This window comes from Saccopteryx bilineata, chromosome 4 (assembly GCF_036850765.1).
Source record: "Saccopteryx bilineata isolate mSacBil1 chromosome 4, mSacBil1_pri_phased_curated, whole genome shotgun sequence".
Taxonomy (NCBI): Eukaryota; Metazoa; Chordata; class Mammalia; order Chiroptera; family Emballonuridae; genus Saccopteryx; species Saccopteryx bilineata.
Genome location: NC_089493.1, coordinates 137215983 through 137277242, shown reverse-complemented (window position 1 = coordinate 137277242; position 61260 = coordinate 137215983). Strand labels below are relative to the sequence as shown.

The following is a 61260-nucleotide window of genomic DNA, read 5'->3' as shown; positions in this document are numbered from 1 at the left end:
CCAGGACTATACAGGAGATGTGCTGTCTTAAGCCATCAGTGGTGGTCATTTGTTACAGCAACCCTAGCAAACATATACTCCTCCAAGCTGACCATCTGAAAATCTATCAGTCTGGTTGACAGTCCTCTGGGCATGCTATCTGTCCAGTATTCAGGCAGCTCCCGGGCCTAGCTGGTGCCTCACTCGGAGCTGTAGTCGTAGAGGGCCCAGAGAACGGTTGGAGGGTTGGAGGGTTAATGCACTGAAATGTTTCACCTGGCCAGGGTGTTTGGGTGTTATTCTCCCTTCTTCCTGCTCCGTCGATGCTCTCAGGGCTGGGCATCTGAGGGGCCCCCGGCTGCTTTGGTTTTGGACTCTGTTATACACAGGACTAGCGGCTGCTAGCCCTCACACCCCTTAGTTAGACCTGTCTCCACTGGAAATTCCAGGATAGCGCCCCACCCTCAGGTCCTCAGGAGGCAGGAGGAAACTTTGGGAGTACAGAGTGAATTCAGGTCAAACGTCCCCAGACGATGAAGTTAGGCTCTGTGCATCCTGCACCCCCAAACGGGGTCAGCCGCACTTAATACCTTCCAACACTCTGCACCCGTAAAACCCCCCTTCCCAGCTCCACGTGCTGACATCTCAGTGTTCCAGGAAAGTCCATCTTCTCTGGGATGTATTTCCGGATTGCCCTGCCCAGAGGACAGCACCTCAGTGCCTGAGACACCAGGGACCGGCCCATCAGATCCCAGGAGCCTCTCTCATATGAGCCTCAAAGTCTTGTCTTGAGCTGCCTGGGATCTCTACAATGCAGTCTCTTCAAGGAAAGGGGCCACCACTTTGGTAGCTCAGCACCACTCCTCTCCCCAAGGACACAGGTGGCTCCTTCAAATACATCCTGTGTCCCTCACTCATGCATTCCTCTGCTGAGTCACTGGTCAGTGTTCCGGTGCCCGGCTAGACCAGAATGAGACAGTCCAGGGCAGGGGTACTGGGTAAATACTGGGTCCAACTCATTCCTGTGTCCCCAGTCCTCCCCACAGCACTCCTGGCCCAGTGCAGACTATTCACTGGGTTTTGGGTCATCAGAGAGCCATGAGGTCACTTGAAGGAGTAGGGGTCACTCACAGGGATCATGTCAGGGTCTCTGAGATAAAGTTTAGAAGAGGTCCTCATAGCCAGGAGCCCATGACTCATATATCAAACGTTTACTGATGCTCCCTAAGGTTTCGAGGACAGGTCACAAAAATCGCTATCCTCGAGACCTCCCAAGTCTGGAGAAAATGCAAGAAAACCAAATAGCTCCATCTCAGAGTCACCTGATCTTGGGTAGGGAGGGAGTTGGAGTCAGATCAAAGGGCCCAGGAGCCAGGGTTTTGGAAGAGGTGGAGGCTAAGTTAGGTCCATGTGGGAGGGGATGTGGTGAGGTTGGAGAGCGGTCCCAGAGCACAGGTACGGGACCTGGCTGAGTTGAGCTGGTAGTTCTCAGGAGTGGTGGGTGGGAAACCAATGGTGGTGGGCGGAGCCAAGAGAGTGAGCAGCTGGGGCAATTGCCCAAGCAGCAGTCACTGGATGGGCTCAGCAGCTGAGCCTCTTCTCACAGATCCAACTGTCCTTCTCGCTGTGGCAAGGGGCGTCGTTCCATAACCCCGTGCGTAGCATCATGATGCAGTCCTCGTGCCCCTGAGAGTCATTGGGCTCTCCCTGGTTCCAGTGGCTGCAGCGGGTTGTCGGGAGAGAGGTGGTGTTGCTCATCCTAGGGCGTGGATGGCCCTGGAGTCCAGCCTTCAGGGTTTATCTAGCCTGTTAATTGCTTAGGTCTAACCTAGACAACCTGAGGGTCTAACTTAAGCGTGCACCTGGGATATAAATCTCTAACCCCCAGAATTTATCCCTCAGCCAGTTCCTGGTGGCTAGCCTGCCCAACTTTAAGGAGTCCCTGAGATCTGACCAAAGGACTGCTCCTAGGGTCTGACCTGTGCCCTTCCCTCACCTGAAGCTGAGCGGGACTCCGTCCACCCACTGATAGCCCTGGATCTGGCTCGCGCGGCGCACGGCCCTCAAACCCAGCCAGTAACCGCGGTCCCTTGTATTCCGAGTCAGGAAGGCCTGGATGGGAGGAGAGACTGAGCTCGCCAAGTCCTTCCCGCCCGCACACACGTCCCTCGCCACGCCCCTTCAGGTGAACTCCACCTCCCGCCTCCCCGCGCCCAGGCTACGCACCTGCTCATCCAGGTCCTCGACAATAACCAGGTGCGCACTCGCGCCGGCGCAGTTGCGCTGCGAATCTTCCCAGGAGGCCCGCAGGACCGAGAAAAGGTAGCAGGAGCCCCGGAAGGGTAGCCACTGCGTGGGGCACTGCTCGCAGGAACCTGTGGCGTGGCAAAGGTCAATGAGGCACACCGCTCCCAGGTGGAGCAAACGGAGGGGACTTGGGGAGCAGGGACAGAGCCATGACGAACAGGTCAAGGTCAAAGACAGGATCCAGATTGATAGGGGAAGCGTGAGGCCCACGGATATGGTCCACTTGTCCTCCCGTCCCCTTCCCCCACCCAGTCCTGCTCACGGTTTCCAAGTCGGACGGCCTCCAGCTCCCGGAACAGCTCACTGCGGATGTTCTCGCGGTCCCTTCCCGCTTCAGCCAAGCTCTGGGTCACTGCGAGGTCAAAGGAGTGGGCTCAGTTCAGGAGTAGGGTTGCGATTGGGTAAAAGGCAGCATCCATGTAAGTAGTCAGTGTTAGGGGTCAAGAATATCACGGTCGGCCCTGGCCGGTTTGGTCAGTGGTGTTAGAGCGTTTTTCCGAAACACCAAGGCACGACCGGGCTTAGAGGTCAGGATCACAGGATAGGTCTGGGTCACAGAAGGCTGAGGATGTAATTCAAGGGGTCGGCGGACTGGTATGGTGAGGGATCATAGGTCGTGGCATTGCCCCGTCCTCACCGCGCTCGCTCAGTTCTTTCAAGGCGCTCTCCTGCTGGATCAGCTTCTCCTGCGCTTCCCCAAGCTTGGTGCTCTCGGTCTTCAGCTGCGCCTGCGTCCTCAGGCCTTGGAAAGAGGGCAGAGGTGGGACGGGACATCTGAGACCTCCTCCAATCCTGGTCACGAGACACCCCCCACTCCCTCACCCCCTACCCCCCCACCCCCACCCCCCAACCCCCCACCCCCACCCCCCGCCACAGGCCCCGACTCTGAGGTCAGCAGTCTCACAGCAGCTATTGCAGGCTCCGACCTCTTCCTTCAAGGCGTCCAGCACCACCGTCTGCTGCGAGGCTGGAACGACCCTCGCCCGACCCATACACGTCAAGTCACCCGCGGGGATTCACGGGACACTCCTTCCCGCTCCAGGGCCAGCCCCGGGGACCCTGGGGTGCTCACCCACCTACTCACAAACAAAGGAGCCCCCGGTCTGCACGCACCATTTGTTGTCAGCAAGTCCTGGCCGCCTAGCAACGCCGCGTGCTGAGTGGAGGCTAAGGAGAGAGGCTCCTGCAGGTGTGGCCGCGGGCACTCGAGAACTCTCCCCTCGCCCGAGGGATGTGGGGACCCCCGTCTTGGGACGCACAGAGGGGGCGAGCAGGGATACAGAGCACATGATGCGTGCCCGCACGGAGGGGAGACAAGCACAGGGCCATGCATACACATGTGCCTGCGCACAGCCCAAAGATGCACACAAACTATTCACACGTGTTTGCACTCAGTCCCAGGCAGGGTCATAGGCCTAGCTGGTGCGCCCTGGGGCAGAGGGAAGAACTAAGCAAGGAGTTTGGGAGTGGTAGAGGGCTGGGTCCCCTCTCCCCATCATGCATGATCACTCACCCTTGGAAAGTAGGATGCTCAGAATGAGGACCCACAGGACTGTGGTGACGACGAGAGCCAGGGTCAGGAAGAGGAATCGCTGTCCCCAGCCTCGCCAGTGTCCTTGGATAGCAATGGACTTCTGAGTCCCTCCTGTTCCAGGACAGTCCTGGACCCCTGGGCCCTGAGAACTGAGCCCTGGACACTCGGGTCCCAGGAAACTGGGATCAGAGAGGTTAAGTAACTTGCTATGGTCACAGCCCTTAGTTGACAGAGCTGAAATCTGCATCTACATCCAGTCGCTCTAGAGCCTGTGCCGTCACTCCTGCACCCAACGCTTGCTCTGTCTCTTGACTATTCTCCCTACCCCATCAGACCCCAAATCAGAGGGACCCAAGAGAACCATTGAGGCAGTCCCATTGCTCGCTCATACCTCCGGAGACCTCCTGGAGCCCACCACCCCACTTGCTGTACCCTGCAGTGTCCATGGTGAGCAGACTCTGAGCCCTAGGCATTGATATAAATGTAGACACCTCCCTCACCCAGCCCCGCCCCCCCCCCCCTCTTCCTTCCCTTCCATCTCTTGTGTTTCTATTCCTGATACCAAGGACCCACTGACTAATCACAGGGATGGGCCCTTTCTGGGCTGAGCTAGGGGTAGGGGTAAGGTGGGGTAGGGAAGTGGAAGAGTGGGAGGGTGCCATGGTGGGTAGAGAGAGTGAAGGGGCAGTAGAGTGTTAGCACTTGCTCATGTGAGTGTGTGGGTGTGGGTGTGTATGTGTGCGCAGTACCAACCTCCCTGGACTGGTAGCTGCAGCAGCATCTCCAGGCTGGTGCTGGGGCCCTCGCTTCGAAGCTAGGACCCCATCTCTCATAGGTCAGAGGCTGGGCTTCCTCCCAAGAGGGACAGGCTGAACCATGCTAAGTTCCAGCCCCTCCTTCTGAGTCCCTGAGAAAGCTGCTCAGGCCTGGGCCCCTGAGCTAGCTCAGCTTCCCTCCTCAACTCTCCCACAGATGACTGCCAGAGACGGACTCTTAATTCAATTCTCAGACAGAACAAAGAACAGAGATGGTCAGCTAAGCTTCTGGGCGCAACCCTTAGGTGTGTGGGTGGAGGGATGTATGTATATAGCTTCTAGAAGCCTGTCTTTCTCCTCTGTGCAGAGGGGGACAGTGGCAGGGCCTCTCTCCAAGGGATGCTGTGATAAAGAAGTGACGTGATGCACATCAAGCCCTGGCACCATCCCCAGGCATGAAACCCACTAAATGTTCAATCATTCTTTCAACAAATATTGAACACCTCCCGTGTGCCAGGCATTGATCTAGGAACTGGGCATTGTCCAATGGCAGGGCAAAGGTGTAATGGCCACCATAAGGGAAAGTTGACTTCAGACTAAAGAATGAAGCAGGCAACTCCACAGAATATAACCGAATTCATTATAGGGTAATTTACTTACAGAAAGATTGGGCCGGGGCAGAACAGATGGCCCAGCAGTCTGTGCAGATGATTCTCCACTACCAGACCCCGTTCCTGCACTTCCTTACAGTATAACTCAGGTGCTAATGGTGAACAAGACAAACGGACAAAGGATGCAGTAGTGCCAGGGGCCATTCCCCCTTGGGGTCTTGTGATGGAGGGTTGTTTAAATCGACACTATCACCAGATTGAGATTTATTTCGGTTGTCATGCCATTCTGGCTGTTACTAACAAAAATATTTGGTGATGTTTTAAGGAACATGGATAGTCATCAGCTAGAAGCCTTGATATGCTTGCTAAGGACAGTGAAGTTGGTCACAGCGCGAAACTGAGAAATGCAATGAAATCTAGACACAGAGACAAAGCTGGTTTTGTTCCCAGTCTACATCTATACTGGTGTATGTCAATGCCCAAGTGAGCCAATTCCCTCCTTGGAGCAAACATTCTTGTAGGGGTTAGGGAGAGACAGGCAGTAAGTAATAAACGTCATAAAGTGAGTTGTATAGACGGAGTTTCTCAACTGAGGGTGATTCTGTCCCCCAGCAAACATAGGGCCATGTCTGGAGACATTTGTGGTTGCCACAAGTCTGGGTAGGGGTGATACTGGCATTTAGCGGGTGAAGACCAAGGGTGCTGCTCCATTCCGGCCCCCCAATGCTGAAGGTGAGAACCCTAATATAAGCTATTAAAAAGTCCTGAGTGCTATGGAAGAAAATGTCAAGTAGGAAAACGGGCTTGGGAGTGCTGGGCTGGAGCAGCGGTCAATAAAGCGAATGACCAGGGTAGGCCTCGTTGAGAAGGTAAAAACGTGATTTTTTTGCTATGTCCCAACCTCTCTCATAGATGAATAAATATACCCCACTTTCTCTAATCCTCTCAACAAACCTCAGAAAATTATCCACATTTTCTTTAAAGATTTTATTCGATGCCTGTTTTTCTGCCTTGTTCCAGGAAGGTATGAGAGAGACACATACTCAATAACATGAACTAAAAGACAAGAGAACTTTTTTTTTTTTTTTTTTTTGTATTTTTCTGAAGTTGGAAACGGGGATAGACAGTCAGACAGACTCCCGCATGCACCCAACCGGGATCCACCCGGCACACCCACTAGGGGGCAACGCTCTGCCCCTCCAGGGCGTCGCTCTGTCGCGACCAGAGCCACTCCAGCGCCTGGGGCAGAGGCCAAGGAGCCATCCCCAGAGCCCGGGCCATCTTTGCTCCAATGGAGCCTCGCTGCGGGAGGGGAAGAGAAAGACAGAGAGGAAGGAGAGGGGAAGGGGTGGAGAAGCAGATGGGCGCCTCTCCTGTGTGCCCTGGCCGGGAATCGAACCCAGGACTTCTGCACGCCAGGCCGACACTCTACCACTGAGCCAACCGGCCAGGGCCTAAAAGAACTTTTTTTTTTTTAAAAGGGAGACAAACGGGAAATGAGGGTCAGAGAGAGAACGTGAATCTAAAAGACTGGGCTGGCCTGACCAGGCGGTGGCGCAGTGAATAGAGCATCGGACTGGGATGCGGAAGACCCAGGTTTGAGACCCTGAGCTCTCCAACTTGAGCGCAGGCTCATCTGGTTAGAGCAAAAGCTTACCGGCTTGAGCACAAGGTCGCTGGCTCAAGCAAGGGGTTACTCGGTCTGCTGAAGGCCCGTGGTCAGGGCACATATGAGAAGGCAATCAATGAACAGCTAAGGTGTTGCAACACGCAATGAAAAACTAATGATTGATGCCTCTCATCTCTCCATTCCTGTCTGTCTGTCCCTGTCTATCCCTCTCTCTGACTCTCTGTCTCTGTAATAAAATAAAATGAAATAAAATAAAATAAAATAAAATAAAGTAAAATAAAGTAAAATAATAAAATAAAATACTGGGCTGGGGCACAAAGTTCCAACCGACCGACCGAAGTGCCAGGCTTGTGACAAATGCAGGCGGCCTCCTTAATGCAGCTGCAAATTGGGTTGAGACATGTGGAGAGGGGCACAGCTTTCCGTTAGAGGAATCTGCCTGAGCAGAAGTGTACACCATTCTCATTGAACTTTCCATAAGCACCATAGCAATTTTCTACCACTGGGCCAACGTAGATGGCTTCACTCATGGTCAAGTACAGTGTTAGGAAAGGCAGGTTCTCCTTAACTCAAAGTGAATGGCCATCAACACTGCTAGGGGCTCTTACCGTGTTTCAAGTAGTAGTGAGTTTGAGGAGTTTGAGGCATAAACAGAAGCTGGATGAGTGTGGGGCCAGATATGGACTTCTGTGGATACCTGGTAAGTGTCTGTCACTCTTTTAACACACTCTCTCTCTCTCTCTCTCTTCTCTATCAGATCTAAATAAGAATCCTGAACCGAGGGGCAAATGATCATTTAACTACAGTGGGAGAAATTGTGTTTCATATATATAATAGAATCAGGAGATGTACAAATAAGCCAGATGGTAACCTCAGGCAGATCATTAATCTCTGGGTACCCAGTTTCTTCATCTTTACCACCACCAGTGGTAAAGTTTTGGTTGCCCAATTTATTATATTATTGTGGCCTTTAAGAAGACAGATGTAAGTGTATTGTGAAATATTTAATATCCCCACATTATCCCCCAGTTACCACTGATTCGCTTTCTGTCGTTAGATTAGTTTGCACTTTCTACTCAGCATAGTCATTACTACTTCATTTCTTTTTATTGCTGAGTAGAATTTTGTTGTGTGAATACACCGGTTTTGACTATACATTCACCTGTTGATGGACATTGGGGTTGCTTCCAGTTCTGGGCTATTAGGACTTTGAACTTTTGTGTGCGAGTATTTATGTGGATGCAAACTTCCATTTTCCCTGGGTAAGATCATCACAGGTACTCATCTCCTTAGGGCTCACACACTAATTAATTTAACAGGTGTTTATTTAGTGCCTACCATGGCCTCTCAATTCATTTAACCGATATTTATTGAGTGCCTGCTACGTGCTCTGTGGAAGTTCTTGGCCATGTAATGGCAAATAAGACAGCTAATCCCTGCTCAGGTGGATCTAAATCTAAATATTTTAAAAGTTAAACCTTTGGAAGAATATCGGGGTAGGAAGAGTTTCTTGATCAAAATATCAAGAAAGCAGCAAAAGAATGGTTAATAAATTAAGCCATAATTTAAAAACTATTTTGACTTGGCTTGTATTTTGTTCTGCTGATCTTTAAGTTTATTGTTACACAGGCACACATACTGTTTTCTTAATTTCTAACTGCTGCTGTATTTTTTCTTCTCTTTCCAGGCTTACTTCAAGAACATCCCATTTGTGACTCTTTTTCTAAAGAATAGGTTTTATATGTTCTTTCAGCTGTTTTTGGTTTAAAGACAAGGTATTGTTTGCTAGTTAAGGGTCGAACTTGCCTGGGTTAAATCCCAGGTATACCAGTTACGAGCTATATAAGCTTAGGAGGTAAAAAAAAAAACCCTTCTTTCTGTGCTTCAGTTTCCCATCTATAAAATGGGAATAATATTAGCAGTAAGTAGTTCCTACCTCATTGGACTGTTATCAACCTATATGAATTAATATGTATACAAGCTCTTTAAACCTGGTCACTTTTGCTACTTTTTTCAATTATCTCACTTTTTTATTTTTAAATTTAACGTTATTTTTAGTGAGAGAGAATAGACAGGCAGAAAAGGAGAGAGATGAGAAGCATAAACTCATAGTTGTGGCACTTTAGTTGTTCATTGATTGCTATCTCAATGGGGCTCCGGGGGACTCCAGCTGAGCCGGTGACCCCTCGCTCAAACCGGCAACCTTGGACTCAAGCCAGCAACCTTGGGCTTCAAGCCAGCGACCTTTGGGCTCAAGCCAGTGACCATGGGGTCATGTCTATGATCCCACACTCAAGCCAACGAACCCGTGCTCAAGCTGGTGAACCAGCACTCAAGCCGGAGAATTCGGGGTTTCGAACCTGGGTCCTCTACGTCCCAGTCTGACACTCTATCCACCGTGCCACCACCTGGTCTGGCTCACCTTCTATTTTTAAAAAATTCCCTACTTCCGGCCTGACCTGTGGGGCACAGTGGATAAAGCATCGACCTGGAAATGCTGAGGTCGCCAGTTTGAAACCCTGGGCTTGCCTGGTCAAGGCACATATGGGAGTTGATGCTTCCAGCTCCTCCCTCTTCTCTCTCTCTCTGTATCTCCCCCCCCTCTCTGTCTCTCCCTCTCCTCTCTAAAATAAATAAATTTTAAAAAAATTCCCTACTTCCACCTTCTTCTGGTTTATTTTTGCTTTCTAAAACTAATTTATCAAGTGAAATCGTTAATTCTTTCATTTTTAATCTCTATCTTCGTCCCCCTTCTCTCTCTCACTTTTTATTTCCCTAAGTTTAAAAAAAGTCTTTACACTTTTATAAGAGAACTCCTTTTTGCTGCTTCTCATTAGTTCTCATTGTGACTCCTGAGATGGTGCATACTCATCAGATACTGACTTGGTCTCTGCTCACTTTCTTGAAAACCGTCGCCATTCTTCACTCATGTTTTTCTAGGAGGTGGTTTGGTTATTTTTCTTATTAATTTACAGACGTTCTGTATGTGTTCTAGACACAGATGCAGTCATCATCTTCTGGGCAGTAGCTGGTCTTCCCACTTACTGACGGTGCTTTGGCTGCTCTTCAGTGAGTAAGTAAAACTTGGTGGGCATGCACTCTGAAACAAACTAGTAGTAAACTAGCTGTACAGGCAGCAACATGTCTAGATCTCAGTAACCGTAGTCTCGAGGAGCAGAAATCATTTCAGATTCACCACACTGTGGCATTTATGTACATTACACACACACATAGTCACAAAGTATGTGTATTTAAGGACATGTATCACATACAGCTAGTGGATGCCTACTGTACAGAGGGAGGAAGAAAGATTAGACATGAAAGGTCAGCAGTGCTCACAGAACAATGCGGGGCTGAGGAAGGTTATCTTCCACTATCTGGGAGGGTCCTGCTTCTCTTCCTAGCAGTCCCCTTGTTCTGAGACACAAGACCCATCTTGCCTTCGTCATCAGAAGTGCAGCTTGAGTCAACAGGCACTGACAGCTGACTTAGCAGCAGGGTTTCACTGTGGGGCAGAATTTTCTGGGAGGGCACACCCTTCTTCTGGGGCTCTTGAGGACAGCAGTGCTCAGGAGGGGTGAGGGCTCAGTGGAAGGAGATGGAAAAAACCCACAAGGGTTGTACAATCTCATTAGAACGTGCTCTGTGGAAAGGATCTAGATGAAACTGGTTTATCAGCCCTTATGAAGGAGAAAGAATGAATGTGTTTGCTGGATCACGGGAAGTTTACTGGAAGGGGTAGCATTGGAACTGGGTCATCAGGGGCGGTGCACTGTCGACAGAGAAGGGAAGGGTCTACCAGGCGGAGGGTACAGTTGCGGCAAAGGCAAGGAGGCAGGAAGATGATTCTTTTTTGTAAATGCCCAGAACTGAAGCTATGTTGGGGAGCCAGGGGTAGCTTTCCAGCCTAATGAGGCAACCATAAAACCTGTGCACAGAATTTGTCTCAAAGGAAATGAAAGGGAAAGGCAGGTCCCAGGCATGAGACCAGCCACAGACCTCTAACCTCTAGCCATGACCCATAATAGGAAAGGGAGACCCATTTTGGATGGTGGTGGGGCAGAAGATTGGGAAACATGTGACTAGGGACTTTAAAACAATGCGAGGAGTCTCGGAAGCACAGAAAAGAAGAAGACCTTCCTGGAGGTCATAAGGGCTGATAAACCAGTTTCATCTAGATCCTTTCCACAGAGCACGTTCTAATGAGATTGTACAACCCTTGTGGGTTTTTTCCATCTCCTTCCACTGAGCCCTCACCCCTCCTGAGCACTGCTGTCCTCAAGAGCCCCAGAAGAAGGGTGTGCCCTCCCAGAAAATTCTGCCCCACAGTGAAACCCTGCTGCTAAGTCAGCTGTCAGTGCCTGTTGACTCAAGCTGCACTTCTGATGACGAAGGCAAGATGGGTCTTGTGTCTCAGAACAAGGGGACTGCTAGGAAGAGAAGCAGGACCCTCCCAGATTGTGGAAGATAACCTTCCTCAGCCCCGCATTGTTCTGTGAGCACTGCTGACCTTTCATGTCTAATCTTTCTTCCTCCCTCTGTACAGTAGGCATCCACTAGCTGTATGTGATACATGTCCTTAAATACACATACTTTGTGACTATGTGTGTGTGTAATGTACATAAATGCCACAGTGTGGTGAATCTGAAATGATTTCTGCTCCTCGAGACTACGGTTACTGAGATCTAGACATGTTGCTGCCTGTACAGCTAGTTTACTACTAGTTTGTTTCAGAGTGCATGCCCACCAAGTTTTACTTACTCACTGAAGAGCAGCCAAAGCACCGTCAGTAAGTGGGAAGACCAGCTACCGCCCAGAAGATGATGACTGCATCTGTGTCTAGAACACATACAGAACGTCTGTAAATTAATAAGAAAAATAACCAAACCACCTCCTAGAAAAACATGAGTGAAGAATGGCGACGGTTTTCAAGAAAGTGAGCAGAGACCAAGTCAGTATCTGATGAGTATGCACCATCTCAGGAGTCACAATGAGAACTAATGAGAAGCAGCAAAAAGGAGTTCTCTTATAAAAGTGTAAAGACTTTTTTTAAACTTAGGGAAATAAAAAGTGAGAGAGAGAAGGGGGACGAAGATAGAGATTAAAAATGAAAGAATTAACGATTTCACTTGATAAATTAGTTTTAGAAAGCAAAAATAAACCAGAAGAAGGTGGAAGTAGGGAATTTTTTTAAAATTTATTTATTTTAGAGAGGAGAGGGAGAGACAGAGAGGGGGGGGAGATACAGAGAGAGAGAGAAGAGGGAGGAGCTGGAAGCATCAACTCCCATATGTGCCTTGACCAGGCAAGCCCAGGGTTTCAAACTGGCGACCTCAGCATTTCCAGGTCGATGCTTTATCCACTGTGCCCCACAGGTCAGGCCGGAAGTAGGGAATTTTTTAAAAATAGAAGGTGAGCCAGACCAGGTGGTGGCACGGTGGATAGAGTGTCAGACTGGGACGTAGAGGACCCAGGTTCGAAACCCCGAATTCTCCGGCTTGAGTGCTGGTTCACCAGCTTGAGCACGGGTTCGTTGGCTTGAGTGTGGGATCATAGACATGACCCCATGGTCACTGGCTTGAGCCCAAAGGTCGCTGGCTTGAAGCCCAAGGTTGCTGGCTTGAGTCCAAGGTTGCCGGTTTGAGCGAGGGGTCACCGGCTCAGCTGGAGTCCCCCGGAGCCCCATTGAGATAGCAATCAATGAACAACTAAAGTGCCACAACTATGAGTTTATGCTTCTCATCTCTCTCCTTTTCTGCCTGTCTATTCTCTCTCACTAAAAATAACGTTAAATTTAAAAATAAAAAAGTGAGATAATTGAAAAAAGTAGCAAAAGTGACCAGGTTTAAAGAGCTTGTATACATATTAATTCATATAGGTTGATAACAGTCCAATGAGGTAGGAACTACTTACTGCTAATATTATTCCCATTTTATAGATGGGAAACTGAAGCACAGAAAGAAGGGTTTTTTTTTTTACCTCCTAAGCTTATATAGCTCGTAACTGGTATACCTGGGATTTAACCCAGGCAAGTTCGACCCTTAACTAGCAAACAATACCTTGTCTTTAAACCAAAAACAGCTGAAAGAACATATAAAACCTATTCTTTAGAAAAAGAGTCACAAATGGGATGTTCTTGAAGTAAGCCTGGAAAGAGAAGAAAAAATACAGCAGCAGTTAGAAATTAAGAAAACAGTATGTGTGCCTGTGTAACAATAAACTTAAAGATCAGCAGAACAAAATACAAGCCAAGTCAAAATAGTTTTTAAATTATGGCTTAATTTATTAACCATTCTTTTGCTGCTTTCTTGATATTTTGATCAAGAAACTCTTCCTACCCCGATATTCTTCCAAAGGTTTAACTTTTAAAATATTTAGATTTAGATCCACCTGAGCAGGGATTAGCTGTCTTATTTGCCATTACATGGCCAAGAACTTCCACAGAGCACGTAGCAGGCACTCAATAAATATCGGTTAAATGAATTGAGAGGCCATGGTAGGCACTAAATAAACACCTGTTAAATTAATTAGTGTGTGAGCCCTAAGGAGATGAGTACCTGTGATGATCTTACCCAGGGAAAATGGAAGTTTGCATCCACATAAATACTCGCACACAAAAGTTCAAAGTCCTAATAGCCCAGAACTGGAAGCAACCCCAATGTCCATCAACAGGTGAATGTATAGTCAAAACCGGTGTATTCACACAACAAAATTCTACTCAGCAATAAAAAGAAATGAAGTAGTAATGACTATGCTGAGTAGAAAGTGCAAACTAATCTAACGACAGAAAGCGAATCAGTGGTAACTGGGGGATAATGTGGGGATATTAAATATTTCACAATACACTTACATCTGTCTTCTTAAAGGCCACAATAATATAATAAATTGGGCAACCAAAACTTTACCACTGGTGGTGGTAAAGATGAAGAAACTGGGTACCCAGAGATTAATGATCTGCCTGAGGTTACCATCTGGCTTATTTGTACATCTCCTGATTCTATTATATATATGAAACACAATTTCTCCCACTGTAGTTAAATGATCATTTGCCCCTCGGTTCAGGATTCTTATTTAGATCTGATAGAGAAGAGAGAGAGAGAGAGAGAGTGTGTTAAAAGAGTGACAGACACTTACCAGGTATCCACAGAAGTCCATATCTGGCCCCACACTCATCCAGCTTCTGTTTATGCCTCAAACTCCTCAAACTCACTACTACTTGAAACACGGTAAGAGCCCCTAGCAGTGTTGATGGCCATTCACTTTGAGTTAAGGAGAACCTGCCTTTCCTAACACTGTACTTGACCATGAGTGAAGCCATCTACGTTGGCCCAGTGGTAGAAAATTGCTATGGTGCTTATGGAAAGTTCAATGAGAATGGTGTACACTTCTGCTCAGGCAGATTCCTCTAACGGAAAGCTGTGCCCCTCTCCACATGTCTCAACCCAATTTGCAGCTGCATTAAGGAGGCCGCCTGCATTTGTCACAAGCCTGGCACTTCGGTCGGTCGGTTGGAACTTTGTGCCCCAGCCCAGTATTTTATTTTATTATTTTATTTTATTTTACTTTATTTTATTTTATTTTATTTTATTTTATTTTATTTTATTTTATTACAGAGACAGAGAGTCAGAGAGAGGGATAGACAGGGACAGACAGACAGGAATGGAGAGATGAGAGGCATCAATCATTAGTTTTTCATTGCGTGTTGCAACACCTTAGCTGTTCATTGATTGCCTTCTCATATGTGCCCTGACCACGGGCCTTCAGCAGACCGAGTAACCCCTTGCTTGAGCCAGCGACCTTGTGCTCAAGCCGGTAAGCTTTTGCTCTAACCAGATGAGCCTGCGCTCAAGTTGGAGAGCTCAGGGTCTCAAACCTGGGTCTTCCGCATCCCAGTCCGATGCTCTATTCACTGCGCCACCGCCTGGTCAGGCCAGCCCAGTCTTTTAGATTCACGTTCTCTCTCTGACCCTCATTTCCCGTTTGTCTCCCTTTTAAAAAAAAAAAGTTCTTTTAGGCCCTGGCCGGTTGGCTCAGTGGTAGAGTGTCGGCCTGGCGTGCAGAAGTCCTGGGTTCGATTCCCGGCCAGGGCACACAGGAGAGGCGCCCATCTGCTTCTCCACCCCTTCCCCTCTCCTTCCTCTCTGTCTTTCTCTTCCCCTCCCGCAGCGAGGCTCCATTGGAGCAAAGATGGCCCGGGCTCTGGGGATGGCTCCTTGGCCTCTGCCCCAGGCGCTGGAGTGGCTCTGGTCGCGACAGAGCGACGCCCTGGAGGGGCAGAGCGTTGCCCCCTAGTGGGTGTGCCGGGTGGATCCCGGTTGGGTGCATGCGGGAGTCTGTCTGACTGTCTATCCCCGTTTCCAACTTCAGAAAAATACAAAAAAAAAAAAAAAAAAAAAGTTCTCTTGTCTTTTAGTTCATGTTATTGAGTATGTGTCTCTCTCATACCTTCCTGGAACAAGGCAGAAAAACAGGCATCGAATAAAATCTTTAAAGAAAATGTGGATAATTTTCTGAGGTTTGTTGAGAGGATTAGAGAAAGTGGGGTATATTTATTCATCTATGAGAGAGGTTGGGACATAGCAAAAAAATCACGTTTTTACCTTCTCAACGAGGCCTACCCTGGTCATTCGCTTTATTGACCGCTGCTCCAGCCCAGCACTCCCAAGCCCGTTTTCCTACTTGACATTTTCTTCCATAGCACTCAGGACTTTTTAATAGCTTATATTAGGGTTCTCACCTTCAGCACTGGGGGGCCGGAATGGAGCAGCACCCTTGGTCTTCACCCGCTAAATGCCAGTATCACCCCTACCCAGACTTGTGGCAACCACAAATGTCTCCAGACATGGCCCTATGTTTGCTGGGGGACAGAATCACCCTCAGTTGAGAAACTCCGTCTATACAACTCACTTTATGACGTTTATTACTTACTGCCTGTCTCTCCCTAACCCCTACAAGAATGTTTGCTCCAAGGAGGGAATTGGCTCACTTGGGCATTGACATACACCAGTATAGATGTAGACTGGGAACAAAACCAGCTTTGTCTCTGTGTCTAGATTTCATTGCATTTCTCAGTTTCGCGCTGTGACCAACTTCACTGTCCTTAGCAAGCATATCAAGGCTTCTAGCTGATGACTATCCATGTTCCTTAAAACATCACCAAATATTTTTGTTAGTAACAGCCAGAATGGCATGACAACCGAAATAAATCTCAATCTGGTGATAGTGTCGATTTAAACAACCCTCCATCACAAGACCCCAAGGGGGAATGGCCCCTGGCACTACTGCATCCTTTGTCCGTTTGTCTTGTTCACCATTAGCACCTGAGTTATACTGTAAGGAAGTGCAGGAACAGGGGTCTGGTAGTGGAGAATCATCTGCACAGACTGCTGGGCCATCTGTTCTGCCCCGGCCCAATCTTTCTGTAAGTAAATTACCCTATAATGAATTCGGTTATATTCTGTGGAGTTGCCTGCTTCATTCTTTAGTCTGAAGTCAACTTTCCCTTATGGTGGCCATTACACCTTTGCCCTGCCATTGGACAATGCCCAGTTCCTAGATCAATGCCTGGCACACGGGAGGTGTTCAATATTTGTTGAAAGAATGATTGAACATTTAGTGGGTTTCATGCCTGGGGATGGTGCCAGGGCTTGATGTGCATCACGTCACTTCTTTATCACAGCATCCCTTGGAGAGAGGCCCTGCCACTGTCCCCCTCTGCACAGAGGAGAAAGACAGGCTTCTAGAAGCTATATACATACATCCCTCCACCCACACACCTAAGGGTTGCGCCCAGAAGCTTAGCTGACCATCTCTGTTCTTTGTTCTGTCTGAGAATTGAATTAAGAGTCCGTCTCTGGCAGTCATCTGTGGGAGAGTTGAGGAGGGAAGCTGAGCTAGCTCAGGGGCCCAGGCCTGAGCAGCTTTCTCAGGGACTCAGAAGGAGGGGCTGGAACTTAGCATGGTTCAGCCTGTCCCTCTTGGGAGGAAGCCCAGCCTCTGACCTATGAGAGATGGGGTCCTAGCTTCGAAGCGAGGGCCCCAGCACCAGCCTGGAGATGCTGCTGCAGCTACCAGTCCAGGGAGGTTGGTACTGCGCACACATACACACCCACACCCACACACTCACATGAGCAAGTGCTAACACTCTACTGCCCCTTCACTCTCTCTACCCACCATGGCACCCTCCCACTCTTCCACTTCCCTACCCCACCTTACCCCTACCCCTAGCTCAGCCCAGAAAGGGCCCATCCCTGTGATTAGTCAGTGGGTCCTTGGTATCAGGAATAGAAACACAAGAGATGGAAGGGAAGGAAGAGGGGGGGCGGGGCGGGGCTGGGTGAGGGAGGTGTCTACATTTATATCAATGCCTAGGGCTCAGAGTCTGCTCACCATGGACACTGCAGGGTACAGCAAGTGGGGTGGTGGGCTCCAGGAGGTCTCCGGAGGTATGAGCGAGCAATGGGACTGCCTCAATGGTTCTCTTGGGTCCCTCTGATTTGGGGTCTGATGGGGTAGGGAGAATAGTCAAGAGACAGAGCAAGCGTTGGGTGCAGGAGTGACGGCACAGGCTCTAGAGCGACTGGATGTAGATGCAGATTTCAGCTCTGTCAACTAAGGGCTGTGACCATAGCAAGTTACTTAACCTCTCTGATCCCAGTTTCCTGGGACCCGAGTGTCCAGGGCTCAGTTCTCAGGGCCCAGGGGTCCAGGACTGTCCTGGAACAGGAGGGACTCAGAAGTCCATTGCTATCCAAGGACACTGGCGAGGCTGGGGACAGCGATTCCTCTTCCTGACCCTGGCTCTCGTCGTCACCACAGTCCTGTGGGTCCTCATTCTGAGCATCCTACTTTCCAAGGGTGAGTGATCATGCATGATGGGGAGAGGGGACCCAGCCCTCTACCACTCCCAAACTCCTTGCTTAGTTCTTCCCTCTGCCCCAGGGCGCACCAGCTAGGCCTATGACCCTGCCTGGGACTGAGTGCAAACACGTGTGAATAGTTTGTGTGCATCTTTGGGCTGTGCGCAGGCACATGTGTATGCATGGCCCTGTGCTTGTCTCCCCTCCGTGCGGGCACGCATCATGTGCTCTGTATCCCTGCTCGCCCCCTCTGTGCGTCCCAAGACGGGGGTCCCCACATCCCTCGGGCGAGGGGAGAGTTCTCGAGTGCCCGCGGCCACACCTGCAGGAGCCTCTCTCCTTAGCCTCCACTCAGCACGCGGCGTTGCTAGGCGGCCAGGACTTGCTGACAACAAATGGTGCGTGCAGACCGGGGGCTCCTTTGTTTGTGAGTAGGTGGGTGAGCACCCCAGGGTCCCCGGGGCTGGCCCTGGAGCGGGAAGGAGTGTCCCGTGAATCCCCGCGGGTGACTTGACGTGTATGGGTCGGGCGAGGGTCGTTCCAGCCTCGCAGCAGACGGTGGTGCTGGACGCCTTGAAGGAAGAGGTCGGAGCCTGCAATAGCTGCTGTGAGACTGCTGACCTCAGAGTCGGGGCCTGTGGCGGGGGGTGGGGGTGGGGGGTTGGGGGGTGGGGGTGGGGGGGTAGGGGGTGAGGGAGTGGGGGGTGTCTCGTGACCAGGATTGGAGGAGGTCTCAGATGTCCCGTCCCACCTCTGCCCTCTTTCCAAGGCCTGAGGACGCAGGCGCAGCTGAAGACCGAGAGCACCAAGCTTGGGGAAGCGCAGGAGAAGCTGATCCAGCAGGAGAGCGCCTTGAAAGAACTGAGCGAGCGCGGTGAGGACGGGGCAATGCCACGACCTATGATCCCTCACCATACCAGTCCGCCGACCCCTTGAATTACATCCTCAGCCTTCTGTGACCCAGACCTATCCTGTGATCCTGACCTCTAAGCCCGGTCGTGCCTTGGTGTTTCGGAAAACGCTCTAACACCACTGACCAAACCGGCCAGGGCCGACCGTGATATTCTTGACCCCTAACACTGACTACTTACATGGATGCTGCCTTTTACCCAATCGCAACCCTACTCCTGAACTGAGCCCACTCCTTTGACCTCGCAGTGACCCAGAGCTTGGCTGAAGCGGGAAGGGACCGCGAGAACATCCGCAGTGAGCTGTTCCGGGAGCTGGAGGCCGTCCGACTTGGAAACCGTGAGCAGGACTGGGTGGGGGAAGGGGACGGGAGGACAAGTGGACCATATCCGTGGGCCTCACGCTTCCCCTATCAATCTGGATCCTGTCTTTGACCTTGACCTGTTCGTCATGGCTCTGTCCCTGCTCCCCAAGTCCCCTCCGTTTGCTCCACCTGGGAGCGGTGTGCCTCATTGACCTTTGCCACGCCACAGGTTCCTGCGAGCAGTGCCCCACGCAGTGGCTACCCTTCCGGGGCTCCTGCTACCTTTTCTCGGTCCTGCGGGCCTCCTGGGAAGATTCGCAGCGCAACTGCGCCGGCGCGAGTGCGCACCTGGTTATTGTCGAGGACCTGGATGAGCAGGTGCGTAGCCTGGGCGCGGGGAGGCGGGAGGTGGAGTTCACCTGAAGGGGCGTGGCGAGGGACGTGTGTGCGGGCGGGAAGGACTTGGCGAGCTCAGTCTCTCCTCCCATCCAGGCCTTCCTGACTCGGAATACAAGGGACCGCGGTTACTGGCTGGGTTTGAGGGCCGTGCGCCGCGCGAGCCAGATCCAGGGCTATCAGTGGGTGGACGGAGTCCCGCTCAGCTTCAGGTGAGGGAAGGGCACAGGTCAGACCCTAGGAGCAGTCCTTTGGTCAGATCTCAGGGACTCCTTAAAGTTGGGCAGGCTAGCCACCAGGAACTGGCTGAGGGATAAATTCTGGGGGTTAGAGATTTATATCCCAGGTGCACGCTTAAGTTAGACCCTCAGGTTGTCTAGGTTAGACCTAAGCAATTAACAGGCTAGATAAACCCTGAAGGCTGGACTCCAGGGCCATCCACGCCCTAGGATGAGCAACACCACCTCTCTCCCGACAACCCGCTGCAGCCACTGGAACCAGGGAGAGCCCAATGACTCTCAGGGGCACGAGGACTGCATCATGATGCTACGCACGGGGTTATGGAACGACGCCCCTTGCCACAGCGAGAAGGACAGTTGGATCTGTGAGAAGAGGCTCAGCTGCTGAGCCCATCCAGTGACTGCTGCTTGGGCAATTGCCCCAGCTGCTCACTCTCTTGGCTCCGCCCACCACCATTGGTTTCCCACCCACCACTCCTGAGAACTACCAGCTCAACTCAGCCAGGTCCCGTACCTGTGCTCTGGGACCGCTCTCCAACCTCACCACATCCCCTCCCACATGGACCTAACTTAGCCTCCACCTCTTCCAAAACCCTGGCTCCTGGGCCCTTTGATCTGACTCCAACTCCCTCCCTACCCAAGATCAGGTGACTCTGAGATGGAGCTATTTGGTTTTCTTGCATTTTCTCCAGACTTGGGAGGTCTCGAGGATAGCGATTTTTGTGACCTGTCCTCGAAACCTTAGGGAGCATCAGTAAACGTTTGATATATGAGTCATGGGCTCCTGGCTATGAGGACCTCTTCTAAACTTTATCTCAGAGACCCTGACATGATCCCTGTGAGTGACCCCTACTCCTTCAAGTGACCTCATGGCTCTCTGATGACCCAAAACCCAGTGAATAGTCTGCACTGGGCCAGGAGTGCTGTGGGGAGGACGGGGGACACAGGAATGAGTTGGACCCAGTATTTACCCAGTACCCCTGCCCTGGACTGTCTCATTCTGGTCTAGCCGGGCACCGGAACACTGACCAGTGACTCAGCAGAGGAATGCATGAGTGAGGGACACAGGATGTATTTGAAGGAGCCACCTGTGTCCTTGGGGAGAGGAGTGGTGCTGAGCTACCAAAGTGGTGGCCCCTTTCCTTGAAGAGACTGCATTGTAGAGATCCCAGGCAGCTCAAGACAAGACTTTGAGGCTCATATGAGAGAGGCTCCTGGGATCTGATGGGCCGGTCCCTGGTGTCTCAGGCACTGAGGTGCTGTCCTCTGGGCAGGGCAATCCGGAAATACATCCCAGAGAAGATGGACTTTCCTGGAACACTGAGATGTCAGCACGTGGAGCTGGGAAGGGGGGTTTTACGGGTGCAGAGTGTTGGAAGGTATTAAGTGCGGCTGACCCCGTTTGGGGGTGCAGGATGCACAGAGCCTAACTTCATCGTCTGGGGACGTTTGACCTGAATTCACTCTGTACTCCCAAAGTTTCCTCCTGCCTCCTGAGGACCTGAGGGTGGGGCGCTATCCTGGAATTTCCAGTGGAGACAGGTCTAACTAAGGGGTGTGAGGGCTAGCAGCCGCTAGTCCTGTGTATAACAGAGTCCAAAACCAAAGCAGCCGGGGGCCCCTCAGATGCCCAGCCCTGAGAGCATCGACGGAGCAGGAAGAAGGGAGAATAACACCCAAACACCCTGGCCAGGTGAAACATTTCAGTGCATTAACCCTCCAACCCTCCAACCGTTCTCTGGGCCCTCTATGACTACAGCTCCGAGTGAGGCACCAGCTAGGCCCGGGAGCTGCCTGAATACTGGACAGATAGCATGCCCAGAGGACTGTCAACCAGACTGATAGATTTTCAGATGGTCAGCTTGGAGGAGTATATGTTTGCTAGGGTTGCTGTAACAAATGACCACCACTGATGGCTTAAGACAGCACATCTCCTGTATAGTCCTGGAGGTAAGAAGCCTCCAGAAAGTTAGTTTCACTGAGGCAAAATGAAGGTGTCCCCAGGGCCAGGCTCTCTGGATGCTCCATGAGAGTATCTGTTTCCTTGTCTTCAGCTTTGATAGCTGTGTCCCTCACATTTTCTGACTCGTAGCTGCTTCTTCCATCTCAAAGCCAGTAGGGTAGCATCCTGCTTCAGTGGTCACATTGCTTTTTCCTCTGGGTCAATTTCCGTCTGCTCCCCTCTTATGAGGACACTCGGGATTGCACTTTAAGGCCCACCCAGATAATCCAGAATGACTTCCTGTAATCCTGCGGTGCCATTGTGGCAGTAATCACCCCAGTTAGTGCAGATACCACCCACAGATTAAGGGCACAGTTTCTCACAAGACTGCCCCAACTGCAAGTTTGAGGTTCCCTAGGCCACCCACACTTCTGGCCAGTTGAATCTGAGCAACTAATACAAATTCAGAAGATCCCACAATCCTCTCTGGTTCCATAATTTGCTAGAATGACTCATAACTCAGGAAAGCTCTCTACTTACAGTTTTGTTATAAAGAACACAAACTCAGACTAGCCAAATAAAGAGACCCTAGGGTGAGACCTGGGAGGGTCTCCAACACAGAGCTCCCATGTTATCCTCCCATAGACTCAGGACAGGTCACTCTTCTGGCACTTCACGTGTTCGCCAGCAGTGAAGCTCCTCTGATCATTGGTGTCCAGAGTTTTTATTGGGGTTTCATTATGAAGGTGTGCTTGAGTGAATTATTGGTCATGTGACTGCACTTCCTTTCCAGCCACGCTCTCCTCCTGGAGGTGGGGTGGCTGAAAGCCCCACCCCTCATGGTTGGCCTTCCTGGCATGACCAGCACCCACCCACATTGGTATAGACTCAGGTATGAGCCAAGAGGTACCCATGAAGATCAAAGACACTCCTATCACTTGGGGATACCCAAGGGTTTGGATGCTCCCTGCCAAGAACCATGGACAAAGACCAATCAAATTATTTATTACATAACACCTCCCATCTCTAAATTCTTTATCACATCTGCCAAGTCCTTGTTGCTATATGAAATAAACCAGTCACAAAAGGATAAGCACTGTGGGTTTCACTTATTTGAAGTACCTAGAGTACTCAAACTCACAGAAACAAAAAGTAGAATGGTGGGTGCCAGGATCTGGGGGGACAGAGATATGGGGAGTTGTTTAATGAGTACAGAGTTTCAGTTTTGCAAGAGAAAAACCTGGCGATTGGTTGCTCAACAATGTGAATATACTTAACCCTATGGACTTGTCCACTTAAAAATGGTTAACATATTACATGCATTCTATACCACAATAAAAATTTTAAACATTTTGACGCACCCATTTCAAGCTCCAAGTGAGAGTTTTGAGAAACGTATGCGGCTGTGTAGCCACCATTATGTTGCAGATCTAAAGCTTTTCCATCGTCCCCTCCAGTCCCTTCCCCACGCCTGCCCAGGCCACTTTGATCCGCTTTCATCACTGTTGGCTACACTTGTCTTTTCTCAGATGTCGTATAAATTGAATCACACCGCATGCTGAGTCTCATGTCTAGATCCTTACTCTAGGATTAATATCTTTGAGATTCATCCATACCGTTTTGTGTATCTATAGTTTCTTCCTTTCCATTGCTGACTCATCTTCATTGTGTCTGGATCACAATCTGTGTATCCATTCCCCTGTAGACTGATGTTTGCACTGTTTCCAATGTGAGTTACTATGAGTTAAACTGCAGGAACATTCTAGTACACATCTTTTTATGGCTTTAAGTTTTCACATCTCTTGGGTAAATAATTGGCAGTGGGTCAGAGAGTAGATGTGTGTTTAATTTTTGTAAGAAACTGCCAAACTCTTTTCCTAAGTGGTTGCACCATTTTGCACCCCCGTCAGCAAAGTCTCCGGGCTCCGTTTGCTCAGAAAGGGCATTTTTGACCCAGGAGAGATTCTAGCACGTCTAGAGCCCAGTGGAGAAGAGCAGGAGAGGAGGAAGTAAAGCTGGAAGTTGAAGCAGGTAATGGGGAAGGCGCAAAGCTGGCGATAACGTGCCTGCTAACATGTGTTTTCAGGGAAGACTGGGGGACTTGGGAAGCAAGAGGTGTGTGTGGAGGTGGTGCCTCTGCTATTTGGAACTACAGTCCCCTGGAACAAGACCAAGGAAGAGGCTGATGAGAGAAGCTGGAGAGGAGTAAGAATAATTCTCCTAGGAACAAGGAGCAATTTCACTCATTTATTCATGCGATGCAATCATCTGCATTCATTCAATGCAATCATTTTCTCATGCACATTTTCTCGAGCACCAATTAGCTTATTATACATTGGGCACTGGCATTCGATGGGGAATAGAAGGTCAGCATCTCTGGATGTGGAGGATTCTGAAAATCGTTAGGCTGAGTGGAAGCAGGTATTCACAAAATAGTATAGACTCTAGGAACCCACTTATGTGAAGTTCTAGAAAGCGTGAAACTATTCTGGATAGGAAAAAATGTGGGCACAGTGGTCGTCTGAGAGGAGAGGCAGGGATTTCCCCGGAAGGGTGTGAGAGAACTTTCTGGAGTGATGGAAACATTCTGCAATCTTGATAGACATTTGAATTACAAGGTGAATGCATTTGTCAAAGCTCAGAGCAAACACGTTTGAGATTTGTGCGTTTCATTCTATGTCATTTTACTCAAAAGGAAAAGTGTAAGGAGAGCGGCATACAAATATTGGACTCTAGTTCACGTTCTGCAGGCTGGAGCGCTTCGGGGGAGGTGAGCTGGGAACCTGCAATTAAAGTTGAAATGCATAAATAATAAAATGGATCGAAGGGTGAATAGATATATAAATTTGTAACAAAGCGTGTATAGAAAATATTGATTGCAGAATCTAAGGATGAGCTTCTCACTTTAAAATTTCACTTTTCTGGCCCTGGCTGGTTGGCTCAGCCTTAGAGCATCCTCCTGGTGTGTGGAAGTCCCAGGTTCGATTCCTAGCCAGGCACAGGATGTTCGGTGTCCCCAACATCTGCCTGAGTGACCACATGACCAGAGATTCCGGGGGTGAATCAGCAGGTCAATGGTGACTTTGGAGTCCAGCCAGGGTTCCTGGACTAACTGGCCACACTCATCATCCCACTTTCCTAGGAAATGGCCTTGAGACGAGTAGCCTGTCCTTTTCAACCTCTCACCTCCCCCTCCCAATTCCAGGAAAACCCCTGGGATCCCGAGGCGCCTTACCAGGTTGGCTGAGGTGTCCGGGGAAGCCCCCAGCCTGGGACAGAACACACTCTCCTCCAAGCCTGGGCAGCCCCTGCCCCATCTTCTTCGCTGCCTCCTCAAGCCCCTCAGAGTCTCACCTCTCCCGTGTTCCCAGATCTACTCCGAGGTGGTTCAAATGGTTGGATTTGGCAGATGCTGACAGAAAGCCCAGAGCCTAGATCTTAGACTTGTGCTTGCCACTTACTATCTGAGGGAGCCTGGGCACATGACTTTGCCTCTCTGAACCTCAGTTTTTGCATCTCTCAAGTGGGGATAATAATACAACAGCATCTACCTCCTAGGACTCTGCTCCCAAAAGACACCTGCGTCCTTAACCCCCAGTACCTGTGAATATGTGGCTTTCCATGGTAAAAGAGATGTGACCGATGGAGTTAAGGTAAGGACCTGGAGATGGGAGGTGATCCTGGGTTATGAGGGTGGGGGCAATGTTGTCGCAGGGTCCTTATGAGAGGGGGGCAGTGAGGGGTCAGAGTCAGAGAAGAAGATGTGACAACAGAAGCAGAGTCACCGAGAGATGGGAAGATGTCACACTGCTGACTTTGAACATGGAACTAGGGGCACAAGCCGAGAAATGTGACTGCCCCTGGAAGCTAGGTCCTCCCCTGGAGCTTCTGGAAGGAACGAATCCTGTCCGCACCCTGACTCTACCCCAGTGAGATGGTGCTGGACTTATGACCTCCAGGTGCAGGATAATAAGCTTGTGTTGTTTAGACCGGTGGACACTCAGGTCTCTGGTAATTTCTTACAACAGTCATAGGAAACTAACTCAGATGCGATGCGCGGGAAGCACCTGCTGCGTGCCAAGCCCTGAGCCTTGAGCTGACAGCTCGGTGACGCCCATAGGCAAACCAGACTCATTCGCACATGGGGCAGGCGTCACAGAGACAGACCATCGAAGGGATGACTGAGCGGCTGGGGGCCACGTTAGCTGGGGTCACTTCCTTCAGAGAGCAGAGTCCTGAAGTTGGGGAAGGACCAGCGAAAGGGCTTACAAGTCGGACAGGCCGAGGGTGCGGCTGTAGCGTAGGGCCGACCTTGCGGGCATGAGGGTGCCAGCCAGCCACACAGCACCTTGCCGCCTGCAAGGGGCTCCGGTTTTCTTCCAGGAGCCTTGGCAGAGGGTGGGCGTTAATGAAGGGAGGGACAGCACAGCCATGTGTTTTGGGAAGTAGCATTAACAACCAGGGGCAGACTAAGGTCGGTTGAGGCCCTGGGCACAGAAGACAATATAGGACCCCTTAAAAAGAGAGAGAGAGAGACAGGTAAAATAAAAATAAATGTTAACCATATTTTTAAATAATATAAACATATTATGTACTATAAAATAGCACAGATGAGAACAAACTTGGTGTCATTAGAAAAAGTGTAAAGTTGGGGTTCTGCGGGGCCCTTCAAAAGTCGGGGCCCAGGGCGCGCCCACAATTAAATCTGCCTCTGCTAACAACCCTCCCACGCGCTGAGCACTTCTCTCCATCCATCGTGGTGCAGAAGGCTCTGTGAGAGACAACCTCTGCGGGAGAACTGTGCTTATTCCACTGAACAGCTGAGGAAACAGGCCTGTACAGGATAAAGTCACCCTGCAGGGAAGGGGGGAGAGCTGAGACTGCAACCTGCCCTTACACCCAGTGGGGGGACAGGGACTAGGTTTTTCCACCAGAGGGCAGCACCTCTATTGTCCTGGCCCACCGAATGCCCAGCTGGCAAAACAGCCCACTGGGATGGAGTGGAAGAACCAACACACAATCCTAGACAGAAGTCCCTAGGGGTTGAGGGTCTGGGTTCCTGAGGGCCTGACTGGAGTCCCGGCTTCTTGGGTCCCTGAGGAGCTGGGGGCCCTGAGATCCTGGACTTCTGGAGCCCTGAGGAATTTCTGGATGTCTGATGGGCTGAGAGCCATCCTCCAACCTGGTCCCCACACAATGCCCCATCCTCTCACTGAACCATGGGCATTATCAGAGAGAGAGATATCCAAATCTACCAGTGCATGCCTAGAGAGCTCTCGGGATTCCTGGACGAACTGCTCAGCCCTCTGGTGCCTGCGGGTGTACGGGGTCCTGGGAGCCAGAGGGAGTGGGCAGTGGCCCTTAGAGGCCACCGGAAGGAAAGCTGTGGGTAAGCCAACTTCTGAGTCCCCCTCGTCCTGAGCACCCCCGCCTCCCCTCACCCCCAACAATACAAAAACTAAACCAGCCTAGCTCCAGATTCCAAAGCTCCTGAAGGCCAAAAATGCAGAACCAGCCTCTTCCAGATGCCACCCCCTTCCCCTACTCTTTGCACGGTGAGGGTCAGGACGGAGAGCAAAGGGGGGGTCCACCTGCTGTGAACTCAAGGCCCCTCCAAGAAGGGGACCCATGTTCTGCTTTGGGGAGCACCCAGTCCTCGGAAAGGCCCATCCAGCACAGGAGCTCAGTGCTGGGGGGGGGGTACAGAGGACTGCGGAGGCTCAGAGGAGGCCTCTGACTCAGAAAGGCCTCTGTGCACACTGGTGCTGCAGACTGGCCCAGATTCCCAGCATGGGAGCCTACCCATGGTGTAAAGTCCCACGGATGCGAGAGAACACGGCATGGCAGAGTCTGTGACGTTCAGGCACTCGGGGAGTCTTGTAGGAAGTGTATGTGTGTGTGTGTGTGGGGGGGGGGACAATGTGACTAGAGAGACAGCAGTCAGCCTCTTGAACACCAGATGCGGGAGCTGGAACACTGGGCGTGTAGAGAGGGGAGCCATAGGTTGTCGGCATGTGGAAGATGTGATCAAGCAGGTGCTGTGCAGGGACGGGGCTGAAACGGTGGTGGCAGAAAGATGAGATAGGGGCTGACATCATCGTCCAAGAGAAGGACAGTGACTGAGGGTCAGGTTGTGGCAGAGGAGAGACAGGGCCAATCAAAGGAGAAATGGGGAAGGCGGGGGCCCGCAGCCGGCTGGTGGTGGCGGGCAATACTGCAACCTGCTGGGGGCAGTGGTCCCATCTGGGCTCACTCCACTCCAGGCACACTGGCCTCCTCAGAGTTCCTCCAACACACCAGCAAAGAAGAATCTACCACGCGGCAGTGGCAGCCACGCTGGGCCTGCAGGCTATTGCCCTCTGTACTTGCTGCTCCCTCTGTCGGGGATACTTCCCTCTGGTCCTTGAAGCTTGCTTCTTTCAGTTCCTTCAGGGGTTCCAGCTCAAGCATCACCCACTCAGAGAGCCATCCCTGATCACTCTTGTTAACAGCACCTGTCTCCCCATCCTACCTGCTTACTGTCTCTTCACAGCACTCGCCACCATCTGCTATTTGTCTCTCTCCCTGGATGGAGTGGCAGGTGGGAAAGGGATTTCTTTCTGGCTCATTCACTACAGTAGCCCAAATGCCTCGTACAGTGCCCAGTGTCCCACTGAATAAATGAGTGAGTGAATGAGTGAGTGACTCGAAGCGCTAACAAATGAAGCTGAGGAGCAGATGGGCAGGGCTGAACACAGAGACATGGGGAGTCAGCGAGGACCGGGGCGATGGAAGGCAAGGGGTCGTGAAGAGGCAAAGCAAGAGGTCGGAGGGAGGGAGGGAGAGCGAGGCCTGCAGTGCAGAGAGGCAGCAGAGTCGAGCAGGAGGGCCACAATTCGGAGGGCACTGCTTCTGTCCAGGCCCCTCCTTCAGCTCTGCACAAGACCAGCAGTGGGTGATGTGTCTGTCATGTGCTCGTATCCATGTTGTGTTTCTGTATGTGTGTGTACGTTTCTGGCAATCTGTATGTGTGTGTGTTTATGTGTTTGTGCATGAGATTGTGTTGTGTGAGTGTGTGCGCATTGGTTGTGTCTCTCTTGTAGTTCAATTGTGTCATGTCCACACCTGTGTGTTTATGATGTGTGTGTGCTTCTGTAGGTGACTGTGTAATTGTCTGTATCTATATTTCTATTTTTTTTAATTTTTTTAATTTATTCATTTTTAGAGAGGAGAGAGAGAGAGAGAGAGAGAGAGAGAGGAGGAGGGAGGAGCAGGAAGCATCAACTCCCATATATGCCTTGACCAGGCAAGTACAGGGTTTTGAACCAGCGACCTCAGTGTTCCCAGGTCGACGCTTTATCCACTGCGCCACCAGAGGTCAGGCTGTATCTATATTTCTATGTGTACGTGTGAGGTGTGTGTCTGTGGTCTTACTGTGTTGTGTCTCTGTGTGTGTGGACATTCAACTGTCGTTTGGATGTGTCGTGTGGTCCGCATCCTGTGTCTGCATTGTATAGATGTCCATGAGTTGTATCTGTGGTCTTATTATTTTGTGTGTGGGGTTGATTGTGTTGTGTCTGGGTTTCTATACATTTGCCTATATCTCTGTGTGTATCTGTGTGTATGCATCATGTATATCATGTGTATGTCTTATGTAATGTGTGTGTGTGTGTGTGTGTGGTTTGGTTGTGTCCTATTGTCTGTATCTTTGTGTATGTTGTGTAGACATCTCTGAGTTGTGTCTTGTGTCTGTGTGTGCGGTTTTATGTCGTGTCTGTCTCTGACTGGATTGTGTTTCGTTTGTCTATATGACTGAATCTTTGCATGTGTATGGTGTGTGTGTCTGCTTGTGCTTTTCTTGTATTATACCTAAATGTACATGTTGTGTGTTTGTTGTGCATGTGTCCGTGGTTCAGTTGTGTAGTGCTTGTCAGTCTCTATGTGTATGACTCTGAGTACTGGCGTTGCGTCACTCTGTGTATGTACCTGTGTGTCTACGTGTTGACAGCCCCCACACCCTGCATCCCTCACACTACTGAGTCATAGAAGCTGTCATTTGGGCCCAACCCCAGTTCTCCAGAATTCCCAGTTCCCCACAGCACTGGGGTTCTGCAAGAGATGATCAGATTTCCAGTCTTGCCCAGGCCAAGAATCCAGTGCCCTTCTCTGTGAGGGAAAGAGAGGCCTGAGAAGTGCAGACACTGTGTAAGCCACATGGTCAAGGTTAGGGGAGGCCAAAAGTCCACTGGCCCTGCTCCAGGACCTGGTGCCTCTGGGAGACGGCAGTGCGGATTTCCCCTGGCTGGGAGGGAGAGTGGCACCAACTCATGACTTTGAGGTTGCAAAGTCCAGGGGTGGGCCTGTAACTGCACGGGACATTAAGGGTGAAAATCTAGCCACAGCTGCAGCTTCTCCCAGAGTGGCCTGCTCAGAGGTTACCTCCCGTGCCCCCGGTTTCTGCATCCCCAGTCTAAAGTAGCTCTCCCCCAAGGTACTTCCAGTCCTGCTTCCCACCACCTAAAATTGTCCTGTGGACTTATGAATTTTAGTGTTTGCTCTTATGCTACAATGTGAATGAACCCTGAGGACATTGTGCTCAGTCACAAAATGACAGGTGCTGTGTGATTCACTCACAGGAGGTCCCTAGAGGGGTCAGATCTTAGAGACAGAGAGTGGGTTGTGAGAGCTGAGGGCTGAGAGAGAGGTGTGGGAGTTAGTGTTTAACGGAGACTGTTTCAGTTTGGGAAGATGAGAAAGTTCTGGAGGTAGACGGTGGTGATGGTTGCACAACAGTGTACTCAATGCCACTGAAATTATTAAAATGCTAAATTTTATGTTATGTATATTTTACCACAATTGAAAACAAAACTCTTCCTCCCTCCCTCATGAGAGCTGGGACTTTACCTTGTTCCCAGAGCCTGGCACGTAGTAGGGGATCAATGAATGGTTGAGTGAATGAAAGGAAAGAGGTGGTCTGTTGACAGCAGATGGAGAGACAGATGAAAACAGAGACACAGTGAAAGCTGAAGCCTGAAGCCAGTACTTTCTCCTCCTCCTTAAATCATGCCTTCCAGCGGTGGTTCTCAACTGGAGTGATTCGCCCCTCTTAGGAGGCATTTGGCAATATCCGGAGACATTTTAGGTTGTCACTACTAGGTGAAAGGGAGGAGGGGAGGTGCTACTGGCAACTGATAAGTAAGGGCCAGGGATGCTGCTAAACAGCCTCCAAAGCACAGCCAGGAACCATCCAGCGCCAATATCAACAGTGCCGAGAAAGGGGAACTCAGCTTTACAGACTCCTCCTCCTGGTAGCCCTCCTGGATTCCACACACCTGTTGCCTCACACACCCTCCTCCTTTTTCCCCTGGCAACACCAGGGGAGGTTAAGCAGGTAGAGTGAGCCCAGGGCTGTGCCAGGATGGCGTTAGAGTCAGGGTGGCGAGGTTCCTGCATCACGCTTGCAGTTGGTACCATGCCTGTGCCGGGTTCTGAATTTAGCGCGGTGTTGCTCCGCGCCGCCCAGAGTGCAGGTTAGTGTCGGGGATCAGAGCATCGATGGGGGCGAGCTAGGGTTGTGCCGGTCGGGGCTGGGTTGGGGTAGGATCCATCTGGGGTCCGTGCATGGTCGTTGCAGGACCCCTGACCCGTTCCTATTGAGTCAGGATGCAGGACTGGCAATGAGCTAGGCGCAGCACCAGGCTCAAGGATCCCAAACCTAAAAGAAGAACCGAAACCCTCAGATCAGGGTCCAAATCCTCACGATTTCCTGTTTTTCCCCGTAAGTGGGTGGGAGGCTTGGGTTGGTTACCGCAGAAGAAAAGACGAGGGTTCGTCGCGTGACAGGAACCCCAGTTGAGATTTCGCTCCCAAAGCACCCTGTTGTATGAACTGAGTGTTGGCCGGGACCCAGCACAGACCAAGCCGTGGAGGCTGGAAGGACACCACAGGTCCAAGTGTGGAGTGGGGCGAGAGCACCTGGACGGAGCAGAGACCTGGAAACACCAAGATCCCATCCAGCCATCCTCCTCTACCCGGACCCCGTGCTGTGTCCTCACTGCGGCCCAACAAGACTCGTTCCTGATCTTTGTCCTCTCTTCTGTGTCCTCATCGCTAGGACAGCCTCACTGTCCACCCAGACACTGGGCTGAGACCAGCCGTTTGTAACAGCGTCTTCCCAGTACCCACTGCCCTCACGTCACCCATTACCAAGGGACAGCTCTTCAAATCAATCTGCTTCTCTCCATCCTCACAACTGCTGCTCCAGCCTCCCTCCCTCCTCTGGCGCCTGGACCAGGTGACAGCCCCTCCAGTGTGTCTCCATCCCCCGCCAGGCCCTCCCAAAACAGCCCTTCCAGGGTTCCCCCTCCTGCCTGGCCCCTAGGACAGCTCCCCAGGTCCCTGCAGGCCTCGTGCTGTCCTTTGTCCACCCAGCAGCCCCCAGTGAACTCTCTCTGACACACTCCTGACAACTCTCTCCTCCTTAAAATGGCCGTCCTCTGCACTTGGCAAACCATGCAATGCGTTCAAGCCCCCACAATTAGCTCAGGTCACGGTTGAGAGGGACACTTAGGAGGGCAGAATGAGTAGCCCCAGCCCCCCAGAGTCATTCATCGGTAGACATGCGCAGAGGGCTCCGCATCCCCATGCTGGGGTCACAGTGTGACGGAAAAGGCAGCACTGTCCCTACTGTCCTGGAGTGCACGACCCAGGGGGCATTCCGGCCAGGCCCCTTTCCATGTGGTGGAAGGCCAGGCTCAGTCCTGTTTGGGACAAGTGGCACCTGTGGGTGTCTTCCAGAGTGAGATCCAGGGCCTCAAGTCTGCAGTAGGGCGGAGGCCTGCCCTGCACTGAGGGGTTTGGCATTAGGCATTCCCCTATTGAGAATGGAGAGAGGGTTAAGGATCAGGGGACACGGTATCTAGAGAGAGGGCAAGTGGGTAGAGTGCCTAGGAGTCCCTGTATATACAAGGCTAGGTGGCATGATGGTTAGGGCTGTAGACTTGGGACTCACATTGCCTGAGTTCAGTCCTGCCTGTGCTGCTTATGGGCTCTGTGACCTTGGGCAAGTTACTTAACATCTCTGTGCTCCACATCCTTCCTCCATAAGGCAGCATGGCTAACAAAAGCAGCTACCAGTTAGGGTGATTATGAACATTAAACATGTTAGTGCATGTAAGGTGTTAAGTGTTAACGGTGCATGTTGCTACTAAGTTAAATTTACAACAAAGTTGCCAATATCTGACCCCAATTTTATCACGTTAATTCATGTGTCTTTCGTTTTCTTTTCTCCCTCCCTCTCCCCTCTTCCTGGCCATTCACTTTTGTTCAATTCCTGACTCTACCACTTACCTCCTTCAGCAATCTGGGAATGTGGGTTGGTGTCTCTGAACCTCAGTTCGCTCACCTGAGACATGGAGATAATAATAGTATGGGCTTTTCTCGGTTGTGGGCACACCCCATGAGACCATGCGTGTAAGGCAGCTATCAGGACGAGCCCATAGTTAGGTCTGTGAGAACAGGGCTGGTGTGGCTCTGCTTCCAGAAGAAACGGTACCTCCAGGTTCCCTTCTCACCACAACTGTGGCCTCTGCGGCCTCTCCCACTGGCCCCAACGGACCAGGACAGCGACACGCAAAACTCACGTGAGTGTGAATGTGTGCTGCTTGCGATTGTGCAAATGAGTGTCTGTGTGAGTGCTTCTGAGTGTGTGCCTGTGTGAGTATGAATGTCTGTGCACATATGTGACTCTGTGTGTGTGTGTGTGTGTGTGTGTGTGTGTGTATGTGAGTCAGGTCTGGGGGTGGGAAATGAGCATTGGTTTACTGGAAGAAACAATCTCTGGGCTGAGTCCTGAGGGATGACCAGAAGGAGTCTGTATTGGAAGAGCACAGTGGGCAGTGGGCAATGGGTCTTATGGACAGAATCTCCAGGTGTATGGGGACCCGGTTGGGCACAGTGAAAGTCAGCCGAAAAGATGAGTTTGGTGTGTGCACTGGGGGCTGATGGTGGAAGGCCGTGGGGAGCCATGGAAGGTCGTAAGCAGAGGCAGGAGCTCTCGTGTTAGAAAAATGGCCTGGCTGCTCTCCAGCGAACATCCACCAGGAGGCCAAGTCCCCGGGTGGTTGAGCAAACAAGCTCTGGTCACAGGTCTTGGATTCGAGCACTGGGAAGTAGGCAAATTACTTAATCTCTCAGCTCCTCAGTTTGCCCAGCACCTGACCAGTAGGTTTGCTGAGCACCTACTGCATGTGAGCACCTCACATGCCCCATTGTACTTCATCCAGTAGAGTCAGCACTGTCACTTACACCCACTCTATAGATGAGCATACTGAGTCGCTCATCCAAGGAGAAGCCAGGGGTCAGCCCCAGGGCTGGCTGACTTGACCTCAGGCATGTCCAGCCACAGAATGGTGACACTCTGGCCTTCTCCAAGGTGGCCATCTACTTGGTGTTAGCTGCCAGTAATCAGAGCCTGCCATCCCACATCTCCAATTCCCCTAGGCTCAGAGAGGGGAAGCCATTTGTCCACAGTCACACAGCAAGAGGGGTAGCCAATGACTCCCAGACTTGTCTGACCCAAAGTCCATGCTGTTCAGCATATAGTAGGTGCTTTATAGCCAAGTGACTTCAAAGATTTCTTCGGATGGTTGACAGAATAGTTTGCTGAGAACTGGTGAGGGGGGTTCTGCATTTTCCATCAGGCACAGAGTATATGCCTGATGAAGGTTAAGTATCTAATGACCCACTGTGTTCAGCACTGTGCTACAAGCCTCACATACATTGTTATCACTTGATCCGACTATGGCCTCATGAGTTGGGTAGTATCATAGCTCCCATTTTAGTGAGGGAAAAACTTAGGCTCAGAATGGTTGAGTTCTGGGCCAGTGTTGCACAGGTAGCAAGACTAACAAGAGCTGAGGCTGTTTGGGCACTCACTAGGTGCCAGGCCTTATTCAGAGCATGTTACATGGAGCCCACCACCACCGTACAGTAGGTATTATTATCACCATTTTATAACGAGGAAATTGGTTTCAAGGTTTAGCCACTTGCAAGATCACATGGGTGCACATTTATTGAGCATCTGCTGTGCACCTTGCACATGATAGTTCTGGGCACTCACGTCTGGTCTGGATCCTGTGACCCTTCACACCAGCTGCATCTCCTAGCTGACTGCAACACTTACTCCCTCCTGGCTATGAACTAAAGAAAATCAGCCCATGGTCACTGAGCTCCTCAACCTTCAAATGCCATCCTGCACCAGCAACTAGAGCCTGGTACCCCCCAACCCTCGTTAGAACACAGATCCCAGCCTGAGCTGTGACCTGTCCAGCGGAACGCCTTGACAGGCAGCGAACACCTGTCACTGGGAGGACCCGCTGGGACTGCCATGGAGGAAAGTGTATACGCAGGTGAGAGGGCTCTGCTGCTGACACAGCACAGGCAGGAACCCTGATATGCCTTCCACCCAGGAGAGGAGGGAGCGCCTGTGTCCCTCTCTGGGAAGCAAAGTTCTAGGAAAGGCCCACTGTGGGGGGAGCGGGTAAGCCCCGAGTGGCCTTCATAGCACAGAGCCACACAAAAAGGGAATCTGAGGGCACCTCTCTTCTCTGACTCAACACCCTGCCAACAGCCACAACAAAAACAGTTCCAGCTAGGGCACTGGGAGCCCAAAAGGGTGGGAGACCAAATTGAACAGGGACTCAGAGTAAGTGAGACTCAGCATGATGAACCCTCACAGCCAGGAAGAGGGGAGGGAGCCTGGGCCTGAAGTGGAGCAACAAGGTAGAGTTTTGAGGGGTACAGGAGGTGGGGTGAGGCCTAGGGGTAGTCTGACATCCGGGGAAAGGGCTGGGGGGAAATGGGGAAGAACTGAGACCCTATAACCTGTGTTGAAGGAGTGGCCACAATGGGAGACAGGCATGAGGGCAAGGGCTGTGGTCAGAAGGAAAGGAGGACCCAGTCTCCTAGAGGTGAGGCAGGGGGCACAACTTAGTGGTAGGGAGTAGTTGAACCTATAAAAGGGAGGAGGGCCTAACCAGGCAGTTAGGAGCGTCGGACTGGGATGCAGAGGACCCAGGTTCGAGACCCCGAGGTCGCCAGCTTGAGCGCGGGCTCATCTGGTTTGAGCAAAGCTCACCAGCTTGAACCCAAGGTCGCTGGCTCGAGCAAGGGGTTACTTGGTCTGCTGAAGGCCCACGGTCAAGGCATGTATGAGAAAGCAGTCAATGAACAACTAAGGTGTCACAACAAAAAACTGATGACTGATGCTTCTCATCTCTCTCTGTTCCTGTCTGTCTGTCCCTGTCTATCCCTCTCTCTGACTCTCTCTCTGTCTCTGAAAAAAAAAAAGAAAAAAAAAGGGAGGAGGGGCACAGGTGAGAGCTCGTTGAGGGTCAGCCACCTAAGGAGGGGTTTCATCTCCTAATCCCAGGCATGTCACTCTGTACAGTGACCTGGCCCTGAGTCAGGATCATTGACAGCTGGAGTTTGGACAGGGACAGCAGATATTGGGCTGGATGGGCAGAAGGACAGACTCAGAGATGCACAGATGCAGAGATGGACATGAAAGATAGAGTAAGGAGGGAAAGGTGTACAAAGAGGGCTGGGGGTCCACTAAGACCCTATGTTTCAGTGTGGGCTCTGGACAGGCTCCCAGGACTTTGAGGCTCTGAGCAATGGGCAAAAGGGCGGAGCTGAAGCCCAGCTTCACCCTGTGCCCCCATCCTTGGCAGATGTGATGATGCTTCACAGAAGGCAGCGGCAGTGCAGCAGGCAGGCGGTGCAGATTGCTGTGTCGGCGCTGGTGACAGCCGCACTGTGGGCTGGGCTGCTGACCCTGATACTCCTATGGCGTGAGGACATCCCCAGCCCCATCTGGTCCACCTCTTATGTTCCCTCCCAGACCCCCACTCTAAGGTCCTGGGGAGTCCATCCCCCATCATGTCTCCCATCTTGTCCCTACCAGCCCTGTCTCACGTCTCTTCCTCCACTCTTGCTCAGCACTCCGCCCCGCCCTTTGGGCACCTCCCATGTAATGTACCCAAGGCCTCCATCTTCAGCTGGCAGGTGGGGGATGGGTGGGTGGGGGCACCTAAAAAGCTCTTCATCTCCTCTCCTCTTTTCTCCTGCCAGACTGGGAGACTATGCAGGACCTGAAACAACTGGGAGACACTGCTGTCCTGAACAGTATGGAGGGCCGGGGGGGGGCTAGGACACCAGGCTCTGGTCCTGAGACTGGGAGACTATGCAGGACCTGAAACAACTGGGAGACACTGCTGTCCTGAACAGTATGGAGGGCCGGGGGGGGGCTAGGACACCAGGCTCTGGTCCTGAGACTGGGAGACTATGCAGGACCTGAAACAACTGGGAGACACTGCTGTCCTGAACAGTATGGAGGGCCGGGGGGGGCTAGGACACCAGGCTCTGGTCCTGAGACTGGGAGACTATGCAGGACCTGAAACAACTGGGAGACACTGCTGTCCTGAACAGTATGGAGGGCCGGGGGGGGGGGGCTAGGACACCAGGCTCTGGTCCTGCCAGACTGGGAGACTATGCAGGACCTGAAACAACTGGGAGACACTGCTGTCCTGAACAGTATGGAGGGCCGGGGGGGGGCTAGGACACCAGGCTCTGGTCCTGCTTCTGCCACCAACCACTGTGGGATGTGGGAGAAGGACAGGGATCCACTGTCCCCTCCAGGAAACTGAGGGTCAGCTTGTGTTCCTACCTCCCCCTGTGGAGGGTAAACCCAATGACTCCCGCAGGGAAGGGCTCTGAGAAGTGACTGATGAAATGTTATGTAATAGCTCCTTGCCTCAGCCTAGTCACCTGTATAATTGGCATCATTTCAGTGTTATGAGGTGGACATAAGCTAAGACTTGCAAAGCACTTAGAAGGCACCTGGCATCCAGTGAGTTTCAGTAAATGCCTGCTGCTTTTGTATTAAATTCTGGGTGAGGAAGGTACACAAATTCATTCTATTGCCTGAACTTTCCTGAGTACGTTTGCCACCAAAATAAAAAACAAAAAGCTGCAGCCATTGTGACTATGTGAGGGGAGGTCCCTGCACTTGGGGCTGGGGGAAGAAGTGGGGGTTTTAAGGACCTGCCTGTCTGGCTCCTGAGGACGTGTCTTGCCTCCCCCTCCCCCAGTCTCTCAGGTTTCCAAGGACTTGGAAAGACATAAAGCTGACCAGATGGCCCAGAAATCTCAGGGTGAGTGACTTCAGCTGGGGCTCTGGGAGGAGAGAATGGGTACTTGGATGAATATGTGGATACACTTCTCCAGACCACCTGTGAACTGAAGAATGAGCAGGTGGCCCCACAGCCCCAGGATAAGAGCCAAGGGGGCTGGTGTGAGGAATGGGGGTGAGCCTGACAGACTTGCTTACAACTGAGGCCCCTCCCCTATAACCAGCTTCCCAGATGTTGCAGAACATGGAGAAAATCCAAGCAGAACAGAAGAGAATGAAAACTCAGGGTGAGAGACTGGGGTGGATGGGTGGGGTCCTAGAGCCATGGGGATCTCAAGATCCACAGGCATCGCCTTGACACTCGTCCTGTACTCTCCCCCCTCCATCAGACTCTGAGCTCTCCCGGAACCTGGATGGACTTCAAGAGGACCTGAGCAACCTCAAGTCCCAGGGTGAGGCTGGGGAGGGTCTGCAGGTGGGGAGGGACCAAGAGAAGCCAAGTTTGTGATCACTGCCCCCATTCAACCACCCAAGGCTTAAATGAAAGACGCACAGCCTTGGATTCACTGGAAAGACTCCAGGAGGAGGTGGCAAAGCTGTGGATAGAGCTTCGAATATCCAATGGTGAGTGTGTGTGTCTGTGCCCCCAGGTGTGTTAGTGTATGCCTGTGACAATACAGGTGTGTGGTGGTATGTGTTCAAATGTGAAGGATAGGTGTGTGTGTATGAGTGTGCAGGGTCAATGAGGGCACATGAGAAAGCCATTCCTGAGTGCTGCTGTTCCCTCCACCGTCTTAGGGGCCTGGGCTCCCACATGTACCCTCCAAGTAAAAGCAACCCTGGGTTTACTGTCACTGGGTCCTCTTTCCTGATGGCTCAGCAGGGGCTCAGCAGATGCGCTCAGCTACAGCCCCCAACAGACGACTGTTTGACCCAGCCAGAGGGTTGTAGGGGGACCACCTCTTCAGTGATGGGGATGACAGGCATCATGGCATTCTTCCCAGAGGTGGCAGTGAGGGAGGCAATGCTGAAAGTTATAAGGGTCATGAGGGTGGCCCCAGCAGGCCACAGGCTGCAGAGAGAGAAGACATTCAATTGGTGTGCCTTTAATCTGAAGTCCCACTCCACTTGCCACCCACCCTTGGCTTTTGGTCTTCCACCCCTGGGAAGCCCCAGCTGCCCCCATCAGGTGCAAGAAGAGGAAGGATCTGTGCTTGGTGGAAAGGAGTGCTGTCCCCTGGGACGTGGTGTTGCTGTGGAAATTCCAACAGAAAACCCCATGTGTCCCCCTAGGGAGACTGAAAGGAAGGACAGACCACGCTCACTCTGAAGGGTCACCTCTGAGAGATCACCAGCTCCAGGGCTCTCTCTCGATAACCATGTGACACATAGTCACACTTTCCCCAGATTCTTCTTGAAGGGACCAGAGAGGTTCTCTTCCTGCTTTAGGGCAACACCCCCAGAGGGCTGCATACTGGCTGCCATTGCATGAGTGAGAAGCACACCCAGTTCTGTCTTGGCCTGGGGCCTCACAGACTTCTGTGAACTCCTCCCAAATGGCACTCTAGGAAAATATTGATTGATTGATTGATTTTAGATTTTACCATTTATATTTGCATCACACACTACAACTGTTGAAGAGCTTTATGCCACCCTGGAAAAGTCTCCCTTAAGAAAAGCTTTTATTTTTATTATTTTATTTTATTTTGTTTTGTTTTATTTTAAATGAGAGGAGGGGAGATAGTGAGACAGACTCCTGCATGTGCCCAGACCGGGATCCACCTGGCAACCCCTGTAGAGACCAATGCTCAAATCAACCAAGCTGTCCTCAGAGCCCAGCGCCAATGCTTGAACCAATCAAGCCACTAGCTGTGGAAGGGAAAGAGGGAGTGAAGGGAGGGGGGGAAGCAGATGGTCATTTCTCTTGTGTGCCCTGACCAGGAATCGAACCCATGATGTCCATACACTGGGCCAACACTCTATCCACTGAGCAAATAAGCCAGAACCAGAAAATCTACTTTAAATCACAAGTGAGTGGACTCAGTAACAGTGGGTTCAACCCCCTACCTGGGAATACTGGTGGCAGTGACAGTGTCTGAGAGTTTCCCTGAGGTGGGAGCAAGGGGAAGGAGAGACCAAGGCGGCCCTAGGTCAAGGCCATGGGGACTCAGCCCTTCAGCTCCCTACCCTTCCCGCAGCCTCTCCTGGCCAATGAGAAGAAAATCAATTCAACAGCTCAGAAAGTGGCCAAGAGTGCCAGTTTGGAGGGTGCTGGTAGCAAATGTGGCCAGGGCTGTTACTAGAGTAGTTGGTGGGTACAGTGCAGGGGAAAGTAACGCTGGCAGTCCTGGTCTCAGCATTGCTGTCAGCATTCGTGATTGACATGGCTGCTAAGGTGTTGGTGAAGGTGATGTTGGCCATAGTGTTGGTGTTGGATAGATGTTGCTGGCAATTGTGGATGATGATATTGGTGATTAAAATGTTGCTGACAGCATTGGTGTTTAGGATCATGGTGTTGGCAGTTAAGATACTGTTGACTATAGAGGCATTTGTGGTAATGGTGTTGGCAGCGATCAAGCACTTCTGACTGAAAATGCTTGTGGTGAGGACATTGGTGATTGAAATGTTGCTGACCATAGATATCATTATGGTGTCATTGATGGTTGACGTGCTGGTAGCCGAGAGCTGTATGGCAATGGAGTCAGTGGCTGACATTCTGCTCACAGTGAAGGCCGTTTATGGCTATGGCATTGGCCCTGACATGCGTAGGAGGGCTTGTCTTGGATGTCAGCATCAGAGCTCCAGGAAAGGGGACATTTAAGACTCTGTTAGGCTCTGGGGTGGGTCTGCTTTCAGCCTAGACTCCAAGAGTGACTCCAGGAGAGATGCTGCCATCTACTCTGCCCACTGGATCCATGGTGCCCATGGTGCCTGCCACAGTGCCCACCACAGCACCAGCCAAGGCACCCACTATGGTGTCTACCACAGCTGCCCCCCTGAGCCTCTCCTCCATCCCAGGCTCCATGTGTAACACGTGCCCTGAGAAGTGGGTCAATTTTCAATGGAAGTGCTACTACTTTGGTGAGAGTGCCAAGAAGTGGATCCAGGCACGGTATACCTGCAGCAGTCTCCAGGGGCGGCTGGTCAGCATTCATAACCAGGAGGAGCAGGTGGGCTGGGCTCTGCAGAGGGTGCGGCAGTATGGTGGTTGGGGGGGCAACACAGTCTCGGATGGTGGAGGCACCCGAGCACATCTCCCCAGCCCTCCAGCCCTGTCCTGCTCTCAGGACTTCCTGGCCAAACACATCAATGAGAAGGGTTCCTGGATTGGCCTTCGGGACCTGAACATAGAGGGTGAATTTGTCTGGATGGATGAGAACCCCCTTGACTATAGGTGAGAAGGGGGGATGTAGAGGAGATGACTCCAGGCCTGGACTAGGAGAGGGGACCGTCTCTGTGATGAGAGGGGAGGGTATCTGGAGGAACGTGCCCCAGGCTCAAACTTGGAGAAGCTTCTGAATTGTAATGGCAGGAGACAGTTAAGGTTTGGAAGGAGGCCTAGACTGGGAGGAGGGAAGGCAAGGCATGTCTCCGGGCTGCACTGAGATGGCGTGGGGATCCAGGGATAGAGTGAGGAGGACCCAGGCTCAGAGGGGTGTGTCTAGGTTGAAGGCAGTGGGGCCCCTTCCCACTACCCATCCTGACCTAAAGCCTTCCGCTCCAGCAACTGGCAGACAGGGGAACCCAACAATGGGGGCGAAGGTGAAGACTGTGTGATGATGCTGGGCTCCGGGAAGTGGAATGATGCCTTCTGCAACAGCTATCTCGATGGCTGGATATGTGACCAGCTGGCTACATGCTGACTGCTTGCCTGCTGCCTTGGCCCCCAGCCATGGACCCCGAAAGCCCCCTGTCCCCCCCGGTGTACCTCTCTTTGTGACTCTCCCACCTCAAATATGGAAACAGCGAGGCCCAGAGTGGGATCCTGAGGACCCCCAACCAAGGCCTAGGTGCCTCTTTTATGGCTGAAGAGTCCTGGTGACATTTCCTTCTGCTCAAAAGAGGGAAGCTGACCCATCCCTGGCTCCTCCCAACTCCCAGAGGGCCTGTCCCTTGCCCCTCAGCCCAACTGGCTGTCACCACCTCCCTGCCGTCAAGTGCTCAGAGCTGCCACATCAAGAAGCCCTACACACCAGCCTGAATGCTGGGAATTCCCTCCCTGATGGGACACAAGGCCTAGCAGCCCAGCTTTCCAGGGAGCAGGGGAGGCCACCCCAGACCCCGAAGTGATCCCTCCATCCTCCCACCTCACCATCCACTGTAGTCAGGAGTAGACTCCACCCCTGACCTCCCCAGATGCAGCCCGTGCCTGGCACAGGACAGAATCGCAGCTCAGGCAGCCAAGCCTCTCGCCCTGCCTACATCAATAAAATGGGGTGACAACAGCCCCTCACACATGCCCCTCCTTGGGGCCTCATTAGCTCTGGTCTCCAAGTGTGGAAGGTGGAAGCTGGGAATTCCAGAGCTTGATGCCTGAGGCCACCTCTGAGTGCCACCCCCGGCACTCCGAGTATCAGGAAAAACTGAAGTGGCATTTGTACCTCTCCACCCTCCCCCCACTTCATTACAAGAAGCACTTACTAAGCAGGGCTGGAGATTAAGACTCTGGGGTCCATTGGGGCATAGAACGCCCCTAGTTCTCCAGGAATATTGCAGGGTGAAGCAGTGGACCACCCTGAGCCCAGTCCTCTTGCCCAGGCTGCAGGAGAAAATGCCTGAGCCAACACAAGGCCCAGTACACAGAAGGTGCTCAGTGCCAGCTGGCTGGAGACTAAGGGGAGATGGCCTGGTTGCACAGCAGCCAGGGAGGTCGAGTTCCAGCCTTGCACCCCCTCAGTGGCTGAGGCAGCACCAGGCCCAGGCTTGGCCAAGGTCAGCCTGGCCCCGAAGGTAGGAGGAAGGCAGGCTAGGATCCTTCCATGTTAAACTCCTTGTTACCCTACCCCATCCTCAGTTCCTGGCCTAGAGAAGAGCCAGACATTCTGATGTGATTCTCAGGCCCACTCAAGAAGGAAGAATCCATGGGCAGACGCCTACACTGAACCACCTAGGACCCTGGGAGTCAAGGACCAGACCATGGTCTGGCCACAACCCAGGGAGCTGGGGAAGGACCTGGGAGTCCTGGGGCACAGGACGATGCAGGGAGAGAGCTGGACCCTTGAAGTGAAATATGAGTTAGAATCCCAGATCACCTTTATCTCTGCCTGCTGCCCACCCCTGGATCTGTCTCCCCCGATCCCCTCCTCAGAACTCTGCACACGGGAAGCTCATGACTCCACTCTACCAGTCCCTCAAGCCAATGTCCTCACCATCTCCGTCCCTCACCAGCCCCACCAAACCTCTAGGAAAGCCATGGGCTCTGCCACCAGGACATGTTCAGAATCCACCCATTTCTCACCCCTCCAGTAGCCGCCTTGGCCCAAGCCTCACTTACCGAACTGGTCTGGTCTCACTTTTCACTGTCCCAAACTTTCCAGAAATTTCCCTCCAGCTCATAAAAATAGCCAGTCCTACCAGGTCCTTTGCCATCACAGAACCCTCCATATGCCACACCTCCCCAGCTTCATCTCCCTCTGCCCACCACCCCAGCCTCCTCACTGTTCCTGAAATATTTAGGCTCACTCCAGCCTCAAGGACTTTGCACGTTGCCACACCCTCCCCAGCCCTCAGCAAGGCTTATCCTGGGCACCCCTCCCTCATTTAAAATGACACCCCAACTTTGATTTTTTCCCCACTGTTCTTTCTTACCACAGTACTCAACAAAATGTTGAATTTCCTGATTTGTTGCCATCTCTGCTGGCTAGAACACAAGCTTCAGTGCCTTTGTTTTGTTCTCAGCTGTGTCACCAGTGCAGGGCAAATAGTAGTTACTCAATAAATGTTTGTCAAGTTGTATGACCATGGAAAAATGACCTCTTCTCTAGGAACCTGCTTTGAGACCTGTTAAACGAGGGGTTGCTGCCTGCCCGAGTCCCCAGAGGGCTGGTGCTGGGTTCCTCCTCCTCACCCGACCCGAACTCAAAGCCACCTGGATGGGAACCACAACCACCTGCTCTTTCTCCCCATCCTCCCTTGCCCCAAATGGGTACCCGGCCTCACAATCCTACAGTCTGTTCCAAACCTGTTCCTTTCCCCACAAGCCCCTTTCTCATCAGCAGGGATAAAGAGACCCTGAGCCTTCCTCTCCTGGCTTACAAGTCCTGTACCCACTTCCCTTGGGGGCCAGCCCTATCTCCTCCCCTCCCTCCCTATTTCTCCTGGCATCCCTCACTACTAGGCCTCTGGACAGAGCTGGTTGTGTCATCCTTGCCTCCTGCCCCTCTTCTAAAATCTGGCCCCAAATCCCCCAGCAGGTCCTGAAAGCCACTCCCAATGAGGGTCCCTGAGGACCTCAGGCTGCTAAACCCAAAGATGGCCCCTGCAGTTCCCTCTAAAATGTGGCTACCCACCACACCCTCTGGCTCTCCTTTCTCTGGGCCTGTGGCTTCCATCTCTGCCAGATCCCCAGACCTCTCTTGCACTTCAGACCTCAAATCCCTGTTGGCCTGCTAGACACTGCCCTCCACACCAGATTCAGGCGGCCACCCTAACCAGCCCTTCTCCAGCTCCTTTGGGTTCCCTCCCCTCCCTGAGCCAACAGCTATTTTCTGATCACCTTATGCTACAGCACTGAGTGCCAAGTAATTTTATTTATCCTGCAGACACACTCACTGCCTTCTTCACAATGTGCTGAAACCCATCAGCTCATGACCACTCGCTGGGACAACTGAAATTGCCCCGATCTAGCCAGTGCCTCAGGTCTTCCTCTCAATGCCACCCTGCCCAAGGAGGATGGACACAGCACATGGAAGAGTTGCACCCATTCCAGCCTTAAAGCCTCCATAAGTGGGGGGCAACCAAAAGCACCTGAGATTCCCTTTCAAAAGAGACTTATACAGGTCCTGTGGGGGCAAGGGAGCAGGGAAAACTTGAACAAGTCTCCCCAAGAATGGCAGGATTCACCTCGGGGAGAAGTTATCAGTCTTAGGTTAGTAGGCAAAAGGGAAAGGGCTGCCTGAGATGTATTTTTTAAACAAGGGATGTGTATTTGAATACTAATTGTGTATTTAGAAATTTAACTTTAAACTATTTTAAGCATCCAGATTCTGAAGTGAGCCCACCCACTTCCCCTTAAGAGCCAGGTGTCTAGGGCCATAGTTCTCAAAGGGTAGCCCCTGGGGCATCAGCAATTCCTAGGAACTTGTTAAACAGGCAAATCTTCTAGCCCACCAAAATCTGCAAAATCTGAATCTCAGGAGGGGAGGGAGGTGGGTCCCAGTCACTCAAGTTTTAATATTCTATGCCCTAACAGTTTCCCAAACCAAGGTACACAGCAACCCCCTAGAGGTCTACTTAAAATGCAGACTCTGAGGCAGTAGGTCTGAGAGTATGTATTACCCACAAGCTCCCCAGAGATGCTGCCTCTGCTGATTGCTGAACCATACTTTGAGTAACAAGTCTAAAACAGTGGTTGGCCTATTTTCAGGCACACTACCACACCCAATCCTCAACCTACTGCTGGGCACAAGCTATTTACTATCTGGTCCTTTGCAGAAAGTGTGCTAGCCTCAGCCTGACCAGGCGGTTGCACAGGAGACAGGGTGTCAGCCTGGGACACTGTGGACCCAGGTTCAAAACCCTAAGGTCATGGGCTTGAGCGTGGGCTCATAGACATGACACCACGGTCACTGGCATGAGCCCAAAGGTTGCTGGCTTGAGCAAGGGGTCACTGGCTCAGCTGGAGCCCCCTGGTCAAGGCACATATTTGAGAAAGTAATCAATGAATAACTAAGGTACAGCAACTATGAGTTGAGTTGATGCTTCTTATCTCTCTCCCTTCCTGTCTGTCCCTGTCTCTCTCTCACACACAAAGAAGTGTGTAGCCCCAATCTAAAGGAGTCTATGAGACTAATCTCTCTCCCTCTCTCCTCCATCTTTCCTGCCTGTAGTCAGCCTCCAATCGTTATTGCCTGCATCTCCCTATTCCAGCAGCTCTTTCTGTCTGGTCTATCTCCCAACTGCCTACCCCTGGACTCCCCAAAACCTATCTGAAAGCCCACCTACCTGAAAGTCCAAGTTGGGTCCAACCTGGCCCTCCCCATAGCATGGATAGTCTGGACCTTGGCTCTCTCATCAGCCTGGAGCAGGGATCTGGGTAGTGTTTAGTGGATCTCTGAGACCCCCACACAAGAAAGACACAAGACACACATGGGAAGAGGTCTCTCTCATCCTTTATTTCTAGCAGGGTCAGCGGCCTTCAAGAGCTCGGTCTCGGGCGATGACAGCCTCCTCAAACTTGATCATGAGTGTGGTACCCTTGTGCCAGTGTGCTGTGACCTTGGCGGGGAAGCCACTGTGCGTGAGCACTGCCTCCACGATGCCCGCCGTGAAGCTAGCACAGTTCAGTGTGCTGTTTTCCTTGGGCACAGAGATGTAAGTGTTGATGAGCGGTTCCCGCTCGATGATATAGAAGGTACGCACATCATCGTTGGCCTGCTCCAGCTTGTCGGCCTCCTTGCCGAAGAGCGCCTTCCACACGGCGCCCTTGACGAAGAGTAGGGCACCCAGCACCTTGGTCTCACGCCGGGCACCCTTTTCCCGAGACACCAGCGCATCTAGAACGCGCGCACCCACCTGGCGGCCCAGCGCGGCCAGGCGTGCCTGCAGCTCGGCCACGGAGAAGACACGGCTCTGGCAGTGCTGCACGAGCTCCGAGAACAGCAGCGCGAAGGCACTCAGGCTCACCTCCGTGCGTGGCCGTGTCAGAGCGCGCTCCAGAAGTGCTGACTTCCCCCGCGTGAAGCGTGCCTCCATGTCGTCGCCACTGCTCTGTGGAGAGACCCGGCAATACCAGTGTCAGGGACAGGAGAAAGAATCCTGGGACTCCTCATCCCACCCACGTGCTCTATCGCTGACTTCTGACTTTCCACATGGGAAGAGATGAATGGAAGGGAAAGGGGCATTCACTTGGGCGTTAACCTTGACTCTATTATGCCTAGCCAGCAAACAGAAGGGAGAAGAGGACTTAAAAGGGAAGGTGGGAGGAGAGACAAGAGTGGGACAAGAGGCATGGGAAACTCCAAACCACAGGTGATTCCTTGTACATGAAAAACACCTTCGGGCCCCTTCCAATACCTGTGGCAGCAACTAGAAAACTAATTAGGGAGGTGGGAACATCAGACCTAGAGCTGGATGAGGACAGGAAGGGTGAAGGCCATGAGAGGACTGCCGTTTGCTCCAGCACTGACTTCCTGAGTGTGAAGCTATCTCCCCTGTATCCCTTCTTCCTTTCTCTTCTCCCGTGCAGAAAGCAAGACACTTATGGTTGAAGAGGGGAGGGGGTCGAAACCAATGGCCAGGATTGGAGGCTTGAAGAAACAAGATACACAGGGCAAGCCAGGAAGGGATCTGGGAATCCTTCCAAACCTTGCGCCGGCAGCGCCAACTTGTCACAACTTGTCATGCACAAAGCGTGCCTTCTTAGGACAGGGATGGCTCTGCATTGTAAGCAAGATTGGGTGGGGAGGAGGTGAAGACGTTGGGAGCCCCTCGCCCCGGTGCTCTCCTGAAAGGTGGCAGGACGAGAGAGAGGGGGCTGATCAACAGACCCGGGTTAAAGTTTAAGGGGGCGCTGTGATCCTCCATCCCAGTGCTAGAAGCCACAGCAGTCGGTGGGAGAGAGACCCGTTAGGGGGCTGTAGGAGAAAAGCCCCAAAGGGGTACTGAGACCTCCATACTGTGGCTCTGCAGTGGAGGGGGCAGCGAAAGGGGGGATCCCAAGGGCGCTGAGACATCCTCTTCTCCTCCACCCTCGCCCACTCAGGTGTGAGGCCGCGCCTAGGGTAGGGTTGGGAAGGGGAACTGAGAATCCAGCGCCCACCAGGGGACGAGGCCAGGGGCCCGAGGGGTCTGAGGATGCTGAGACGGCCCCCAAGAAGTCTGAGAGGGATGGACAGACCAATAGGATGCCAGGGGCTCCCGGGCGCCCCCGCCTGGGTGAGCAGCCACCTACGTGGGGAGGGCCCAGCGCGCGAGACGGGAGGGGTGTGTTGAGACCCCTCTATTGGGCTGCGATGGCGGCAGTGAGCCGAATCGCGGGAAGGCCGGGGTCCCTAGACCCCCGGCGCGGAGCGGCAGAGGGGCCGAGGAATCCCTCTTTGCGTTTCCCCTGGGTGGGACGGAGCGGACGGTCCGGGAATCACGCACGCCGAGACCGTGGCTTAGGACCCACAGGCCGGTAGGGAGGGGTCGGGAGAAGAAGAGACCCGGCACGGACATAGGGCGCGGGCAGGCAAGAGCTCACCGGGAACCGCGGCCGTCGACTCGGCCGAGCTGCTTTACGACGTCGTAAAAGACCCCATGTGCGCACGCACTGCAGTGGGCAGGCATTTGGGCGGGGCGCGCGCCCTGTGATTCCCGAGACCTGCCGCTAGGTGGCACGCGTGTCCGCGCAACCTGACCCAGGGTTGAGGTTCCGCGTCTTGGGTCCTCGCTGGCCTTGGTTGGCCCACGTTCAGGGGAACAGTGGCATGGATGGTCACATGGTCGGGCACATGTTTGACGATGGACATTGTCTCTCAGTGGCACATGTGTACACATGTACATCTCAGGCCACAAACCCTCGTGGACCCAAGTTCAAGGGCACAGGGACTCAGTTACTTCTTGGATACAGGTTCGTGGACACAGGGACCCACCCAGGACATCATTCTCACACATCTTCGTGTCCCCAGAGTTTCTGGCATAACGTCCACCTGCTCACTGTGTGGCTTTCCCCATCCCCCAAGTCAAACACTTACAGACCCTCCCCAAAGCTCCTTAGTCACCTCGATAATAGATCTGAAAGCCACAGGTTTTCTTTGGCCTTTATTTTCATGAATCACAAACTATGAGTGCAGAAACACACATGTGTGTACATGCTTTGACACTCAGTGACATAATCAAGCACACTCACATTGACACACAGTTGTCCACATGAGCACAGGGAGTGACAGGACACACACCAAGATACCAGTTACAATGATAGGTTTCCACATTATGCTCCACATGCACATCTGCCATGGCACATTTATACAAACAACATACTGCAGGACATTCATGCATATTCACACCAACAGTGAAACATGCAAGGGTAACACGTATCACCAACACCCACACACACTGTGACACACCTTTGTGGTTCCTACTGACACAGTCACCCACTATGACATACATGACATTCAAAACATGCCATAACACATATGTATCACATGACCAGTGACACAGATGTGCATACCACATCCTCTGTGACTCCCACATTCAACATTCACCCAATACATATTCCTATGGGGCACACTGAAATACCCATCCTCTACCCATGAAATGCTTACCCCACACACACATGCACACGTGCAACCCCACAACACTCGTTAGCCATGACACATGATTTTCTATATGTGGGGATGATGAACAGGTTCAGAGCAGGCTGGAGCCCCATATTTTTATCTTTACTGAGAGGTACCCTGTCCTCCAAGCTGCAGCCAGGGCCTCCATGTCTTCTTGTTTACTGAGGTGTGGACTCTGCGGAGGAGGGAGGTAGAAAGAGCCAAGATCAGCAGATCTGTCCTGGGAGAAGTTAGGGCCAACTCCAGAGCTCTGCCTCTCCTGGCCTCAACTTACGTTGATTTGACAGTTTCTCCAGCATGTCGGAGATTATCTGTACCTGAGTTTTGATTTTTCCTACATCTGGGGTGGGGAGAAACAGGAAAAATGAGGGTGGGGTCTTGTCTGAGGTCTTTTTTGGAAGTCCCCTCCTTGCCCAAACCCCCAGGCTGGGGTGCTGCATAGCCCTGCACTTGGGGTTCCCGGCAGCACTTAAATACCCCCAAGTTACTGGAAGGTGACATCCATCACCCCTCCAAACCCTACACTCTGGGAGAGCGAAACCTCTGCTGTACCCTCCTCAGATTCCCCAACACCACAGTCCATGCAGTAAAAGTTCATAAGGGCACCTGCTGACAGCCTCTTCAGTTTGTCATTGACCGTAGTAATGCTCTGTTTGACATCGCTGACGTTCTTCTGGATATTGCTCCAGCCCTGCTCTTGCCCTTCCTGGCACTCACGCGCCGAGATGTAGACTGAGGGTGTAGGTGGGGATATATGTCACGGCTGCTCTCTCTACCCCCACCCTGACCCCTTGGGCCATCACCAGGTCCATTCCAGAGTTCCCTTTGCAAGACCAGCAGCTCCTGGGACATCTCAGAATCTGTTCTGGATGCAGGAGGCAGCACGTGTAGGAAACCCTTGAAATGCCCTAGTTCTGCAGCCTAGGAGCACAAGTGGGGGAGGGAGAGGAACTGGTGGGAAAGGGAATGGTGAAAATGCTGGGCTTCCCCAGCCCCTGAGAACCTGCCACATTATTCCAGTCCCCTCCCCCACCAGCAAAACCAAAAGCCCACTCACTTTTCACCAGGACCCAAGCCAACAAAATGATGGAAAACAGGGCAAGAAGAAAATACAAGCTCACGATGGCTCTCTGCAACCAATGGGGGGCTTGAGCAATGTCCAAGGATGGTCTTGACCAGGCTAGGATGGAGCAGAGGCAGGGCAGGTGACCTTCAGGGTTCAACACCACAACTTAGGCTATCAGTACTGACTCCAACAGCATCGGTAGCTCTGTCACCTACACCTACTCTTCCCAATACCACTAGTAGGTGTGACCATCAGTAACACTGCCACCAATATGAACCCTGACCTGCACTACCAGCACTTGTTTCTAACACTTCACTGTCATGTTCCCCTATTGGCCTCACCACCAGCAATCATCAGTGTCAGCAATAGCTGTCACCAACAGCCACCAACATCAGTGCTCGTTATTGCCTGCATTGTCCCCATCCACAGCACCCTCATTAACTCTGTCTAAGTAATTCCTTCCCAATCCACTACAATGTCACCTACTCACCATCACCATCACCCAAACCTTCACCAACACTTCCACTTCACCACCACCACATCACCACCTACAAAGCTACTCCCATCACTGTCACACCTTGATGCCACCATACTCCACACCACTGCCCCTGACCTCTACATGCTGCCCACTATCTCTGAGATGCCCTCCCACAGAGCCTCTCTGAAGGCTGTGGGATGTGGGCTGGCAGGTGGCTGCTTACCCTCACTCTTGGGAGGTGAATGACTGTCTTTTGGTTGGTCCCGGTTTCTGAAGGTCAAGATGATATTCTCATAGGCAGGGTCATCTACACCTATGGGTAGGTAGTGAGAAGGGTTTGGAGACCTGCCTGGAGCTCTGGAGTGGATTGGGGGCTCAGAAATCTTGGTTCACTGAACCACTGCACACATTTCTGGGGATAAAAGTTAAGGAGTGGTACCTAAGATCTGCTTCTTAGTTAAGACAAGTGGGTGGGGGATAGGCATACACACAGAACTTTTTGGGGAGGGGAAGAAGCCCTATGCATCCCCCCACTCTCAGCTCCTTAGCTCCCTCATCCCAACCTCTCCCTCTTGACCTGCCCCACCCCTGCACCAGATGCCAAGGTAACTAACCTTTTTTATTGGCTGGGGCCCCCCGTTGCTTGTCTTTGAAGGCTGCTGCCTGCATCCTGACCTCCTTGTTTATGTAGATTTCCTCCGCTTCCGTGGTCCCCAGTCTGCCAATTTGTCCACACATCCTCAACCCACCGGAAGATGCTTCACAGATGAGGAAATCTCCGGGTTGGGGTGTGGGGGAGGAAGGAGAGGTCAGCCTCTTCTTTTCAGGGATCCAAACCCCTCCCACCCTGGGGCATCTTCACACCCTTAGATCCAGAAGTGTCTTAGGAGACCAGAGGTCTCAGAGAGGACCAAAAAAAGAAGTCAGTAGGCCTAGAGACAGAACAGAATGGTCAGGAACTTGTGATAGAGGTGTTAGCTAATGCTAGTCATCGTTTTGAAATATATAAATGTATCAAATCACCATGTTATACATCTTTTTTTTAATTTATTCATTTTTAGAGAGGGAGAGAGCGAGACAGAGAGAGGAGAGAGAGACAGAGAGAGAGAAGGGGGGAGGAGCTGGAAGCATCAACTCCCATATGTGCCTTGACCAGGCAAACCCAGGGTTTCAAACCGACGACCTCAGCATTTCCAGGTCAACGCTTTATCCACTGCGGCACCACAGGTCAGGCCCATGTTATACATCTTAAAAGTATATAATGCTTTATGTCAATTATATTCAATAAAAATAATTTTTAAAAAATGATCAGAAACTTTACAGGAAGCTGTGTATATATGTGTGAGCACATGCACATGTATGTCTATCTGGATGAACCCCAGTCTCCTATATCCTCTCTCTTAAGAGAGAAGCTGTGACACCTCAGTGTTACCTTTTAAGGTAGGGGCAGCCATCCTTAGAGACAGAATTCCTGGGTCCCCCAAACCTTTCTTCCTCCTGCCATAATCCCAGCCCTCACTCCACTTCAAGAAATTCTGCTTCTTCAAGGCCCCATAGAAGAAAGGATGTGAGGTAACAGTGCTAACCACTGGAACTCCACACCCACATCTGGTACTGAGGTCAGACCCATGCCTTGACCTTCCCTGAAACTACTTTTCCCTCAACCTGAAGACCCCAATCAAAGAAACACTCAGAAGCAGCAGAGTCACTCTCAATCACACATCTGCTCACATATACACATAGCACACCTATTCATATGCTTCCACATATGCTTACCCAGAGAAATATACAAATTCATGCATTCACATGCCTACACTCTGTCTAGGTCTCTTAAAACCTTCTTTGTGACTATCTGAGAACTGGGGGTAAAAATGAGACAATATGTATAGGAAACTTTCTCTGTAAGTCTAGAGAAATTTCTCTGTGCAAGTCTAGAATTTTCTCTGTAAGTCTAGTGCCTTCCAAGAGAAATATAATACCATCCACGTTTAATTTAAAATTCTCTAACAGCCATATTAAAAAGATAAAAGAAACAGGCCCTGGCCGGTTGGCTCAGTGGTAGAGCATCAGCCTGGCATGCAGAAGTCTCGGGTTCGATTCCCAGCCAGGGCACACAGGAGAAGTGCTCATCTGCTTCTCCACCCTTCCCCCTCTCCTTCCTCTCTGTCTCTCTCTTCCCCTCCTGCAGCCAAGGCTCCATCGGAGCAAAAAGTTGGCCCTGGCGCTGAGGATGGCTCCATGGCCTCTGCCTCAGGTGCTAGAATGGCTCTGGTTGCAACAGAGCAACGCCCCAGATGGGCAGAGCATTGGCCCCTGGTGGGCATACCGGGTGGATCCTGGTTGGGCGCATGCGGGAGTCTGACTGCCTCCCTGTTTTCAACTTCAGAAAAATACAAAAAAAAAAAAAAAAGAAAAGAAAAGAAAAAGAAAAAAAAAGAAACAAGCTAAATTGATTTTAATAACATATTTTATTTAGCATAATATACCCAAGATATTATTACTTTTGCATGTAGATTATATTTTAAAATTATAGATTAAGTTTAACTTTTGGGAGGTACTAAGTCTTCAGAATCAAATGTGTATTTATGCTTAAGGTGCATTTCAATTTGGTTGACCAGTGTTGAACAGTCCTGGTCTAGAGTGTTATAGTTTTCTCTGTTTGGAAAAGTAAGTACGATTTTCTGACAATGTGCAGGAGGTGTTACGTTCTAGGTTTAAACTATGTGATTAAATTCAAGGTAGCTTTGCAATGGTCCCCCAAGATCTGGTGAGGATAATGTTCTCTTTCCTAAACTATTGCCAACTTTGCTCCAGTAAGATCGTCTTAGCAGTAGTAGATGCAGCTCCTTTTTCCGATGGTAGAAAGCAGTCAGCCATTGAGCAATTCACCACTTATGATGTAACAGCCACAGAGGAGATGGACAAATGGAAAGCTGGTTCTGCTCTGATGGACAGGTGTATGAGGCAGGGCCACAGACATATATTTCCCTGGTTCAGATGGGGCAATGACTGGTCTCCAGCCCTCTGAAAGTTGAGAAAAAGGCAGTGATGACAGAGACCCACAGAAAGACATGTAATAGTGGCCTGAGAGGGCTCCATGTGCTTGCCTGCCTAGCCCCTTTCATGGGGTAAACAGTTTTTTTTTTAAGAAAGAAAATGTGTCCTAATCAGCGATTGGCTTGCAGTGGGCACATGATCCAAGGCCCAGCAAATCAGTGTTTAAGATTTGGCACAGGGCAGGGAAATGAGCGAGACTAGACCAATGAAACTTAGGCCTGGGATTTATGTTGGGTTAACCTAGAAAAGTTATTCTTTCTTTTTTTCCCCCCTCCACTGGGGCTCTCACATTTGGGAGAATGTAAAGCCTAGAGCTGTGACAGGGAGAACCTGCTTGAGTGAAACCAACACTGAGGAATGAAGACCTTAGAGTTGAGTTCTGGAGACATCATTTGAGACCCTGGATTCAGCTATACCAAGGTGACCAATCATCCTCCTTTAGAGAGGACAGTCCTTCTTTTGTAAGTTCCGTCCTCCCTCGAAAAGTGTCCTCCTACATGTCCTCCTTTTTGATATTGGAAGACTAATCTGTAAATATCTGTATTTGATCAATGCAGAGTCGATCCATTGCGTGTGATATGACTTATCTGTATCTAAATAAGTACTTTTTTCTTACAATTATTATTAAAAATTACTAGGCATATAAGCATGATTATAATATAAAATTTTACAAATGTTTTTATTATGCATTTATATTATAGTGTATTATCATTGCAATGAATAAAATGTTTTTTATTTACAATATTGTTTTCTTCAATTTATTTTTGTCCTTTTCATTGTAAAAAAGTTGGTCACCTTAGCTACACCTAAATCTGTTGTTCTAAATCTAGGCCTCTTGGTTACATAATTCAGAATCTTCCTTTTACTTTTGCTCAAGCTAGTTTGAAGTGGGGTCTGTGGAACTTGCAACTGGAAGAATCTTGGCTACCAAAAAGGGAGGCTCAAAAATGGGGCTTCTGTGTCCTAGGTCACATAAGCAGTGAGATGTAATCTCCAAGTCTGTGTTCTGGGACAGAATGATGCCTATGTTGGAATTGAGGGCTCTGAAGGGACCTTCCTAGGGGGCCAGTTATGGAGGGAAGGGAGACTTGGAAACAGGGGTATACACATTGGGCCTGGGTATAAGGGAATGCTACACACACACACACACACACACACACACACACACAAATCATTGAGGGAGAGGGCAAGGCACAAAATTCACCTCATCTGGTCTTAGACACACTTTTGACTCAGTGGTCTCATTCTGACCCTAGTATCACAGTTGGATTAGAAGGAAGAAACTGAGAGGGAAATCCCTAGGTTGGGGTCTGGTAGGCTGGCTTTATAGGCATCAGTAGTATTTGTGATCTCACCTATGGCCCCCAGGATCAGATGGGGGGGGGCTAGGGGGAGGCTGTGCCACCATAGAGGGTGAGTGGCAGTGGAAAGAGTCCAAGACATTCTGAAAAACAGGATCCCACCTTATTACCCATTCTCCAACCCTTGGCGCATGCTGCTGGGGACTTTGACTTTTGAGTTTGGGGCCCCTTTCAAGACTGGCCACCAAGTGTTCTGAAGTCTGCATTTCTCAGGGGCTTGAGTTTAAGATCCCAGGTTAGGATTCTAAGGAAACTGGACCCTGGATCACCTGGATTTGTGCTCCCAGGAATGCTGGGGTTTTCCTTATAGGGCACTGAGTCCAGACCAGGACAAGTGTCATCTAGGCTGGGGTGGGGACCTGACATTGGAAGGATGAGGGTCTGTGCAGTGTATATGTGTCTGTGTGTCCCTATGTCCCCACCCCCGTGGGCATGTCTATATACCTCAGAGGTGTCTTCCTATTTCCATGTGTGTCTCCGGGCATAGCGTCTCTGAGTGAGGGTGGCAACTGGGTTTTGGTGTGTGTACTGTGTGCGCACATGACCACGTGTATATATAGTGTGTATGACTGTGTGTGTGCCTAATTTATTCAACAGACATTTCCTGAGTGCCTACTATGTGCCATGATCTCCTTTAACAGCCAGGGATACACCAAAGAGCAAAAAAGTCCCTGCCCTGTGTCTTCATATTTGGATCTTCATGAAGGCCTATGTGCCCCTGTGGACTCGGGATTGCAACTATTCGAATCTGCGCCTGCCCGAGTGAAAAGTTAAACTGTGGTGCGCAGCCTCAGGTAGCAGCTCTCAGCAGGCCCCTGTGAAGACTCTTCACATCACCTGGCTTTGCCTGTACCTTTGGGGTTCTTTCAACGGGGTGGCGAGTGACGATAGAGGCTGAGTTCCACTGACCCTGGAGCTAGCTGAGGCCCTGGACTGTATGTGCGTTGGGAGCAGGACTCTGTCTCAGCCAGACCCAGACCTCGGATGAAGCCTCACTGTGGGATGTGAGGAGGAATGACCCAGCAACTTTCTAGGAAGCTCAAGACCCGAGGGTGACTGTCAAGGTTGCCTCAAAGGTAACAATTTCTTCCCCTCCTGAAGTAGGCCATGCTTAGGTATGGCAGTCATTAGAGGAAGCTGAGGCTCCATTCTCGGAGCTAAAGGTGGGGCCAACATGGGAGGGGGAGATGAGACAGAAGAAGGTGTCAGTCGCGCTCCCCCCCCCTCCACCCCCCACCCACGTCCCTCTCCAGTGTCTAAGCGACCGCTCTTTTCTGAAACCCAAGCTCAGTCGCGCCGCACCGCACAAAACACAGCACCGCGGCCACACCCTCCTCATCATCCTCTCAGGGTTTATTTCCGCTCCAAGGCCAAGACCCGCCCCCCGAGGCCTGGACACGCCCCCCAGGCCGGGGTGACTTCAGAAGGTGGCGGGCACACTACGACAGAGGGCCCCCGGCCAGTCCGTGGCCGCGCACTGGTAGTGGCAGGTGGTCTCGGCACGCACGTCCCATGAGCCACAGGTAGAGTCACGTGTGTAGCCGGTGACAGCGAAGCCTAACAGCGGTAGCGGACAGAGCTTGGGCCCGAACCCCGAGGCTTAAGAGGTTGGAGGTCTAGGACCTGGAGGCTCCCACACCAGGTAATTGGAACCAGATGCGTGAGCTGTGTGGAAGCTGGAGGCTGGCTGGGGCCTAGATACCAGTGTCCTAAGGAAATAAGGTCCCTCCACTGGGGCAGACAGAGGCTGGGAATGCAGACCAGGACCCTAGGAAATAGAGGCAGGGACTCTATGGTCTTAGAGAAATGGAGACGGCTGGACATGAGAAACGGGCTTCAGTGCACTGGGGACAGAACCGAGAGCGTGGGGAACGAACTTCTGTCCTCATCTGTGGAGCAGGTGCCTAAGTAAGTAGGTTCCCCAGAGGTGACACTCCTGCATCCAGATCAATGTTTCTTATTACCTCAAGGACTGCAAGAGGAGCTTGACCGGTGCTGGCGCAGTGGATAAAGGCGGACTTGGGATGATTAGATCCCAGGTTTGAGTGCAGCCTCACCAGTTTGAGCTGCTAGGTCACCGGCTTGAGAATGGGATTATCAACATAATCCTATAGTCGCTGGCTTGAGCAAAGGGTCATGGGCTCAGCTTGAACCCCCTCCCCCAGCCCCAGGCTTAATGAGAAGCAATCAATGAACTAAAGTGATGCAACTATAAGTTGATGCCTCTCATCTCCCATTATTCTTCTCTCTGTGTCTCTGTCTCTGTCTCTGTCTCTCTCTCTTTCCCTCTCACTAAAAAACAGAAAAAACTGCAAGAGGAAAGCCCTGGCCAGGTCACTAGTTGGTTAGAGCATCATCCCTATATGGTTGCAGGTTAGATTTCTGGTCAGGGCACATACTAGAAACAACCAATGAATGCATAAATAAATGGAGCAAATTAATGTTTCTCTCCTCTAAACTAATTTTTTAAAAATTTTAACTGCAGGAGGTCCCTAGCCAGGTGGCTCAATGAATAAAGTGTTGTACAGGCGCTCCAAGGTCACAGATTCAACCCTGTCAGGTCATGTAAGAGAGGCAATTAATAAGTGTACAACTAAATGGAACTAAGTAGAACAACAGTTGATGCTTCTCTATCCCTTTCCCACTCTCTCTTTCCTCCTCCTGCAGCCATGGCTTGATTGGAGCAAGTTGGCCTCAGGCGCTGAGGGTGGCTTCATGGCCTCCGCCTTAGGCACTAGGAAGAGTTTGGTTGCAGAGCAACAGACAATGCCCCAGATGGGCAGAGCATCGCCCCCTAGTGGGCTTGCCAGGTGGATCCCAGTAGGGTGCATGCAGAATCTGTCTCTCAGCCTCCCCTCATGTCACTGAATTTAAATATGTATATACAGTGTGTCCGTAAAGTCATGGTGCACTTTTGACCGTCACAGGAAAGCAACAAAAGACGATAGAAATGTGAAATCTGCACCAAATAAAAGGAAAACTCTCCCAGTTTCATACCTATTCAGTGCAATTCAATGTGGGCTCACGCACAGATTTTTTAGGCTCCTTAGGTAGCTATCCCGTATAGCCTCTACAGACTCGTCACTGACTGATGGCCTACCAGAACGGGGTTTCTCCACCAAACTGCTGGTTTCCTTCAACTGCTTATCCCACCAAGTAATGTTATTCCTATGTGGTGGCGCTTCATTATAAACGCACCGATATTCCTGTTGCACTTTGGTTACAGATTTGAATTTTGCGAGCCACAGAACACACTGAACTTTCCTCTGTACTGTCCACATCTCGACTGGCATGGCCGTGGGCTGCTCCGCTGTATACACGGTGTTACGTCATCATCTGTGCATGCGCACATGCTGCCACATCATCCTACAGAAACTGGGAGGGTTTTCCTTTTATTTGGTGCAGATTTCACATTTCTATTGTCTTTTGTTGCTTTCCTGTGACCGGTCAAAAGTGCACCATGACTTTACGGACACACTGTGTGTGTGTGTGTGTGTGTGTGTGTGTGTGTGTGTGTGTGTGTATAAATTTATTCATTTTAGAGAGGAGAGATGGGGGGGCAGGAAGCATCAACTCTCATATGTGCCTTGACCAGGCAAGCCCAGGGTTTCAAACTGGTGACCTCAGCATTCCAGGTCAGCACTTTATCCACTGTGCCACCACAGGTCAGGCCAGAAAAAAATTTTTTTAGCTGCAGAAGAGAGAAGGGGGAAGCTGTCTGTGAGACCAAGCTGCCCCTCCCCCATCCTCATGTTGCCTAAGCCATGGTGACTTAGAGATAGGCAGGGCATCAAGACAGCTCCCCTGGGGAAGGCCTGAGTGGTCCATGCCCTTGTAGAGAGTCCAGATGATGCAGAGCTCACCTGGAGTCTGTCTTGAGGTGGGTATTTTAGAGGAAGGAGGGTTTGGAGCTCTAGTTAAAGCTGGAGCTGATGGGGTTGGGTTGGGTTTAAGAGCTGAGGTTTGCTTAAAGGTTGGGTTTGAATTTGAAGTTTAGTTGGAGTTGGGCTCAAGGTTGAGGCTTGGTTGCAGTTGGGGTTGGGTCTGGTTAGGTTGGGTTGGGCTTGAGCTTTGGTTGGGATTGGGGTTGGGGCTGGATTGACCTTTGCTCCAGGATAGGAATCAGAGGGGCCTCTGAGGCCCCTACTGGAGTCGAATGTGAAAGCCCTCACTTAGGCAGCTGAGAACATTATTCTCATTGAATGGCTTTATCCACAGGACACAGTGACTTGCTACACACCAGCAGCCCCATGATGGGGAGGAGGGGTAGGGATGGAGCCTTCATCACGAAGGGGCTGAAAGAACCAAGAGACCCACAGCTGAGTCAGCCCCTGCCCATCCTGGGGAGGGTCAGGCCCACAGAGCATGTGAGATCTGGAACCTTGGATCCCTATGGAGGACAGGCTGGAGGCCCTGATTTGCCCCGAGGCCTCCCACCAGGGCTCTGGACAGAAATAAAAACAGCTGTCACTTACCATTTTGGCAGACTCAGCAGGCCCAATCTTGGACACGAATTTCATGCTGCTGCAGTCTCTCTCTCTTTAAGGCCTTTAGGTGTGGGGTTTTCTGTCTTGGGTGATATGTCCCTTGGTCCCGTACACCTCCTTGCCCACATCCAGGGCCAAGAGGAAGCCCCTGGAGCAGACTGCAGGGGCCCAGGGGTGGAAGCTCTGTCCCCCTCCCTGCCACAGCCTCTCCCTTCAAGAGCTCTCTCATCCCACAACCAGCTGGGACTGGTCCAGGAGGTAGTGCCCAGGGCATGATTCCAGAAGCCCTATTCCGAGGGACAGGTAGAGGAACAAGCGAGCACGTAGGGGTAGGATTGCAAAAATGACCACAGTGATGCCCCTGTGTGAGAATTGCAGGCTATGTTCATACCCAAATCTCTATTGGCAATAGAAGGAAGAAATAAAACCTCGGTTTATTTTCTCAGTGGAACAATCTACAATGGCCTGTGGGCCCAATCCAGCCCATCATCTGTAGTATTTATATGCCCCGTGAGCTAAGAATGGTTTTTACTTTTTTTGTTTCCAATATATGTAAATGAATTTTTTATTATGGTAAAAGACACATAATTTTTACCATTTTAACCATTTTTACACGCCCAGTTCCATAACATTAAGTTCATTCACAATGTTATGCAACCATCACTTGTCTTTATTTCTAGAATGTTCTCATTTTCCCAAAATGAAACTGTTTTCATTAAACACTAATTCCCTATCCCCCTCCCCTGGCTCATGTCCCCCACCATGCTACTTTCTGCCTATTCTGTTGTTGTGAGTCGGGGGCGCAGAGAGAGAGATCAGCAGACGGAATCATCAAGGACTAGCAAAGGACTACCGCTCGCTCAGGCAAATGGCCCTGAGTTCATGCAGTGTCCTAATTTTATTCACAAGACTTCAAAAAGCTAGTTTACTGAGAAATTGGCATAACATCAAGAGTAACTTTTACTTAAAGATACATAGAGTGCACCTGCAAGATAGCTTAGTAACAACATAATATCAGAAGGCATTAATTGCTATTGCTTCTATGGATCCCACAACATTCCTCTCCTTATCTTTTTTTTTTTTTTTTTTAATCTTTTTTTTTTATTTTTCCTACAGAGACAGAGAGTCAGAGAGAGTGATAGACAGGGACAGACAGCCAGGAATGGAGAGATGAGAAGCATCCATCATTAGTTTTTCGTTGAGCATTGCAACACCTTAATTGTTCATTGATTGCCTTCTCATACGTGCCTTGACCGTGGGCCTTCAGCAGACCGAGTAAACCCTTGATCGAGCCAGTGACCTTGGGCTCAAGCTGGTGAGCTTTTGCTCAAACCAGATGAGCTCTTGCTGAGGCTGGCGACCTCGGGGTCTCAAACCTGGGTCTTCTGCATCCCAGTCCGACACTCTATCCACTGTGCCACTGCCTGGTCAGGCTCCTCTCCTTATCTTAAGGGATAACCTTGGAAAGTACAGAAATCTTATGAGAATATTTTACTGAGAAAAGCCCAGCAACTGCCTTCAGTCATATAGACCTGTTTCAGTGACCCGCCTTCAAGTCACAAAACAATTCTCTTAGTGAAACATTCTTTTCTTGTTGGCTGTGTTCCCATCCAAGGCCATGCAATGGGTTATTCCACTACACTATTCATATCTCAAATAAGTGAAATCATACAAGATTTATCCTTTTTCATCGAT

General features: G+C 51.2%; 5 protein-coding genes across 11 annotated transcripts; 2 read left to right on the top strand and 3 right to left on the bottom strand.

The window, feature by feature from the left end:
* Positions 1-1371: 1371 nt before the first annotated feature.
* Positions 1372-4293, bottom strand: LOC136336634 (C-type lectin domain family 4 member G-like). 2 transcript variants are annotated; one of them, XM_066278513.1, is made up of 9 exons: positions 4212-4293; positions 3800-3901; positions 3400-3453; positions 3191-3253; positions 2924-3028; positions 2549-2638; positions 2206-2354; positions 1976-2091; positions 1372-1699 (listed from the first exon to the last, which is right to left on the bottom strand). In XM_066278513.1, exons 1-9 carry the CDS (start codon positions 4291-4293, stop codon positions 1561-1563), a joined length of 900 nt encoding a protein of 299 aa, XP_066134610.1. In that variant the 3' UTR covers positions 1372-1560. The 2 variants fall into 2 exon arrangements, with proteins under 2 accessions (XP_066134610.1, XP_066134611.1); XM_066278514.1 differs by lacking the exon at positions 3191-3253 and having other exon boundaries at positions 4212-4279.
* Positions 4294-17179: 12886 nt separating this feature from the next.
* Positions 17180-20100, top strand: CLEC4G (C-type lectin domain family 4 member G). Of its 2 annotated transcripts, XM_066278511.1 has the most exons (9): positions 17180-17261; positions 17572-17673; positions 18020-18073; positions 18220-18282; positions 18445-18549; positions 18834-18923; positions 19118-19266; positions 19381-19496; positions 19773-20100. In XM_066278511.1, the coding sequence occupies exons 1-9, from the start codon at positions 17180-17182 to the stop codon at positions 19909-19911; spliced, it is 900 nt and encodes a 299-aa protein (XP_066134608.1). In that variant the 3' UTR covers positions 19912-20100. The 2 variants fall into 2 exon arrangements, with proteins under 2 accessions (XP_066134608.1, XP_066134609.1); XM_066278512.1 differs by lacking the exon at positions 18220-18282 and having other exon boundaries at positions 17194-17261.
* Positions 20101-32953: 12853 nt separating this feature from the next.
* On the top strand, positions 32954-42168 carry FCER2 (Fc epsilon receptor II). Of its 4 annotated transcripts, XM_066276505.1 has the most exons (11): positions 32954-33086; positions 34740-34853; positions 36177-36296; positions 36779-36832; positions 37596-37658; positions 37861-37923; positions 38026-38088; positions 38171-38260; positions 40655-40806; positions 40924-41030; positions 41361-42168. In XM_066276505.1, exons 2-11 carry the CDS (start codon positions 34832-34834, stop codon positions 41497-41499), a joined length of 873 nt encoding a protein of 290 aa, XP_066132602.1. In that variant the 5' UTR covers positions 32954-33086; positions 34740-34831; the 3' UTR covers positions 41500-42168. The 4 variants fall into 4 exon arrangements, with proteins under 4 accessions (XP_066132602.1, XP_066132601.1, XP_066132603.1 ...); XM_066276504.1 differs by lacking the exons at positions 32954-33086; positions 34740-34853 and adding an exon at positions 35140-35226; XM_066276506.1 differs by lacking the exons at positions 32954-33086; positions 34740-34853 and adding an exon at positions 35140-35226 and having other exon boundaries at positions 40924-41494.
* Positions 42169-45948: 3780 nt separating this feature from the next.
* On the bottom strand, positions 45949-48088 carry TRAPPC5 (trafficking protein particle complex subunit 5). 2 transcript variants are annotated; one of them, XM_066276502.1, is made up of 2 exons: positions 48039-48088; positions 45949-46564 (listed from the first exon to the last, which is right to left on the bottom strand). In XM_066276502.1, the coding sequence occupies exon 2, from the start codon at positions 46547-46549 to the stop codon at positions 45983-45985; it is 567 nt and encodes a 188-aa protein (XP_066132599.1). In that variant the 5' UTR covers positions 46550-46564; positions 48039-48088; the 3' UTR covers positions 45949-45982. The 2 variants fall into 2 exon arrangements, with proteins under 2 accessions (XP_066132599.1, XP_066132600.1); XM_066276503.1 differs by lacking the exon at positions 48039-48088 and adding an exon at positions 47748-47871.
* Positions 48089-48602: 514 nt separating this feature from the next.
* MCEMP1 (mast cell expressed membrane protein 1) lies at positions 48603-51347 on the bottom strand. Its single transcript, XM_066277040.1, has 6 exons — positions 51275-51347; positions 50884-50973; positions 50174-50296; positions 49723-49848; positions 49391-49456; positions 48603-49291 (listed from the first exon to the last, which is right to left on the bottom strand). Exons 1-6 carry the CDS (start codon positions 51327-51329, stop codon positions 49275-49277), a joined length of 477 nt encoding a protein of 158 aa, XP_066133137.1. The 5' UTR covers positions 51330-51347; the 3' UTR covers positions 48603-49274.
* Positions 51348-61260: the final 9913 nt, after the last annotated feature.

Excerpts from the sequence above, each read along its gene's own strand:
- LOC136336634 (XM_066278513.1), bottom strand. The coding sequence starts at position 4,293 with ATGCCTAGGGCTCAGAGTCTGCTCACCATGGACACTGCAGGGTACAGC. Across the intron at positions 3,454-3,799 it reads GAGCATCCTACTTTCCAAGG|CCTCCACTCAGCACGCGGCG; the intron begins GTGAGTGATCAT and ends CTCTCTCCTTAG. Across the intron at positions 2,639-2,923 it reads GAAAGAACTGAGCGAGCGCG|TGACCCAGAGCTTGGCTGAA; the intron begins GTGAGGACGGGG and ends TTGACCTCGCAG.
- CLEC4G (XM_066278511.1), top strand. The coding sequence starts at position 17,180 with ATGCCTAGGGCTCAGAGTCTGCTCACCATGGACACTGCAGGGTACAGC. Across the intron at positions 17,262-17,571 it reads GCTCCAGGAGGTCTCCGGAG|GACACTGGCGAGGCTGGGGA; the intron begins GTATGAGCGAGC and ends TTGCTATCCAAG. Across the intron at positions 17,674-18,019 it reads GAGCATCCTACTTTCCAAGG|CCTCCACTCAGCACGCGGCG; the intron begins GTGAGTGATCAT and ends CTCTCTCCTTAG.
- FCER2 (XM_066276504.1), top strand. The coding sequence starts at position 35,166 with ATGATGAACCCTCACAGCCAGGAAGAGGGGAGGGAGCCTGGGCCTGAA. Across the intron at positions 36,833-37,595 it reads AGACACTGCTGTCCTGAACA|TCTCTCAGGTTTCCAAGGAC; the intron begins GTATGGAGGGCC and ends CCCCTCCCCCAG. Across the intron at positions 41,031-41,360 it reads GAGAACCCCCTTGACTATAG|CAACTGGCAGACAGGGGAAC; the intron begins GTGAGAAGGGGG and ends CTTCCGCTCCAG.
- TRAPPC5 (XM_066276502.1), bottom strand. The coding sequence starts at position 46,549 with ATGGAGGCACGCTTCACGCGGGGGAAGTCAGCACTTCTGGAGCGCGCT.
- MCEMP1 (XM_066277040.1), bottom strand. The coding sequence starts at position 51,329 with ATGCAGGCAGCAGCCTTCAAAGACAAGCAACGGGGGGCCCCAGCCAAT. Across the intron at positions 50,297-50,883 it reads TTCACCTCCCAAGAGTGAGG|CCTGGTCAAGACCATCCTTG; the intron begins GTAAGCAGCCAC and ends GCTCCATCCTAG. Across the intron at positions 49,457-49,722 it reads ACTGAAGAGGCTGTCAGCAG|ATGTAGGAAAAATCAAAACT; the intron begins GTGCCCTTATGA and ends TCCCCACCCCAG.